The following is a 72,089-nucleotide window of genomic DNA, read 5'->3' as shown; positions in this document are numbered from 1 at the left end:
ATCCATCTCCCATCCACGGAGAGACCTAAATGCTGTATCTTACCCTCCAGACAGTGGTGCAGCGGTCTTGGGCACTGCATCTCAGTACTAGAGATGTCACTACAGACCCTGGTTCAATTCCAGGCTGTATCACAACCGTCCGTGATTGGGAGTCCCATAGGGCAACGCACAATTGGCCCAGTGTGGTTTTGGTTTGGCCAGGGTAGGCCGTCATTGTAAATAAGAATTTGTTCTTAACTGACCTGGTCAGTAGGGGGTGAGCGAATCATCACTGGTTCATTCAAACACAGGCCAGGGGCAAAAATGTACTTTTTGTTTTACCAGCCACTGTGGCAGGCCACTCAGATTACATTCCCCCAAAAAACAGATGCCCATTCTTTAATGTTTCTAAAACAAGAAATGACCAGTGTTTTATGACCAGTGTCTTTTAACCAAAATATTAGATGAGACAAAATGTTCAGCTGCCCCTTTAAGGGCTGGAGGTTACCGTGGCCGCTTGAGTCGTGTCAAGAGTGTCTGTGAGATTTGGGATCTGACTGCTAGGGCATCTCTTCGCTGTCAGTTGAAGCAGCAGACTCAAACTAACGTTGAAAAACAATCGAGCTTGTGAACAAAACAATGTAAAGAGCCAAGAAACACGCGGACAAAGTCTCACATTGTACACTTTAGAGTAAATAAGAACAACTTTTGTGTCTGTGTACAGCGCCTCCAAAAATGAATCTATCAGCACTTCACTCAGAGCACAAAACTCTCCTGCCAGGCAGTGTTGCCACAGAACAATGCGAGGTGTTGCTGCCTGAGGTGGGATATAGGATTCGTATTTATTTGTGCAATTAGCAGCAATGAAGCAACACAGCAGAAATACTTTGAAAACAGCTACTGCAGAATTTTTCTACAATAAATGGCAACCCGCACATGGGCTCATTCTTGACTGTTGACTATTTTTATTCGCAAATGTGATGCTCGCAATGTAGAGAGCCCTGCAAATTGACCACCCGCCAACGTGGCTGGTAAATTAGACATTCTTACCAGCCAAAAACTTAAATATACCCGCATTTGGCTGGTGTTAATTTGATGCCCTGGACATAGAGCCTACTACTATACAGAGAAATGGCGTCTTTTTATAGGCACTTTCGCCGCCATGGTTCATAGGAGTTTACATGGAAACAAATTGCGTTTTTGTAGGTTTTTTGGGATAAACACGGAAAATAAGGTCTGTGGCAAACACAGGCTTAGGATATCTTATGTTTTGTTCTAATAAAATACTCTACGTCAGCCAACGTCACTTTTTGTGGTACTGCCTGGGATGGTACAGCCTGACATGATACTGCCTGGAATGGTACAGCCTGACATGGTACAACCTGACATGATACTGCCTGGAATGGTACTGCCTAGGATGGTACAGCCTGACATGATACTGCCTGGAATGTTACAGCCTGACATGGTACTGCCTTAGATGGTGCCTGAGATGTTACTGCCTAGGATGTTACTGCCTAGGATGGTACTGTAGCTGTGGTAGAAAGTTGATTTGCGATGTTCTGCATCAGAGTGCCATCAGGTAGCCTGATTTCAGGTGTGTCCATTTTTAAACAGGATTATTAAGGAAATATTATTTTATAAATTTGTATTTGTATTTAACATTTAAGGTTAAGGTAATTGCAACGCATGTAAACGTTTTAACCGAACTATTATATTAATTTGACTATCCACAATATTCGCATTATTGTGTGCATGTAACCGTACTCAGTGTTTCAATCGGTTTGAATCAGATTTGAATGGTGGAGGATTATTGATAAAGTAACTAACTGTTACTTTCTATCCAGTAGAGGGCAACATTGTTGCTGTTTTTCAATACAATTTGTTGACGTGGATGTTCTTCCGTAAAATGACTGACAGCGGCTCAGGAGTTGGTATTCTTCTTTGATTGGTAGAAATGCATGAAAGGTATATTATATAATCCAATCAGAGTTGAATGCGAACCCCAAAGGCGGGATTTACCAGCGTACAAGCCAATCAGTGCCAAGTTATTAACATTTGTAGAGTGTTCCGGACGGGCGCACATGTCAGTTGAGGTATGGTATGCTACCAATGTTTTAGGATATTATTTGTTTGCAAAGCGTTTTGGTTAGTCAATGTCTCTATCAAGCTAGCTAAGCATGTATCGTATGGTTGTGGTTTGACGGCATTTTGATTGTTCATGTGATTTTGCCACGTTGGTAACACGTTGTCAGAGCACGCGCGTTAGCTTAGCCAATGATGACAGATACAATGTTGCTAGTGTTCGCGTCATGGTAAGACACACATGTATCTTTGGCATGTCTACTCTTAAAGGAAAATACCACTCAAACGATCTTTTAATATTTGTTTCATTTAGTTCACGGATACAGTCCCAACATGTTTTTGCCGATCAGCGGTCAAGTTTTCAAGATGTAGAACTTTCCAAATACAGTAAGCGTCACAATGAGGTGCAAACATTTTGGGGTTGTATCATCAGTGGACTAATGCATTTTCCCTTTAAGGAACGATGTGAGGTCAAAGTTGCAGATTCTCTACTTGCGTATCTATTTAGCGTTTACAAATAAAATAATTAATTAATGAGTTGGCAACAAACATTTTTTTTTTTCAGATATACTACAAGAACAATGTTTGAAGCAGGGACTTCAATTGGAAGTAAAAACCCATCGCAATTATTGGGGACTGATCTACAAGTATAGATATTTATAGATATTTATCCCGGAACGCAATGCTCCTTCATACTGTTGAGAATGCCAGAACACGGAATAAGCATCAACAAAGGAAAGTGACAGAGGAAAACATTGAAATGCTGGACAAATTACCTGAGAGACACACCTGTCTAGAAGTTGGTAGCACCCTAAAACCCACAGACTCATGGACTAATTTGGTTAAATGTGGAGTAACCCCTATTGTACAGGGTTCGCTGATAGCTGCTTCTGGGGACAACAGGGTAGCCAACCGGCAGACTTCAGTAGGCTAAAAGCTGGTTGCGGCTGCTTTAAATGAACGATGGGAGGTGGACAGTGGGTTATTTTCTGAGGCCAGCCCACCAGCTAGTGGACACCGTTCTTCCTGCCACAACATGTGCCCGACCAATGTGGTGGCTATAGACTGTGAGATGGTTGGCACTGGGCTAGGTGGGCGCACTAGTGAATTGGCACGCTGTAGCTTGGTGGATTACCATGGCACGATAAGTACATCCGTCCGTGCCAGCCTGTGACCGACTACAGGACCCGTTGGAGTGGCATCCAGAGGCACCATTTACAGAACGCTCTGCCCTTCCCAGAGGCTAGGACCGAGGTGAGCAATGAGACCATAACCACCTGGCTTTGGCATAAACTCTTCTTTTGAGTTCTTTATTTTGTGGGAAAAGAGCAGTCTGTATGCTAGAAAGCCCAACTGGACATAGGTTTCAACTGTTGGTCTCTAAGGAAAGGATGTGTGCAAAGGCAGCCATTTATGATTTGGTTAATTTTGTGTGCATACTCTCATTGGTAATTATTTAAAAAATTGAACCTTTATTAAAATAGACAAGTCAGTTAAGAACAAATTCTTATTTACAATGACAGCCAACCGGGGAACAGTGAGTTTAACTGCCTTGTTCAGGGGCAGAATTACAGATTTCTACCTTGTCAGCTCGGGGATTCGATCTAGCAACCCAGTTACTGTCCCAATGCTCTAACCACCAGGTAGCCTGCCACCTCTACACTCTAACCACTAGGCTACCCTGCCACCTCTACACTCTAACCACCAGGCAGCCTGCCACCTCTACACTCTAACCACTAGGCTACCCTGCCACCTCTACACTCTAACCACCAGGCAGCCTGCCACCTCTACACTCTAACCACTAGGCTACCTGCCACCTCTACACTCTAACCACTAGGCTACCCTGCCACCTCTACACTCTAACCACTAGGCTACCTGCCACCTCTACACTCTAACCACTAGGCTACCCTGCCACCTTTACACTCTAACCACCAGGCAGCCTGCCACCTCTACACTCTAACCACTAGCTTACCCTGCCACCTATACACTCTAACCACTAGGCTACCCTGCCACCTCTACACTCTAACCACCAGGCAGCCTGCCACCTCTACACTCTAACCACTAGGCTACCCTGCCACCTCTACACTCTAACCACTAGGCTACCCTGCCACCTTTACACTCTAACCACCAGGCAGCCTGCCACCTCTACACTCTAACCACTAGCTTACCCTGCCACCTATACACTCTAACCACTAGGCTACCCTGCCACCTGTACACTCTAACCACCAGGCTACGTGCCACCTGTACACTCTAACCACCAGGCTACGTGCCGCCCCAATGGTAATGGACACCAATACTAACCAGTCTGCTTTCCTTGTCCAGATACTACGAATACTGGAGGGGAAAGTAGTGATTGGCCACGCTCTGTATAACGACTTCCAGGCCTTAGACTTGACACACCCAGGTCACATGATCAGGGACACCAGTGGCATGCGTCTGCTCAGACAACTGGCTGGCTTCTCCACAAAGCGCTGCGTCTCACTCAAGATCCTGACAAACGGCCTCCTAAACAGGAAAATACAGGTGAGTGCTCCCTGCCGTCTAGGTGTTTTTTGGTGACCATTTTTTTTTAAGCATCTTGAGGTTAGAGATCTGAATAGAACGACAGATCATAACAGCCTTGACAGTGTTTGGGTTGGTCAGGGGGTGTCAAACTTTGTCATTTTGACTCTATGATGACCAATGATCTTTCTCTTCCCTAACAGGTTGGAAGAAAGGGCCACAGTTCAGTGGAGGATGCTCTGGCTTCTTTGGACCTGTATAAACTAGTGGAGAGGGAGTGGGAACAGGACATGCGAGACAGAATGAGGGACTGGGACATAGGCACTCTCCCAGACCCCGCTACCTCAAACCACTACATGCAGGACCAATACTGGCCAGAGGACTTGACTGAGGACAGTCGGTGAGAAGGCTGGAGGGCAGTCGGTGGGCATAGTACTAGGCCAAGGGTAATAAGTCAAATGATTAAAGTTGCCGAGCCTGGCAGTATGGTTTAGTCAGTAACAAGTGTTTTTCTGACTATGGTTATCAACTCAATCATCCAAGCTGGGAGGGGTTGTCTCTTCAGCCATTTGGTGTAGCCTGCAGCGTTCAGCCCGGCATCCGCTGGGGACAACAGGTGTGTGTGTGTCCCTTTGCAGACTCTTTTATCCGAAGCGACTTAGTCAAGTGCTTACATTTTTGTGTACGAGTGGCCCTGGGAATCGAACCCACAACCCTGGCATTGCAAGCACCATGCTGTACCAAACCATACAGGACCAGTGGGTCATTGCAACAAAGGTCTGGGGTACAGTCAAGTGGTTCAACGTCAAAAAAAATGGGTATGTTTTCATTGAATTTTCAAAGTGAGTGGTCTAACAATGCTCTACCTACGTAGCCCCAGTCACAGCTGAATGAATTTTGCCGTGCGAATTAAAATGGACGCGCGCGCGTCAACTTTTGCCCACAAAGGCACAATTCCTCCCAGTTTGAATGTGGGCAACGGACAAGGTTGCACACCTTTTGCTAAAATGTATGTTATTGATGGTTTTTGCACTTGAAACTGAAATATGTTGGTAAAATGTAAGCTATGCATCTTATCCTCTCACAAGGTTGTCTATGGTAAGTACATTTAGTAGGAAATTAGCTTTATGAGGAATTGTTCATCTCTATCAATGATTTGAAGTGGGAGGAATTAAGAAGTAGGCTTGATGATAATTGGGAATACAGCCTGTGTTGAGGTTGACGTAACTTGCCGATACTAGTGCTAATCAGATGTGAAACGTTGTAACTTTACTTTAAACGTGGTTTGGAAGTATCAAACAGCGTGTTGTGAAAATATTTGCATGGAGTTTGAAGTTGTGATTTGAATAATCATGTTGCAGACACGATTGTGTTCATTTTGTGGAAAGAAATGTTGGCGTTGAATTTCAGTAAAATGGCTGCTGTTAAACAATGCCTTTAACTGTAAATGCACATGCAATGTTCTGGACTTAGGTTTTATGCAAGGTGAAATCATGGTTCTGTCTGGACGTACACTCAGTCCAAAACAATGGAGGCTGTTGAGGGGAGGACGGCTCATATTAATGGCTGGAATGGTGCCAATGGAATGGCATCAGAAACATGGAAACCATGTGTTTGACGTATTTGATACCATTCCGCTCCAGCCATTAACACAAGCCGGTCCTCCCCAATTAAGATGCCACCAACCTCCTGTGGTCCTAAATGACTTTCTTGAAGAGGTTAAGCAGAATGTTACCTCTTGTACTTTTAGAGTTGATGCTGTATATTGAACTTATTAAAGTTAGTGAACAATACTGCCAACTTCGTGTTTTCTGTTGCTACTCCAGGAAGGTCCTGCTGTGCCCTAATTGAATATCAATATATTAAAATAATCTACTAAATGTATTGTGCACTGTCTGAACTGGACTTAAACTGCAACTTTTTATTTTTTAAATTTCTCTTTCATTTTGTCTTTTGGGGTCTTGATCGACTAGCACATCTTCTGAATTTAGAATTCTAAATGTTCCACGTCAGAACACATACTTTGTCCCCAGTCTAGAAAGCCTTTTGTTTCCTATCATGGAAATAGTTTTTTTCCCCCCAGTCTTTAATACTGATTTCCTGACTCCCACTTGTTTTTTGTTTTTTTTACCCTCAAACTATGTGGGAGTGCAAGCCTTAACAAATAAATGGTTTCAGTCTTTTTGTTTCAAAACCTTTGGTGACATGTCAAATGTATGTCCTCTTGTCTTCCATATAATCAGCTTTCTTCTAGAGACCCTATAAGTTGTTCAGGTGAAAGGCCGCTGGGCACGACTGCAGATGCTGTTACTATGGGAAATCAAATGTCCACTGATGTTAAACGGACGAGCAGACCGGTCTTGGGCAGGTGCTGCAGTGCCTCTTCTGGCTGTATGCTGCAGCATGATGCGTCAGACCTACAGTACTTGTCAAAAGTTTTGACACGAAGGGTTTTTTTGAATTTTGTACTATTTTCTACATTGTAGAATAATAGTGGAGATGTCAAAACTATGAAATGACACATATGGAATCATGGAACCAGGAAAGTGTTAAACAAATCAAAATATATATTTGAGATTCTTCAAGTAGCCACCCTTTGCCTTGACAGCTTGGCACACATTTTCTCAAACAGCTTAATGAGGAATGCTTTTCTAACAGTCATGAAATTCCCACATATGCTGAGCACTTGTTGGTTGCTTTTCCTTCACTCTGCTGTCCAACTCATCCCAAACCATCTCAATTTGGGTTGTGGTCGGGTGATTGTGGAGGCCAGGTCATCTGATGCAGCACTCCATCACTCTCCTTGGTCAAATTGCCCTTACACAGCCTGGAGGTGTGTTTTGGTTCGTTGTCCTGTTGAAAAACGAATCACAAACCAGATGGGATGGCGTATAGCTGCAGAATGCTGTGGTAGCCATGCTGGTTAAGTGCCTTGAATTTTAAATAAATCACTGATAGTGTCAACCGCAAAGTACCATCACACCACCTCCATGCTTCACAGTGGGAACCACACATGCCGAGATCATCCGTTCACCTACTCTGCGTCTCACAAAGACATGGCTGTTGGAACCCAGAATCTCAAATTTGGACTCATCAGTTCTAAGTCAACGGTGCATTGTGTTTGCTTGGTGCTTTTCATGTCTTTCTAGGTTTTTATTTTAAGTCTCTGGGGTGAGAACTCCAGAGTATTTGTTTGTGTCACTGCGTGTTAGCCGGGTGTGCTTTTGATGCTGACCCAAATTATCTTCATTTTGGACAGATTTCCAAAAGTGTAATGTCAATTGCTTGTGTTTCTTGGCCCAAACGAGTCTATTCTTCTTATTGATGTCTTTTAGTAGTGTTTTTTTTTTTTTTGTTACAGCAATTTGACCATGAATGCCTGATTCACGCAGTCGTTGCATTATATAGGTGTATTATATACAGTAGGTGTATTATAGGTGCATTATATACAGTAGGTGTATTATATAGGTGTATTATATACAGTAGGTGTATTATATAGGTGTATTATATACAGTAGGTGTATTATATAGGTGTATTATATACAGTAGGTGTATTATATAGGTGCATTATATACAGTAGGTGTATTATATACGTGCATTATATACAGTAGGTGTATTATATAGGTGCATTATACAGTAGGTGTATTATATAGGTGCATTGCATACAGTAGGTGTATTATATAGGTGCATTGCATACAGTAGGTGTATTATATAGGTGCATTGTATACAGTAGGTGTATTATATAGGTGCATTATATACAGTAGGTGTATTATATAGGTGCATTGTATACAGTAGGTGTATTATATAGGTGTATTATATACAGTAGGTGTATTATATAGGTGCATTATATACATTAGGTGTATTATATAGGTGTATTATATACAGTAGGTGTATTATATTCTCAGAATATGTCCAGTCGTGATGCTGGATGTCTTCGATCGTTTACTCATTTTACTGTATAAAATACTTTGAGACCTTTGATTATATATGGTGCCACTATCTGTGGTGCTGCCAGTTTGCACACACACACACACACACACCAGTCCCGAGCATGGGAATACGGAGCCAGGCATTGTGCTGCCATTTGGGTTGATTTCGTCACACAGACTCCCCCGTTGAGCGGATCAGACCTGGTTTAAGAGATTACTCCTGCTCCACCATTGCATCAGTGACATTTTGGGGTTGAAGGGGCTCACTACCAAATATCCTTCATCTGCTTTATACTGTAACACACATGCTTCGACCTGTAGCTCTCTCCTTCACTTCCTAAGTCATTTATTTCCCCACCCACTGACTCACTCACTAATTGCATTGTTCCTCAATGTTTCCCATGCTAAGAACCAAAGACCACAACTAATACCTAGATTTGTATTTAACTCTGGAATGCTGAATCACTCAGTTCATTTCACTTCAATCACCCTTTCACGTTTTCTAACCCTCGTTCTTATCATGGTTAAAATAGGGGACTATGTAACAAGCTCTACGTTATATAAACACAGCACTATTCTACAGGCTTTGCATTGTCACCATAGAGCATGTGTGTAACATTTTGATCCTATAGAACATAAGAATTTTATATTCCCTATGGAAAAACCACATGATTTCTCATGTGAAATCATGTGTTTTAGGAACACTTCACATGTTGATTTCCACATGTGATCGCATAACCTTACACATGCGAATTCACATTTTCACATGAGATTTCACAGGTGATGCCCCCTCTATCATACGCACAGTCCTTCTAACATACCGTTTCCTAATGTACATATTTTACCCACTTTGACATATATGACTTCACTGTGTGTATATTTTATAGAGTAGTTATTATTACAACATGTCCTTATCTGGGATTTGAACTCACAACCTCTTGGGTCACTGCATTCCAATCTTCCTACTACACCACCATGTCTGTGTCAATAGCTACATTATATTACACAATATTCCTACACTTTGGACCTCAAAGTGAATATTAGCTTTAGAAAACAATCTATATTTATCATGGTGATTCAGGAGTAATATTAAAACATAATTTAACACAACATTAGACAACTATACAGAAAACACTAGCATTTCTGAAATAATTCAGTTAAATCAATGATGAGAGTATAGACAGAATAACTGATAACCAAAATAGCAGTAAAGATGGCAGTCTTGCTAAATACTAAAAGAGTATATGTAATTCATATGATTGGGAACACTACAGACTTTGTGGCACAGCAAAAAGGTCAGTGTACTTCAAATCAAAAAGGTGTGAGTTTAAATCCCAGGTTGGGTCATATTTTAACGAAACATGACGCTACTACAGTAGTTTCCACTTTTAAAAAATGACAAATTCACAGCAACTTCTGACAATAAGTTCAATTAAGGTTCTGGAAAATGTGCAATATCCTCTTTACAGCGCAGCTCATTACTGACTTATTTTCTTGCAAAATTTGCAGAACAGGGTCAAAGGAGTTGCTCAACTTGCATTGGCATAAACATCAAACATTTAAACTGTTCCAACACTTCCACTGAGGGTTGGCACAAAAACACATATGGTTAAACACACTCCCAAATATGCTAATAAGCCCTAACCAGCACATTGCCCCAGCTGTATTCTAAAGCACAGTGTTGATTGTGCCTTATATTCTAGAAAAAATCTTCCATACCTACAAGGTACTGAACTGTACCCTGTGTGTTTATATGTGTAGCTGTGAAGTGTACCATTGACCTTTGAAAAACAGGTTTTGTCTATACATGAAGACACTTCCTTCTAGGCTTGCGACTTTAGCAAGACCTCTCACTGAAAGTTCCCTTTCATTGTCAATGATATAATATTGCCAACTCAAACTGGTTGAGAACGATTGATTTCTAATGTTCTACTATGAAGTTGTTTAATTCAAATAATCAATGAGAACTGAAAGTATACTGTTGCTTTATATCAGGGTTCCCCAACTAGCAGGCTGGAGGCCGAATATGGCCCGCGAGTGGTTTTATTTGGCCCACCAAGTTTTCCGAGCCCCCCCAAAAAATAAATGTGTAATTTTTATTGTTGGACATAATAGACTGTAGAACACCGGATAATCAGCTTCAAGTGAATTTAATGTAATACATATGTTCCCAAGTATTCCCACGCATAATAGATGGACAGGTGCTCGTATACAAATGTAAGGAAGGTTTGAAATTATTTTGTTTTAGTCAAACATATATGTTTGGGCTTCTTGTGGTCAATTTGCAGTCTACAAATATTTTCAAATTATGTTCCAGCCCCCCTGCTATCCGCACAAGAAAAAAATAAGCCCGCGGCTGAATCGAGGTGATGATCCCTCCTTTATATGATAATCCAGTTCTATTGATATCCTGAACACTTTACCTGGCTGTGCAATTGGTGGCAGCGATGGGATCTGATCCGAAATAGACAGATCACATATATGGTGCTACATGTAAAGGGTGGGTCTGAACCTCCCTCTCTCCAGAGCTCTGTTCACGTTGCAGGCCACAGAGAGACTATTTACAGTAGCTCATTTTCACTTGTTCCATGAAGCATTGGAGTGCAATCAACTACCCCTCACCTTCTAAATGCCTCCCCCCCTTTCAACTCTCCTCAAACCACCGCTTACGTAAAAGTGTATCCTTTTTCAATTACAACATCTCATCTCACCTCAACCCCTACCTTCACCCACATCACTATAGTCCACCCTAACCCCTACCTTCACCCATGTCACTATAGTCTACCCTAACCCCTACCTTCACCCACATCACTATAGTCCACCCTAACCCCTACCTTCACCCACATCACTATAGTCCACCCTAACCCCTACCTTCACCCATGTCACTATAGTCCACCCTAACCTCTACCTTCATCCACATCACTATAGTCCACCCTAACCTCTACCTTCACCCATGTCACTATAGTCCACCCTAACCCCTACCTTCACCCATGTCACTATAGTCCACCCTAACCTCTACCTTCACCCATGTCACTATAGTCCACCCTAACCTCTACCTTCACCCATGTCACTATAGTCCACCCTAACCTCTACCTTCACCCATGTCACTATAGTCCACCCTAACCCCTACCTTCACCCATGTCACTATAGTCCACCCTAACCTCTACCTTCACCCATGTCACTATAGTCCACCCTAACCCCTACCTTCACCCACATGTCACTATAGTCCACCCTAACCCCTACCTTCACCCACATGTCACTATAGTCCACCCTAACCCCTACCTTCACCCACATGTCACTATAGTCCACCCTAACCCCTACCGTCACCCACATCACTATAGTCCACCCTAACCCCTACCGTCACCCACATCACTATAGTCCACCCTAACCCCTACCTTCACCCACATGTCACTATAGTCCACCCTAACCCCTACCTTCACCCACATCACTATAGTCCACCCTAACCCCTACCTTCACCCACATCACTATAGTCCACCCTAACCCCTACCTTCACCCACATCACTATAGTCCACCCTAACCCCTACCTTCACCCATGTCACTATAGTCCACTCTATCCCCTACCTTCACCCACATCACTATAGTCCACCATAACCCCTACCTTCACCCACATCACTATAGTCCACCCTAACCCCTACCTTCACCCACATCACTATAGTCCACCCTAACCCCTACCTTCACCCACATCACTATAGTCCACCCTAACCCCTACCTTCACCCACATCACTATAGTCCACCCTAACCCCTACCTTCACCCACATCACTATAGTCCACCCTAACCCCTACCTTCACCCACATCACTATAGTCCACCCTAACCCCTACCTTCACCCACATCACTATAGTCCACCCTAACCCCTACCTCTTCTATTGGCTCATCGTCATTGCCCTAACCCCTCCTTCACCTCTTCTATTGGCCCATTGTCATTGCCCTAACCCCTCCTTCACCTCTTCTATTGACCCATTGTCATTGCCCTCCTTTCTTGTCCCTCCTTCCACTTTATGCTGATTATCAGAGAAATCTGATGGGCGTAATCCAGCGTGACGACACTAATCCCCAAGTTAACAATCACAGGGCCCCGCCGTCCTGCTCCACACACTGACTCCTGTGACTTTCGGCAGCGCCCGGCCTCTTCCATCCCCAGGTAAGGCTCTACCTCTTCCCCGACCACGGAGCCGCCGATGTGGGGTACCAACTGTGACTCGTCTCCCTGACACCTAGGGGGTGGTGCATTCCAAACCCTGATGGGGGTTTGGCAGTTCTGATGGACCCAGTGGAGTGTTGCCACCCAGTGGAGCCCAGATGAGGAAGTTTCTTTGCTCAGAGGAAGAAGTAAAAATGGATTGGTGTTGCATTAAATCTTCCTCTCATATTTTACAAGGCAGAACAGTGCCTTGTCGGCAGGTTCGATTGTTGAAAGCTGACGGTTAAATCTGATAAACAGTAGAGCTTTGAGTACTTTGTGGTTGATCGTGCATATCTCAACGTGGACAGGTGGGAATGTTTTAGCTTCCTTGTTGTGCCTGATTGAGGACCTGGGAATCCACTGCCTGTAGCTCTGACTAACGATGCATCTGAGTCCAGTGCTTTCAGAGCTTTGGAAGCGGAGCCCTCTAGTTGACTCAGTCACAAATCCAGGGAAGCTTTGGCTGCATGTGAAGCTCATTCACAAATCCAGGGAAGCATTGGCTGCATGTGAATCTCAGGATGATTTTAATAATAGCTTTGTCTATCTGAATGCACTAGATCAATTGCACACTTTGACTGGTTTTCAGACTTTTTTTGCCTGACACTGTTCATACAACAACTGTGCTACAGAGTCAGTGATATCATGATCGAGTCTGGTGTTATATTAGATACAGCCTGCTAGCTATATAAAGAGTCTGGTGTTGTATTAGATACAGCCTGCTATATAACGAGTCTGGTTTTATATTAGATACAGCCTGCTATATAAAGAGTCTGGTGTTGTATTAGATACAGCCTGCTATATATAGAGTCTGGTGTTGTATTAGATACAGCCTGCTAGCTATATAAAGAGTCTAGTGTTGTATTAGATACAGCCTGCTATATAAAGAGGCTAGTGTTGTATTAGATACAGCCTGCTATATATAGAGTCTGGTGTTGTATTAGATACAGCCTGCTAGCTATATAAAGAGTCTAGTGTTGTATTAGATACAGCCTGCTATATAAAGAGTCTGGTGTTGTATTAGATACAGCCTGCTATATATAGAGTCTGGTGTTGTATTAGATACAGCCTGCTAGCTATATAAAGAGTCTAGTGTTGTATTAGATACAGCCTGCTATATAAAGAGTCTGGTGTTGTATTAGATACAGCCTGCTAGCTATATAAAGAGTCTGGTGTTGTATTAGATACAGCCTGCTAGCTATATAAAGAGTCTAGTGTTGTATTAGATACAGCCTGCTATATATAGAGTCTGGTGTTGTATTAGATACAGCCTGCTATATAAAGAGTCTGGTGTTGTATTAGATACAGCCTGCTATATATAGAGTCTGGTGTTGTATTAGATACATCCTGCTATATATAGAGTCTATTGTTGTATTAGATACAGCCTGCTAGCTATATAAAGAGTCTGGTGTTGTATTAGATACAGCCTGCTATATATAGAGTCTATTGTTGTATTAGATACAGCCTGCTAGCTATATAAAGAGTCTGGTGTTGTATTAGATACAGCCTGCTATATAAAGAGTCTGGTGTTGTATTAGATACAGCCTGCTATATAAAGAGTCTGGTGTTGTATTAGATACAGCCTGCTAGCTATATAAAGAGTCTGGTGTTGTATTAGATACAGCCTGCTATATATAGAGTCTGGTGTTGTATTAGATACAGCCTGCTAGCTATATAAAGAGTCTGGTGTTGTATTAGATACAGCCTGCTAGCTATATAAAGAGTCTGGTGTTGTATTAGATACAGCCTGCTAGCTATATAAAGAGTCTAGTGTTGTATTAGATACAGCCTGCTATATATAGAGTCTGGTGTTGTATTAGATACAGCCTGCTAGCTATATAAAGAGTCTGGTGTTGTATTAGATACAGCCTGCTAGCTATATAAAGAGTCTGGTGTTGTATTAGATACAGCCTGCTATATATAGAGTTTGGTGTTGTATTAGATACAGCCTGCTATATATAGAGTCTGGTGTTGTATTAGATACAGCCTGCTAGCTATATAAAGAGTCTGGTGTTGTATTAGATACAGCCTGCTAGCTATATAAAGAGTCTGGTGTTGTATTAGATACAGCCTGCTATATATAGAGTTTGGTGTTGTATTAGATACAGCCTGCTATATATAGAGTCTGGTGTTGTATTAGATACAGCCTGCTAGCTATATAAAGAGTCTGGTGTTGTATTAGATACAGCCTGCTATATAAAGAGTCTAGTGTTGTATTAGATACAGCCTGCTATATAAAGAGTCTGGTGTTGTATTAGATACAGCCTGCTAGCTATATAAAGAGTCTGGTGTTGTATTAGATACAGCCTGCTATATATAGAGTTTGGTGTTGTATTAGATACAGCCTGCTATATATAGAGTCTGGTGTTGTATTAGATACAGCCTGCTAGCTATATAAAGAGTCTGGTGTTGTATTAGATACAGCCTGCTAGCTATATAAAGAGTCTGGTGTTGTATTATATACATCCTGCTATATATAGAGTTTGTTGTTGTATTAGATACAGCCTGCTAGCTATATAAAGAGTCTGGTGTTGTATTAGATACATCCTGCTATATATAGAGTCTGGTGTTGTATTAGATACAGCCTGCTAGCTATATATAGAGTCTGGTGTTGTATTAGATACAGCCTGCTAGCTATATAAAGAGTCTGGTGTTGTATTAGATACATCCTGCTATATATAGAGTCTGGTGTTGTATTAGATACAGCCTGCTAGCTATATATAGAGTCTGGTGTTGTATTAGATACAGCCTGCTAGCTATATAAAGAGTCTGGTGTTGTATTAGATACATCCTGCTATATATAGAGTCTGGTGTTGTATTAGATACAGCCTGCTAGCTATATATAGAGTCTGGTGTTGTATTAGATACAGCCTGCTAGCTATATAAAGAGTCTGGTGTTGTATTAGATACAGCCTGCTATATAAAGAGTCTGGTGTTGTATTAGATACAGCCTGCTATATAAAGAGTCTGGTGTTGTATTAGATACAGCCTGCTAGCTATATAAAGAGTCTGGTGTTGTATTAGATACAGCCTGCTAGCTATATAAAGAGTCTGGTGTTGTATTAGATACATCCTGCTATATATAGAGTCTGGTGTTGTATTAGATACAGCCTGCTAGCTATATATAGAGTCTGGTGTTGTATTAGATACAGCCTGCTAGCTATATAAAGAGTCTGGTGTTGTATTAGATACATCCTGCTATATATAGAGTCTGGTGTTGTATTAGATACAGCCTGCTAGCTATATATAGAGTCTGGTGTTGTATTAGATACAGCCTGCTAGCTATATAAAGAGTCTGGTGTTGTATTAGATACAGCCTGCTATATAAAGAGTCTGGTGTTGTATTAGATACAGCCTGCTAGCTATATAAAGAGTCTGGTGTTGTATTAGATACAGCCTGCTATATATAGAGTCTGGTGTTGTATTAGATACAGCCTGCTAGCTATATAAAGAGTCTGGTGTTGTATTAGATACAGCCTGCTAGCTATATAAAGAGTCTGGTGTTGTATTAGATACATCCTGCTATATATAGAGTCTGGTGTTGTATTAGATACAGCCTGCTATATAAAGAGTCTGGTGTTGTATTAGATACAGCCTGCTATATATAGAGTCTGGTGTTGTATTAGATACAGCCTGCTAGCTATATAAAGAGTCTGGTGTTGTATTAGATACATCCTGCTATATATAGAGTCTGGTGTTGTATTAGATACAGCCTGCTATATAAAGAGTCTGGTGTTGTATTAGATACAGCCTGCTAGCTATATAAAGAGTCTGGTGTTGTATTAGATACAGCCTGCTAGCTATATAAAGAGTCTGGTGTTGTATTAGATACAGCCTGCTATATATAGAGTCTAGTGTTGTATTAGATACAGCCTGCTAGCTATATAAAGAGTCTGGTGTTGTATTAGATACAGCCTGCTATATATAGAGTCTGGTGTTGTATTAGATACAGCCTGCTAGCTATATAAAGAGTCTAGTGTTGTATTAGATACATCCTGCTATATATAGAGTCTGGTGTTGTATTAGATACAGCCTGCTAGCTATATAAAGAGTCTGGTGTTGTATTAGATACAGCCTGCTAGCTATATAAAGAGTCTGGTGTTGTATTAGATACATCCTGCTATATATAGAGTCTATTGTTGTATTAGATACAGCCTGCTAGCTATATAAAGAGTCTGGTGTTGTATTAGATACATCCTGCTAGCTATATATAGAGTCTGGTGTTGTATTAGATACAGCCTGCTAGCTATATAAAGAGTCTGGTGTTGTATTAGATACATCCTGCTATATATAGAGTCTGGTGTTGTATTAGATACAGCCTGCTAGCTATATAAAGAGTCTGGTGTTGTATTAGATACAGCCTGCTAGCTATATAAAGAGTCTGGTGTTGTATTAGATACATCCTGCTATATATAGAGTCTATTGTTGTATTAGATACAGCCTGCTAGCTATATAAAGAATACACATCATTGTAAACAATGTAGTAAAACAGATAATGGACTGTGTGAATGTCATCACTGTTTCAAACAGGCCTGAGTCTCAAATTGCATCCAATTCACTACGTAGTGAGCTATTTCTGACCAAGTCCCATAAGGCTCTGGTCAAAAGTAGTGCACTATATAGGGAATATGGTGCCATTTGGGACACATGGATTTCGAAAACGTAGATAAGTTTTGTTGGCAGCTGGATCAAAACATGTACTTCAGGGGAATAATCTTGAAATGGAGGTAACCTAAAAATAGAAGGAGAATGAGATGGAAAAAAAAGGTGTAGGAGGAGAAGTGTAACAAATGCTGAGGGGGTTGAGATGGAGCGTAAGCCTGGGGCACAATAAATTCATTGCTTTATTTTTTCAAGCTGTCCTGGAATCCAATGTTCTCCAACCGTGAATAATCAAATCCATCTTATTTTCCAGTGAGTACGTAGCGGCTCTAAACAACTGAAGAAATGGCTGTCGTGGTAAGTGCATCGAAGCTCCTCTCTTGGTGTACAACAGGCTTACATGCCCCACTGCAATAATTCAAACACATTCAGTGGCGTTTTGTATTGCAGATCAATGTCAAAGTATCAAGTCTGATGAATGTAGATACATGTTGAGCTTAAGAGTCAGTTCTGACACGTTCTGTTCAGGTGGTCATTTTTCATCCATTGCAGAGCAGAAACAATCTACCATCAAGGTCCTTAGGAGGATGCAATCCACAATAGATACTCTTACTACGTCATTATGTTCTTCCTTCGCGTTCCACATCATGGTTAGTCAAACAGCAGAAACAGAATGACACTCAAAATGGCCGCCAGAAAAGCCCGGCCGCCAACGGGAACGTTGACTTGAATGGGGATATCCGTTCTATAGATTGCGTTTCTAGGACTCCAACACCACATAACGTCCTGTGCCATGGACAATGGCAGTTCCACATTTCTCAGGCACATTAGCACTGGATGCCGTCAATCGCTAGCATTAACCCCTAATCACAGATCTCAGTCACAGGTTTACCAGGCTTTGCTGCGCTCATGTGAGGGAGATTAGCAAATGCTAACACTGAAGCCCATTGATACAGGCCTCCTTTTGGATTGAGTTTTTGGGCGTATGCCCTGGATTAAACTAGGTTTAAACCTCATTTTTGTAAGGTAGCCTTGTGAGCAAATGGTGTTTTTGTTGGCAAGTCATGATTCTCATTATCCCTCCCCCCTCTCTACCCAGAGTGGAACGTTCCGTATGGTGTCAGAGGAGGAGCAGGCTCTCAGGGCCAAGCTGGAGCGCCTCACGGTCAAGGACCACGGTCCCGTGTTCGGACTCTGCGCCAAGTTGCCTGACCACACAGTGCAGAAGGTCTGTGGTCACTGTCTCACACAAGCCTCACGTTGTAGATTCCCTTCACATCTTAAGCCTACCACAAACTCAAGTGCAACCACAAATCAAATCACATACGACTGGTGTAGACATTACAGTGAAATAATAACACGAGGAATACAATTAAATACCAAAAAATGCGTAGCATTCTTCACGACTGTACAGGTGTGTGTGGACGATGTTAGGTCCTTAGTGATGTGGACACCAAGGAACTTGAAGCTCTCGATTCGCGCCACAACAGCCCTGTTGATGTTTATGGGGGCGTGCTCTAACCTCTTTCTCCTATAATCCACAATCAGCTCCTTTGTCTGACTGACCAAAGAGAGGTTGTTGAGAGGTTGTTGTCCTGGCACCACACTGCTAAGACTCTGACAGCGTACTGACAAGAACAGTCATGACAGCGTACTGATAAGAACAGTCATGACAGCGTACTGATAAGAACAGTCATGACAGCGTACTGACAAGAACAGTCATGACAGCGTACTGACAAGAACAGTCATGACAGCGTACTGACAAGAACAGTCATGACAGCGTACTGACAAGAACAGTCATGACAGCGTACTGATCAGAACAGTCATGACAGCGTACTGACAAGAACAGTCATGACAGCGTACTGACAAGAACAGTCATGACAGCATACTGACAAGAACAGTCATGACAGCGTACTGATCAGAACAGTCATGACAGCGTACTGATCAGAACAGTCATGACAGCGTACTGATCAGAACAGTCATGACAGCGTACTGACAAGAACAGTCATGACAGCGTACTGATCAGAACAGTCATGACAGCGTACTGATAAGAACAGTCATGACAGCGTACTGATCAGAACAGTCATGACAGCGTACTGACAAGAACAGTCATGACAGCGTACTGATCAGAACAGTCATGACAGCGTACTGATCAGAACAGTCATGACAGCGTACTGATCAGAACAGTCATGACAGCGTACTGATCAGAACAGTCATGACAGCGTACTGATCAGAACAGTCATGACAGCGTACTGACAAGAACAGTCATGACAGTATAATATGTAGATGCCACATGAACATGTAACACTATCCTCTGCACACAGTACAATGAATGTCCTAAAAATGGACGCTCTGGAAGCTGGAACTTCTCCAGTTCTGAGGTTTTAGACCTCATCCGGTTCTGGGGTTGTCGACCTCATCCGGTTCTGAGGTTGAAGACCTCATCCAATTCTGGGGTTGTAGACCTCATCCGGTACTGAGGTTGTAGACCTCATCCGGTCTGGGGTTGTAGACCTCATCCGGTTCTGGGGTTGTAGACCTCATCCGGTTCTGGGGTTGTAGACCTCATCCGGTTTTGGGGTTGTAGACCTCATCCGGTTTTGGGGATGTAGACCTCATCCGGTTCTGAGGTTGACTGACTGATGCGTTTTTGGTTCCCTACAGGCCAAGGATGAGTTGAATGAGACAGACGAGAAGCGGGCGTTGGCGGTCAAGGAGCTGAGGGTAATTATCAAGGAGACGGCGGATGCTGGTGACGACCTGGCCAAGGGGGTGCTGGAAACCTTCGGAGAGAAGCCTGACGGCATGCTGGTCCGCTTCATCCGTGCCAGGAAATACGACGTGCCCCGAGCCTTTGACCTCATGAAGGGTGGGTCCCCACCAACTACTGTACTGTATGTAGTGCAGCTCAGTGGTAAAGTTTTCTGTCTATTTCATTAAAGCTGAGGTGATGTGTTAAAATAGTTTTATCTTCCAATGGCAGGCTATTTACAATAGCCTGGTCCCAAATTCATACATATTTTTTTTACCTAAGCAAGTCAGTTAAGAACAAATTCTTATTTACAATGACAGCCTAGGAACAGTGGGTTAACTGACTTGTTCAGGGGCAAAACGACAGGTTTTTACGTTGCCAGCTCAGCAACCTTTGGGTTATTAGCCCAATGCTCTAACCACTAGGCTACCTGCCACCCCAATATGTTGCTGTATAGCCAAGTACTGTTGGAGTTGCCAAGGGAGCACAAAAATATTTGGTACCCGGCTTAAGTCAGCTATGCACATGATCATTTTGAACCTTGCCATTGGAAGGAAATGTACAGTTTGATTAAACCCAACATATGTGTGTGTAGAAGTTCCTGTCTGCTTAAGTCATCCTGACTTGGCCAGAGTCGATCTGATGTTGATGACCCTGTGTCCGTGTTCAGGTTATGTGCGCTTCAGGAGAGACTATCCTGAGCTGTTCGAGAACCTGACCCCCGAGGCTGTCCGCAGCACCATCGAGGCCGGCTACCCAGGAATCCTGTCCAGCAGAGACAAGTACGGCCGTATCGTGCTGCTCTTCAACATCGAGAACTGGGACTACGAAGAGATCACCTTCGACGAGGTGTCTAGCGGGGACCTGGGACAAGGCACCCATTTGAGATATATTGGTTGTCTCCACAAGGCACCCATTTGAGATACATTGGTGGTCTCCACAAGGCACCCATTTGAGATATATTGGTGGTCCCCACAAGGCACCCATCTGAGATATATTGGTGGTCCCCACAAGGCACCCATCTGAGATATATTGGTGGTCCCCACAAGGCACCCATCTGAGATATATTGGTGGTCCCCACAAGGCACCCATCTGAGATATATTGGTGGTCCCCACAAGGCACCCATCTGAGATATATTGGTGGTCCCCACAAGGCACCCGTCTGAGATACATTGGTGGTCCCCACAAGGCACCCATCTGAGATATATTGGTGGTCCCCACAAGGCACCCATCTGAGATACATTGGTGGTCCCCACAAGGCACTAAAACATGACAGGAGCAATGTTTTCATAGACATACAGCAGCAATGGGAGATATTGATAAGTGTAATCAGGTGGACAAGCCCTTGATATTAATAACTTGAATTTAAATTGAAATATCTGTGGTTATCAAAAGGCCTAGCTCACGTTCAGTGAAGGAGGGGGAACGTGCTCAAAAAATATATTTTTTTTACAACTCTAAATGCATTTGTGTAGACAAGTAAAAAGGGTGCTTGGAACCAAAAATAGATCACATAAAAATGTAAAATAAATAAAAAAGGCCAACAATCACTTGATTATGATTTTCAATAATAGAAGCTTTGTTTTAATTGTCTTTCTGGCCTGAAGCGTATGCCCCAGTGTGTGGTCTATTAAGTCATGTTGCTATGAAAGACAATTTAAACAAAGCTTCTATTATTGAAAATCATAATCAAGAGAGTGGTTTGGTTTTTATAAATTCTTCTGAAATGTTGACAACTGTGTGTATGTGTGTGACTGTGTGTGACTGTGTGTGACTGTGTGTGTGTGTGTGTGTGTGTGTGTTCACCAGATCCTCCGTGCCTACTGTGTAATCCTGGAGAAGTTGCTGGAGAACGAGGAGACTCAGATCAACGGATTCTGCATCATTGAGAACTTCAAGGGCTTCACCATGCAGCAGGCCTCCGGCATCAAACCCACTGAGCTCAAGAAGATGGTGGACATGTTGCAGGTCACTTTCACAAACCCATTCCGAGGGAATACTGAGCAGAACATTACCTTATTAGGATACAAAACAATGGATTTTTAATCCATTGAATCATTTTTAAACCAATGGATTGTCTTCCCAATGATGGCCTGAATTCTATTTTTATGGGCCTGAAAACTTTACCTGCACCATTGGCGGCAGAGGTAGGATCTGATTCTACTCACGCAGCACATTAATTGACCCTCTGGTAAAAGTGGTCATTGCTGTTTTTAGAAATATCAGACAATCTGTTTGACCTACATGCGCTGAACTCTTTATGGCAAAGTTCAACTTTCCATTACTCGCGTGATAAGGATGCTTATGGCCATAGTGGTGGTGAGATCTGTAACTCTTCTGACCCTCTGTTCCACGTGTGTGTTTCAGGACTCCTTCCCTGCCCGTTTCAAAGCCGTCCATTTCATCCACCAGCCCTGGTACTTCACCACCACCTACAACGTGGTCAAGCCACTCATGAAGGGCAAGCTGCTGGAGAGAGTGAGTGAAACAGGCCCTGAGATAGAACATGAAAGAATGAATGCATCATTTTGAGAGAGAGAGAGAGAGAGAGAGAGAGAGAGAGAGAGATGGGGAAAACATGGGATTTGATGGGGGAAATGTCTTATATCTCATGAGTAACACGATAAAACTATTTGAATCGACAACAAATAATGAAGGTGAATGGGATCCTAATCAACCGGTAATGGTAAATACACATTTTATTTGTATTTAACTAGGCAAGTCAGTTAAGAACAAATTCTTATTTACAATGACGGCCTAGGAACAGTGAGTTTACCTGGGGGGTAGAACGACAGACTTTTACCTTGTCAGCGCGGGGATTCGATCTAGCAACCTTTCGATTACTGGCCCAACGCTCTAACCACTAGGTTACCTGCCTTATGTAACTAAATAACAAGGTGAATGGGTTCTTAATCAACCGGTAATATACAGGTAACGGTAAATACATGAATACAAATAACAAATCATATTTGTTGAGAACATTTTAGTTCATAGGTCCAACATTCTGTCTGCCAATCAGGTGTTTGTCCACGGAGACGAGCTGGACAACTACTACAAGGAGTTTGACGCCGACATCCTGCCTTCCGAGTTCAACGGCAAGAACTCCAAGTACGACGGCAAAGCCATAGCAGCCAAGCTGTTCGACTGAACACGCCCTCCTCGCCATCCGCCTGAACACGCCCTCCTCGCCATCCGACTGAACACGCCCTCCTCACCATCCGCCTGAACACGCCCTCCTCACCATCTGCCTTAGCTAGGCTTGGGGTTAGTGTTAGGAGTTAGGTTAAAGGGTTAAGGTCAGGGTTAGGGGAAGGGTTAGCTAATATGCTGAGTAGTTGCAAAGTAGCTAAAAAGGGGTAATTAGCTGCAAACATGCTAATTAGCTAAAATGCTAAAGTTGTCCGTGATGAGATTGAAACACACAACCTTTGGGTTGCTAGACGTTCACGTCATACACCACCCATCCACTCTGACCAATCACCCTACAGTAACCGTCTGTCTTATGTAACCATACCAAACTTAACATATCATACCAATTTGAGCATCTCAGATTTACATTTACTCTGTTACATCTAATCTATGAGACCAGGCTGACCTTTGGCACATACAGCTAGCACTAGTTAAACCTGATAGGACCCAGTTCTCTATCCACCTCCCTTTTCTCCTCAGGGTGATACAAGGCCATGAGTCAAACAAGTTCCTGTCTCTGTTTGTTTTTGACTGTGCTAAGAGATGAATATCAGCAGTTTTATCCTCTGTGGATCAATGCAGAGGCATGAGCATGTCACCACATTGTGGACAATAAACTGTATGAAAAGAATGATGACCATTTCTGTTCACCTTGGTTGGCAGGATATTTGCACACAAACACAGGTTAGCAAGGAATACACAATAAAATCCCCCCCCCACCCACCCATAACTGTATTGTGTTGTGCTCACCCTAATTTAACCCTAACCAAAAAACACACGTGATGACTTATTACATCATGCCAAGTTGGGATTCTACATTCTAAGGACATCATTGTACATCTATAAGGGTTGTAATCAAAACAAAGGAAAAAGACAAACAAAGGAATAATTCGAATAGAATACAGACAAGCAAAATATGTTAAATTTTTTATTTATTTAACCTTTATTTAACTAGGTGTGTTGGTAACAAATTCTAATTTACAATGATGGTTTACCCCGGCCAAACCCTAACCCGGACGACACTGGGCCAATTGTGTGCCGCCCTATGGGACTCCCAATCATGGCCGGTTGTGATACAGCCTGGAATCGAACCAGGGTCTGTAGTGACAATATAAAAGAAGACAGAGGCCGGAATTCAATCAAAAGCGCATTGTCGACAAAACGCACCGCGCTGGTCGACAGTACGCCTTTTTAAATGCAATAACCCTGACAAGTAAGGAGATCACATTCACGTTAAACGCTGCGGATATCTGCTCAAGAGCAAAATACCTTTAAAAGTAAAGTGCAGTGCTTTTGTTTACAATGTGCCTTTCATTGAATAGCGCATTTGGGCTGAAGCGTCGAGGAATGAGATTACTTTCTAATCAATACAATTTGACCACTGGGGGGCAACATTTACTAAAGTAGGATGTTCACTCAGTGTGAGAATTTATCCTTTATGAGAACAAGGGCAACCAACATCTGCTGCAGAAAATAAACAGTCAGAAATACTGTAACCATGACAAATATTTTAACCTGAAAGGGAAATTTCACCCTGCCTCTGCCATGGTATATAGTCATTATTATTATTATTGAGAAAATATGTATCTTAATTGATAAATATTTGTATAATAAATACAAGTTTGTGAAAATATTGCTAAACAAATATTTTTTTTCTCTGCACATCAGGGGTCTGGGTAAATACTTTCAAAGTTTTACACAGATTGGAAATACTATGATATAATACCATTTACATCCAGACACAAGATTATTAACTCAAACATTACAATAAAGCTTCACTTCTCATTCATTTAAACCCACCAAGATTAGACTGGACCAAGGAATCAGGAACTATCATAGATATTCGTTTAGTGAACCAATTAACCCCAGGGATAAACTGGGACCCAAAATATGCCAGGGCAATTCTTACACACCGCCCCAAGATTAAAATAGAATAATGTAAAAGATAACTAATGTAAAATATACTGTGTCTGTAAAATGTATATTCTATGTATAAACTGGAAGTAGAAGTCCAAATATTGTTGTCCATTAGCTTACTCCAATTAAGGGAGGGTTAGGGGAAAAATGAGAAAAGATAGTATATTCTAAAAAAGTAAAAAACAAATAGAATATAGTTGAATACAATGACAGTAGGGAACTTCAGTATAATGATAAACACAGTAGGATATGGTGACAGATATAACAAGGAATAATGAAAATATGATCACTTTTCCATTAGCTTTTTCCGTTCTAACCAGGTGGACAGTAAAGTATCTAAGTATCTTATTCTATTCTGTTCCATCCATTCCATGCTATGATATTATCTCCTATTCTAACGTGTAAAGTGAAATATCATTCCACCAAATCTCCGGCAGGTAAACTCCCCTTACTACAGACAGATGCTTTTATTGAACATTTATTTATTTAGTCAGTTAAGAACAAAGTATTATTTTACAATGACAGCCCACCCAGCCAAACCCTCCACTAACACGGACAACGCTGGGCCAATTGTGCACCGCCATATGGGAGATCACGGCCGGTTGTAATACTGACATGCAGTGTCTTAGACACTGTGCAATAGTATACCTAATTATGCATCAACAGTACATTTACAATCAATTTACCATTCTCACTCTGACAGTTGCTGCCCACGCCTTTTCACAGCGCTATATTTACATTCAACCGTTTTTTAAATCACACCCCCGGGGAGCGCTTACAATTATAAAACATAATGTAATTGGATGGAAGCAGAGATGCACGTGCTCACTCTGACGCCTGCTAGCGCACATTGGGCGATTTCGTTTTCCATGGCCCGGTGCCCCGGGTGAGCGGTCCAGGGCCTTAAATAAATGACCACCTACCCGGAGCACCGGGCCATAAAAAAAGGAACTCGCCCAATCTCAACACAAGCAACACTACACCGAGCAGCTGTGTTTTTGTCAGAGCTGAGGAGTCGTCCAAACGTCCGAAAGAGTTAAAAGAAAGAGTCCACAATGAAGACCCAAACTTGTTTCGCCTTCTCCATACAACTATTTGCTATTTATTTTCTGGTTGGTGCCATTTACATAGTGAATGGTAAGTATTTTTTTGTTTGGTTATAGTTGACCTTTATAATGCGTTTAGCATGCCGTGTTTCGGTTGACATCAGTCGATGGTGTCATGAGTGTTTTTCTTCGGAAAGTGGTGCAATTTATATATTTCGACAGTGTGTGGGTAAGAGGTAGACATTCCAAGCCTGGCATAAGTGGCAATACCAATTCAGTTCCTTTCCCAAAGTAACAACCGCGCATTCCTGTGTTGGGAATTGGAGAGTTATTTGAGTGAGTCACTGGAACACATTGACGCATCGAATCGAGCACGTTTTGCTTTGAATATGTAAAAAAATATATATATTGCTTTATTTGCTCTAACAATATGCAATGGACAGTTTTGAACACACTTGTTATCTACAGTAGTGGTTGGTTAAGTCTGACGTGGCTAATCTAATTTGTATCACTCCCGCGGTAGCAATTGTGCTTAAACTACTATCAACCAACTACTGTTCTCTGTAGGTTTAAAGATAACATAAGCCTTTCTTGGTTACAGTGCCTCACAAACCAGGAAACCTATTCTGGACAGCTATTCAAAATTGAAGGCATGAGTAGTTAAGTATAAAAACATCCCTTATGAAAGAACTCACACCTAAGGGCATTCTGTTCAAAGTGCTGCTCACAGTAGTGTCCATTATGTTTGTCCAACTCTCATCCGCATGTCGTTGGCACTGCTTTGTTTGCGCCCAGGAAATGTGGGCGAATAGAAAGGACATACAAGACTGTTGCCTTCATCCTCAACTGTCGTCAGAAAAGTGGACATTTTGTGACCAGCACTATCCTACTTTTCAGTTTGATATGCCTAAGCAACCGAGTCTCCGATTTTCAAAGTTTATCTCACCATACAACTCTAGGCACAAGGACACATTTTAACAATTTACACTGAACATTTTACAAAAACACATTTTCTGGAATTACTGAAAATGGAAAGTTTTCTTGAATTTGTCCACGTTTCCCAAAAACTCTTAAATATCTGCTCTTATTTAAGATGTCTGCTGAAAGAATGGGGTGTCAGCGACGACCTGACACCCTGACTTTGGTTATTGAGCTACAGTAAGTGAAGTGGCTTTACACCGGATTACTGAATTTCATTATGGGTCCCTGATCTGTACTACACAGAAATGCATAATTATGGAAATGAATGTCATTCTCTTCATGGTGATGTATGCTAAATAGGTTCTAACAGGTATAAATATGCAATATCCTCTTTTGCTTATTTGGGTCTTATTCTAGGCTTGGTGGTATACTGTATCCTGGGGTATTTGGTAAAAGCCAAGGGATGGTTTTAAAAAAACGTTTTTCAATAAATGTGAACATCTGTAGCTACTTTTAAAGTTAATACCTGCAGTTAACATGTGCAATACGTTAAGAGATAAAGCAGATTGAGTTCTTCATTACACATTATTTTACATTCTAATGCTTACCGTAGTCCTCCAGAACAGTTGAGCCAGTCACGTGTTTGTTTTTTAAATAGCACAACCGGAGAACGTGGGAGCTGGTGAGTCCATAGCCTTCTGTATATATCAGCTAGTTTCTTTTTTTCTGTGTGGCCCATGGTAGGTGATGAAGTTACACACGTATACAATATATTACTAAATGTTTGCCATCAGATATCCTATAATGGCTTTAATGCCAGAAGTCAAAGAGCTCTGGTTGAGTTCTGTACAGTTGCCATTTTTTTCCCTGTGCATCCTACTAGCGTTTTTTCCCCCCTCGTCCGTTGTTCTCCCATCTGCTGCTGTTTCTTTAGGAAAAACACAGCTACTGAACTTTGCACAATTTCCCTTGTTCACGTTCGCTCGTAAATGTCCACACTCATCGAAAATGACATTCGGTAGCTACGCTTGTATTACTGTATGAGCTGGATTTGCCCGTCTTTGCAATTAGTTTGTTAGTTTTTGCTCGTTAGCATTTAGCTAAGAGCGTCTGTGATTTCATTGTTTGTGCTAATTTTGTTAGCATTCTGGTAAGAGGCCAAATGGACTTGTCTTATGTTTTAGTGCCCCCTTGTGTGCTATGTTGGTAATACCGTAAATCCCAGGATGAGAGAAGGACGGTATGACAATATTAAAATCTTGGATACCGCCCAAGCCTAACACTGACTATTCTTTTAATGACCTCTGCCCCCAAGCAAGACCACATTTGGTTGGTCCAGACCGGATCAAATCTGAACCAATCATAGATGTAACTTGCATGAAAATGATTTTCTGACAATTAGAAATGTACAATATCGGAAAATGGAATTAGACTCTTGGATGAACATGGATGAACGCTTCACGGTAGCGTGTCTTTTTCCGTTTGGTTTGTAGGTTACTGCAGCTTGTTTGGCCCGTTGTTGTGTCAAGTCACACCGGTTCAGTGACCTTGTGCAGAAAAGTAGTCCCATCACAACTATTTTCCCACTGATCTTTGTCGATAGCACCTGCTAAATTCTGTGCAGCAATGTTGAGAGCAGTAGCAACACTTTTGCATATCTCCATGGCTAACGTTATCTTTCAAAAAAGCAGCGGTAGCAAGGATTATCTACACATACTGAGCAGCTCATGTTATAAACAGAAGCGCGCTACATGGCAGACAAATCCGAACTCATCTCTCAGCATGTCCAGCCCATTCATTATCTCAGCTAATCATGGCTAGCGGGAAGGTTCCTGTCTTTTTCTGTGGCTAAACCAATTAGGCTTGTAGTTTAATGATTTTATTTGCAGATGGCATACATGTTTGTTATTAAGCCACATTAAAGTTCACATGTTCCAGAATGCATTTCTGCCAAAAAATACATTTTGATTAAAAAACATTAAAATGTCTCCTGTGAAGTAGTGATGTGCGACATTCACCAAGCTTCTTGAAACGGGTCACACATTGGGTTTGCTTTTCTCAGATTTTAATTTAAGCTCTGGTTTAATGCTACACACGTTTGTATAGACTGTATAATTTTGCGAAATCCGCAAAACAATGGCCGCCCCCCAGGCGCATTTTGTTTTTGTTTTGAGGAAATGAGCATCCAGCATCGTTGTAAAAAAATAAAACATAATCATAGTACTCTGCTGTGTTATTGTGCATGCAATGATGGGGAAAAAACGGTTAGTTGTGTGAAGTAATGTCTTTGTAATATCGCAAATGGACGTGGCAGTTTCACCGCTACGGATTGCAGCTTTAAAGGAGAAAGTCCCTGCCCTAAAATACAGTCACTCAATTCTCTTCTCAAGGGCATTAGACTAGCCATGGTAAATAGGTGTGGCGGCTGCAGCAACCCAAACATTGAGTCACTTCTCTGGATGTTGCCGGCAGAGGCAGACTTCAGAGTTCAGCCAAAAATCTGGGAACTTCCTGCCACAAATGACCACTCCAAGCCATGCAGAAAGTATTCATCATACCCCTTGGCCTATTCCACATTTTATTGCGTTACAGCCTGAATTCAAAATCAATTCCATTATTGCACATTTATTGAAAATGAAATACAGAAATGTAATTTACACAAGTGCAGTGAGTGTTTCTGGGTAAGTCTTTAAGAGCTTTCCACACCTGGATTGTGCAACATTTTCCCATTTATTTTTTTCTAAGTTCTTCAAGCCCTGGTTGTTGATCATTGCTAGACTACCATTTTCAGGTCTTGCCATAGTTTTGACATCAATCTACTTAAATCTAATTCGGCCAATCTGGAACATTCAATGTATTCTTAGTAATCAACTCGTGTAGATTTGGCCTTGTTTTAGGTTATTGTCCTGCTGAAAGGTGAATTAATCTTGTCTGGTGGAAAGCTTACTGAACCAGGATTTTGCCAGTGCTTAGCTTTTTTTTTTTTTTTTTTTTTTTTTTTTTTTTTTTCATCCTGGAAAAACTCCCCAGTCCTTAACGATTACAAGCATACCCATAACATGATGCATCCACCATTATGCTTGAAAACATGGAGAATGGTACTCAGTTGTATGTTTGGGGCAAATCCAATACTTTGTATTCAGGACAAAAAGTGAATTGCTTTGTCACATTTTTTGAAGTATTACTTCTGTGGCTTATGGCAAACAGGATACATGTTTTGGAATTTCTGCATTCTGTACAGGCTTCATTCTTTTCACTTTCATTTAGGTTGGTATTGTGGAGTAACTACAATGTTGTTGATCCATCCTCAGTTCTCCTATCACAGCCATTAAACTAACTGTTTTAAAGTCACCATTGGCTTCATGGTGAAATCCCTGAGCGTTTTCCTTCCTCTCCGGCAACTGAATTAGGAAGGACGCCTGCATTGTTGTAGTGATGGGGGGCTATTCATACACCATCCAAAGCGTAATTAATAACTTCACCATGCTCAAAGGCTTCTTCAGTGTTGTTTTTGTTTATCTTTACCCATCCACCGATAGGTGCCCTTCTTTGCGAGGCATTGGGAAACCTCTCTGGTCTTTGTAGTTGAATCTGTGTTTTGAAATGTGTGGGGTACAGAGATGAGGTAGACACTATTATTGCACACAGTGAGTCCATGCAACTTGTTAAGATAATTTTTACTCCTGAACTTATTTATGCTTGCCATAACAAAGGGGTTGAATACTTATTGACTTATTTCAGCTTTTAATTTTTTATTAAATTGTTAACATTTCTAAAAACATAATTCCACCTCGACATAATGGGGTATTGTGTGGGTAGGCCAGTTAAATAAAAAATAAAAAAAAGTCAGCCTGTAACAATATGTGGAAAGAGTCGAGGGGTGTGAATTCTTTCTGAAGGCACTATACCTGTCCCTACACTTTCCTTACTGAACCCTTTCCATGTTACTGAACCACCAGCAGCCCTGCTGCACCAGGGAGCCAAGGAAAGGCCACTGTTTTGGTCTTCATCCTGCCCCAGCAGTGTCATATAAAATGTCTTCAAGACCAGGGAAGAACTGAAGGGTCTGGGAATGAAGGCAGGGAGTTTGTTATAGGTAGCTTTGACTGGGAAGGCTCAGTGTAAGATTCAGTGCCTGAATTGACAGGAGCTGAGCTGTACTGGGCTGGCCTGGTTATGCATCTATAAGAGTTGCTGCAAAGGACAATATCAGAGCCAGTGTAGTTTGGGTTGGTTCTCTGGTAGGAATCAGGGTCACTGGTCCCCTGTCTTCAGACTTGTGGGGAGGGAAGTGCAAAGCCATGTTATGTGTCATGCTGATGCGTAGTTCTTCTCACAACAAGACCACTCCAGTCAGCTGAGAGAGACGAGGCTAAATATAGCTGGACTGCAGGGCCAATTGCTCGATTTCTAGTGTGTGTTTGTCCTATGAACCATTCAAAAGGCTGCTGCCTGCCATAGCCCTTGCCATCTGCAGTGCCAGTATGGTCCAGCCTTTGGGGACCTGTCTCATTTTGTTCTGACGACTTTACTTTTAATGTCAACCGATTGGGTCTCATATTAATTTTGAATAACGACCGGCTAATGAATCTTTCATCGCAGTATGGAACATTCTAATTCGGGCTTCAATCATTGTCGCTCGTCCCACATTCCAATCTGCTGTGTTAAATATTTTAAACGCCATCCCATGATGTAGCCAAACTCCATTCAAACTTCGCAGTGTTATTTTGTGGCCACCAATGAGGCTCACTTGATTTAAAACCTTCCACAGTTGATGTTTTTGCAAGATAAGTTTCTGCTTGTTATATACCCCACCTGAAGTGTAACACAGAAAAATGGAAGTCATGCAGAGACCAACAGGTGGTTGATTGAATCTCCGCGCTGACAAGGTTCTGTTCAGCCAAACAAGGCAGTTAACCCACTGATCCCCGGTACACCATCGTTGTAAGCAAGAATTTGTACTTAACGGACTTGCCTAGTTAAAATAATAATAATATACGAGTGTATTGCATGAAGCTACTGTAGCCTAAGTTCAGGTATATTCCCCTCGTTTCAGTGTGCTTTCTTCTTCTTTGGTGCTTAATGAATATTGACCCTGGTGATTTTAATCCCCCCCCCGGTTCCCATTTGGCGCCTATGGCACTAAGTCATTAGACTTTGGCTGGTGCTCTACAGGTGACAAATATCCCACAAATCACATTGGCTATGATGGCCTGTCTGTAAATGATCAACTGTGTCCAGTAGAAGCTCCCGCTAGCAAACTTGCAACATTCTATAAAATATTCTGGGCACACAGTTACTTGCTCCAGTGAACTCGGGACAGACACAGCTGTAGGTTACTTGCTCCAGTGAACTCGGGACAGACACAGCTGTAGGTTACTTGTGCAAGCGATAAGAAGTAGGGGCGGCAGGTAGCTTAGCGGTTAAGAGCTTTAGGCCAGTTACTAAAAGGTCACTGGTTCGAATCCCCGAGCTGACAAGGTGAAAAAAACCTCTGTGCCCTTGAGCAAAGCACTTAACCCTAATTGCTCCTGTTAATTAAGTCACTCTGGATAAGAACTTCTGCTAAATTAATCAAATGAAAATGTAATCGGGTATTTATGACGCATTACAAATATTTGTCCAATACATTGAGGAAATATTGTCATTCCAACAACAGACTTTGTTACTTGCTGTTTGAGGTGAAGAAAAATTACTTTGAGAAGCTCCACAGCTCATTAGTGGTGGACAATCAGAAATACTACCAGACATCCCTAAATGGGCACATTTTATAGACCTACATTTGTGCGTAGGCCAGGTAGCCTAGGCCTACTTCTAGATGTGTAATTAGGTGTGCACCCTTACTCAACATTCACCCTTGTTGGTCACCCTTGTTGGTCACCCTTGTCGGTGCCTGTTGGTCACCCTTGTTGGTCACCCTTTTCGGTGCGTGCCTGTTGGGTGACTCCTCATTTCCTGGAACTCTTAAACCCAAAACCTCAGATGGTCTCTATACAGGGAAATGTATTTCCTCCGACTATAACGGAGGAGGCGTTTACTTACATGGTCAACTCATGTCCTAACTCAAATCCAATCTCTCTGTCTGTCTGCGGACCTCCTGATTAGATGGTGAGTCATGTGGCAGAAGCCTTTCTGTGGTATTTGGACCCGCAGGGACATGGGGAAAGGCAGGTTTTCTTTTTGGATCAAGAAGGGGCTTAGATGGTGCATGGTAATGACTGTGGTCAGTTTGTTGGCACGGCAACATTTTAGAGTTTGATGCCCCGATCTTGGTGGTAGAGAACTGTTTGCATTTTTAAGCCAATTTAATGCGATCCTACATATTCTGCCATGAAGCTGAGAGAACTTTGCAGTTTTAAAGGTCGTTTCCATTTTTTAAATTATTTTGTAAAAAATGTTTACACTGTTTGGACTTAGGCAACCCAAAAATACACTTAGGCGGCCCGCCCAAGAATTACAATGGCATAAAAATACCTGAAAGACAATAACAGTAACAAACTGCCATGTGGGCCTGTCAACCCTGGCTGCCACACTGAGCTGAATGACTGGCTTATAATGAGGGGACATGCCTTCTCATACACCAGTATACTAAACATTAGGAACACCTTTGCAATATAGAGTTGCACCCTGCCTTTTGCACTCGGAACAGCTTCAATTCATCGGAGCATGGACTCTACAAGGTGTCGAAAGCATTCCACAGGGATGCTGGCCCATGTTGACTCCCACAGTTGTGTCGAGTTGTCCTTTGGTTGGTGGACCATTTCTTGATACACACGGGAAACTCTTGTGTGGAAAAACCCAGCAGCATTGCAGTTCTTGAAACAAAGCTTGGAACTTACTAACATACCCAGTTCAATGTTTTGTCTTGCCCATTCACCCTCTGAATGGCACACAATCCATGTCTCAATTATCTCAATGCTTAAAAATCCTTCTTTAACCCGTGTCTCCTCCTCCTTCATCTACATTGATTGAAGTGGATTTAACAGGTGACATCAAAAAAGGATCATAGCTTTCACTTGAATTCACCTGGTCAGTCTTTCTTAATCTTTTGTCCACTCAGAGTATATCAAGTACACACTAGTTGCATTTAGTGGCAGTAGTGGGGTCCTGGTGTGGTGGGATCCTGTTGTTTAATGTGAGCAGAGGTCAACACTTAAAACCGCCACTGTAGACGCTTATCAGGGCATGTTTATTCAACTGCTATTAACTCTTTAATCATTGACCTCCTTTTTATGTTCTCTCACAGAGACTGAATATTAATCGGTCAGGGTGATATAAGTGTCTTTAGCCTACAGTCTCCTCAGACTTAACACTTGACTCAAATTTCAGCTGTTGAGAGAGGGAGACTAATCAACCAGATCAGCTGATCAAACATGTCGATACCCCCCCCCATTGCTGCCAATGAGTCAGAGTATTTCTAACCTCCACCCTATGCTCGGTCTCCATTCCCATTTAATACTGAGGATAGATGGATGATGAATTGTTGTGGCTGGACTCCCCATGCCTCCCCATGAGTTGGGGCCAATTTCATTTCTTGTCAATTCAGGAAGTATACGGAAATTCCAATTCCATGACCAACTGCCAATGAGTCAGAAAATCCCTGTCTAAACTCCACCCTGTCTAAACTCCTTCTCCATTCCTATTCATTACTGAGGATAGAAAGATGATGAATTGCTGTGGCTGTACTCCCCATGCCTAAATAAAGGTTAAATACAAATAAATCTTGAATACTTTTTGAATAGACATAAATGAGCGCACCACTTAGTTTTGTTTTATCAACAGATGGATAAAAAAAATGTAAAGGCAGGAACTATTTGTGGAAGTGAAATGATTTCTCAATAAATGAAAGTGAAACTTTGGCTATAAGGAAAGCCACAGGTTATCACTGAAATGTGTTGACAACATAGAAGGTAATAAACCACTTCCCTATGATCACTTGATGTTGGTTAGGTAGCTTCTGCAGAACAGCAATATTGAATGAGCTGTTTTTAATTGGAGAAGAAAATGAGTTAAGTAGCTATTTTATGTCCCAGTGTGCTTATTTAGGCCATTTCTAGGGAGTCGTGGTGGTTAGACCACCGTTTTAAAGCTGCAACCACCTTGACAAATGTGTCTCTAATTGAATTTACTCACAGAAACCCAGTAAGTAGCACATGATCCACATTTCAGTTTCGAAGACCAGGGCTGTGTTCAGTAAGGCATGAAATGGAAGAGAACTCGGAAACTCCATGTTTTCATTGCAAAACATTTTGCTTCGGTGTACCCTAATGAGTTAGGTCATTATTCTGACGGTCATTCTTTCAACATGGGCTACATTTTGCTTGGCACTCAATGTTTTTCGAAAGGAGCTGTCTGCTGCGTAGTAGGAAGTAGGGCTGGGAATTGCCTGTACAGTGACTTCAGAAAGTTTCCAGACCCCTAGACTTTTTACACATTTTATGTTACAATTCTCAGCAATGTACACACAATACCCTATATTGACAAAGTGAAAACAGGTTTTTAGAAATATTTGCTAATTTATTGAATGTGTAAATAATGCATTTATTTGTATAAGGATTCAGACCTTTTGCTATGAGATTTGAAATTGAGCTCAGGTGCCTCCTGTTTCCATTGATCATCCTTGAAATGTTTCTAAAACTTGATTGAAGTCCACCTGTGGTAATTTAAAATTGATTGGACATTATTTGGAAATGCACACACCTGTCTATATAAGGTCCCACAGTTGATAGTGCATGTCAGAGCGAAGACCAAGCCATGGGGTCAAAGGAATTGTCCGTAGAGCTCAGAGACAGGATTGTGTCAAGGCACAGATTTGGGGAAGGGCACCAAAACATTTCTGCAGCTTTGAAGATCCCCAAAAACACAGTGGCCTCCATCATTTGGAAATGGAAGATGTTTGGAACCACCAAGACTCTTCCTAGAGCTGGCCAAACTGAGCAATCGGGGGAGAAGGGCCTTGGTCAGGGAGGTGACCAAGAACTCGATGGTCACTCTGACAGAGCCCCAGAGTTCCTCTGTGGAGATAACCTTCCAAAAGGGCAGCTATCCCATCTCTGCAGCACTCCACCAACCGGGCCTTTATGGTTGAGTGGCCAGATGGAAGCCACTCCTCAATTAAAGGCACATGACCCCCTACTTGGAGTTTGTCAAAAGGCACCTAAAGGACTCTCAGACCACGAGAAAGAAGATTTTCTCCAGAGTGTTCAGGATTCTCTCCAACCTGCTCCAGAGTGTTCAGGACCTCAAACCGTAGTGAAAATTCTACTTCCAATAGGACAACAACCCTAAGCACTCAATCAAGCCAACGCACGAGTGGCTTCGGGACAAGTCTCTGAATGTCCTTGAGTGGCTCAGCCAGAGGTCAGACTTGAACCTGATCAAACATCTCTGGAGAGACCTGAAAATAGCTGTGCTGTCACACTCTCCATCCAACCTGACAGCTTGAGAGGATCTGCAGAGAAGAATGTGAGAAACTCCCCATATACAGGTGTGCCAAGCTTGTTGCGTCATACCCAAGAAGACTGGATGCTGATATCGCTGCCAAAGGTGCTTCAACAAAGTACTGAGTAAAGGGGCTGAATACTTATGTAAACGTGATATTTCTGTTTTTAATTTTGAATAAATTGCCAAATTCTAAACCTTTTTTGCTTTATCGTTATGAGGTATTGTGTGTAGATTGAGGGGGAAACCGATTTTAATCCGTGGAATTAATGTGGAAAAAGTCAATGGGTCTGACTACTTTCCGAAGGCATCGTATGTAAACCCTGGATTGCTGATGCTATGTATTGGCCAATGAGAGGCTTTGAGGCCAATGGTCGGCCATATTGTCACTCCCCAGAAGAAGCAGTCCTTCATAGGAATTAATGGAATTCTGCAGTTTTTTGATTTTAAATGTTTCAAGGACAAAATGACATGTTTAAAAGTTTTTGCTTGTAGTGGGGACAGTAACATTAGTACTTTCTAAAACATATTTTAAGGAATTGTGTGTGTGTGTGTGTGTGTGTGTGTGTGTGTACACACACATACATACATGCATGCATACATACATGCATACATACATGCATACATACATGCATACATATCTGGGGGAGTGCCAAGATGGCGGCGCAGTGGCTTCAAAACAGCACCCCTTGTTAATCATCTAGTGTGTATGTATATGTGTGTATGTATATAATCATTGGATGTCTTTTGATTACTTTGAAAAGGCATCCTTCCTTCCTTCCTTGAAGAATTCCGATCTAAATTGGTTGGTTTGGGGAAGGCAATTAGGTGGCAGGTTTTCTTTATCCGATCGAAATCAAACGCTTCTAATCTGTGATTGGCTCGAGGGAACTGTACTGAAACCACCTTTTTTAAAAAATGTTATATAGTCTGTTCCCAAAACAGGATATGAAGACGCAAGCTCCACTGGCACAGGTTAGAGCCATGTTCACCCTGGATAAACTTGCCCAGAGGTTGTGGATGCCAGAGTAGGAGAAGGAGGGGAAACACTGAGACGGAACACTTTGAGTCTCACCAACGTGCCATCATTTTTCACCATGGCCTTGTGGGGTCCGCAGACCCCCTAATTCAAAGCAATCCGTTCACATAGTCCACAGCGATCAGTTGGCAGTTCACAGCTATTATTCCCCACTTCCTTCACAAATAACTCTTCCACTTGTCAGTTCGTTCTAAATTTAGACTTTCTCCAGTCTAATCTAACATCAGCATTAAGTACAAATTCCCCCACATAGCTTCCTTTTCCTAGTGGCATTGTTTTTCCTCTTGGAGAAATATAGGCTATAGGGAGTTTCCACCATGTCTACACCAATCCAATGGTTTCTGTAGGGGGAGGAGTGTACAAGTGCACACTTCAGGAGAAAGTAGAGATTATTGGGAGGCACGGTCTGAATTCCCCCCGTGAGCCTCATGCCAAAAGCTTGAAACACTGTGGAATGACCAGGCTGGAGCCAGACGCATTAGTGACTGGAAACCTCCAGTATCTGTGTGTCTTGAAACGCTGTGTCAGCAGACTAGCGCAATCAGACAAGCCACTCATGACAGTCAGTGCTGTGTCATCTCTTGACCTGTCCAAATCAAGTCCACTAGCCTAATAGGAGTAGACGGTGTGGTAGGTGTCAAAGTGTGTTAACTCTATTACTGAGTCACCAGGAAATGCCAGGCCTCTTTGTAGGAATTACAAGGCAACAAAACATTTTCACGATTAAAAACAGTGTTGAGGCTAATCTGTGTGCCACTACGCAGTAAATGATCAAATACATTGTTGAATAACCAATTTCCTTTTTTTTTTGGAAAGAGGGTCTTCTGACTTAGGCTTCCTGGTTAAATATTGGTCACTGTTCCTCTCTCCCAGGTGACTACTGTGAGATAAATGTCTGCAGTAATGGGGGGAGCTGTGTGACTGGCCCCAGATCCTCCTTCATCTGTATCTGCTCCGATGGCTATACTGGGGACACGTGCAATGACACCGAGACTGGTAAGGACAACGGAGCAATATATCTGCACAAAAGCATCATTTAAAAATGTATTTTAAAAAAATGTAACTAAGCAAGTCAGTTAACAACATTCATATTTATAATGATTGCCTCCCGGGGAACAGTGGGTTAATTGCCTTGTTCAGGGTCAGAAAGACACATTTTTACCTTGTCTGCTCGGGGATTTGATCCAGCAACCTTTTCGGTTACTTGCCCAACGCTCTAAGCACTAGGCTGCCTGCCGTCCCATTATAGCTAGGTATTTAATATTAGTATCATGTGTAGTTATTAAATTGTAAAGTTATTTGTAGGCCAGTTATAAGGAGTCCCAAGCTGTTCTGAAGGCCTATAGCAAGTCTTTCTAAAGCACTATGGGTGTGTTGAGGGTTCACTAAGGTGTCAGATGGTACATGAGCAGTGTTAGAGGAAGATTCTGAGAGGCTGTCTCTGTACTACAAGGTATTGCCCTAATGCTATTCTTCCCTATCCTCCTCCTTTGCCTCTCTTTGACCCAAGTCGTTGCTGTAGAAAGAGAACGTGATCGCGGTCCCACCTACCTGGTACAATGAGAGTTAATAATAAGTTATATTTGCTTCCCAGGGCCCTGCAACCCAAACCCCTGCAAGAACGATGCCTTCTGTGACGTGACTGGCCAGAAACGCAGAGGGGACGTCTTCAGCGAGTACATCTGCAAGTGCCAGGATGGCTTTGATGGAGTCCACTGCCAGAACAGTAAGATCTACAATGTCTATTCCGTGGGACAAAACTAGAGCCAGGGTATGATTGTGGCAATGAGTAAGTCCAGAGACATGTTGGACTAATCACACAGAGTCGATGATGACTCCGAAAAACTTTTGGAGTGTGTCTGTGGACTTCTATTGAAATTTGCTGTCAAATGTTAGCAACACCTCCACCTTTGCAGGATTTTTTATTTATTTTATTTTATTTTACCTTTATTTAACCAGGTAGGCAAGTTGAGAACAAGTTCTCATTTACAATTGCGACCTGGCCAAGATAAAGCAAAGCAGTTCGACAGATACAACGACACAGAGTTACACATGGAGTAAAACAAACATACAGTCAATAATACAGTATAAACAAGTCTATATACAATGTGAGCAAATGAGGTGAGAAGGGAGGTAAAGGCAAAAAAGGCCATGGTGGCAAGGTAAATACAATATAGCAAGTAAAACACTGGAATGGTAGTTTTGCAATGGAAGAATGTGCAAAGTAGAAATAAAAATAATGGGGTGCAAAGGAGCAAAATAAATAAATTAATTAAATACAGTTGGGAAAGAGGTAGTTGTTTGGGCTAAATTATAGGTGGGCTATGTACAGGTGCAGTAATCTGTGAGCTGCTCTGACAGTTGGTGCTTAAAGCTAGTGAGGGGGATAAGTGTTTCCAGTTTCAGAGATTTTTGTAGTTCGTTCCAGTCATTGGCAGCAGAGAACTGGAAAGAGAGGCGGCCAAAGAAATAATTGGTTTTGGGGGTGACTAGAGAGATATACCTGCTGGAGCGTGTGCTACAGGTGGGAGATGCTATGGTGACCAGCGAGCTGAGATAAGGGGGGACTTTACCTAACAAATGTCTGCAATTAATACAATGTAATTCTAAAGAATAGAGTAATGACTTACATTGGTAACTTATATTACACAGCTTTTTAATACATATCATAATTGCCAAATGTAGCCTATTAATAGCTGAATATGGAGTGAAAGAATGGCAACCCATAGGGCCTATGTCCACTGGGCCAGATGGATTACCAGGACATGTACTCAAAGCATGCGTGGACCAACTGGCAAGTGTCTTCACTGACATTTTCAACCTCTCCCTGACCGAGTCTGTAATACCAACATGTTTCAAGCAGACCACCATCGTCCCTGTTCCCAAGGAAGCAAAGGTAACCTGCCTAAATGACTACTGCCCCAAAGCACTCACGTCCGTAGCCATGAAGTGCTTTGAAAGGCTGGTAAGGGTTCACATCAACCGCATCCTCCCGGACACCCTAGACCCACTCCAATTCGCATACCGCCCCAACCGATCCAAAGATAACACAATCTCAATCGCACCTCACACTGCCCTTTCCTACCTGGACAAAAGGAACACCCATGTGAGAATGCTGTTCATTGACTACAGCTCAGTGTTCAACACCACAGTGCACACGAAGCTCATCACTAAGCTAAGGACTCTGGGACTGAACACCTCCCTCTGCAACTGGATCCTGGACATCCTGACGGGCTGCCCCCAGGTGGTAAGAGTAGGCAACTACACGTTTGCCACGCTGATGGTGGACTACAGGAAAAGGTGGACCGAACAAGCCCACATTAACATCGACGGGGCTGTAGTGGAGCGGGTCGAGAGTTTCAAGTGTCTTGGTGTCCACATCACCAATGAACTAACATGGTCCAAACACACCTAGACAGTCGTGAAGAGGGCACGACAAAACCTTTTCTCCCTCCGGAGACAGAAAAGATTTGGCATGGGTCCCCTGGTCCTCAAAAGGTTCTACAGCTGCACCATCGAGCAACCTGACCCGGTTGTATCACCGCCTGGTATGGCAACTGCTCAGCAACAGACCTTAAGGAGCTACAGAGGGTAGTGCCAACGGCCCAGTACATCACTGGGGCCAAGCTTCCTGCCATCCAGGACCCATATAATAGGTGGTGTCAGAGACTCTAGTCACCCAAGTTTTATAGACTGTTTTTTCCCAGCTACCGCACGGCAAGTGGTACCCGAGCACCCAAGTCTAGGACCAAAAGGCTCCTCAACAGCTTCTACCCCCAAGCCATAAGACTGCTGAACAATTAATACAATCGCCACCGGACAATTTACACCCCCCCCCCCCATTTGTACACTGCTGCTACTCGCTGTTTATCTATGCATAGTCACTTCACCCCCACTTACATGCACAAATGACCTCAACTAACCTGTACCCCCTGCACACTGACTCGGTACCGGTGCCCCCTGTATATAGCCTCGTTATTCTTATTGTGTTACTTTTTATTATAACTTTTAATTTGTCTACTTGGTAAATATTTTCTTAACCAACAGTGCAGTTCAAGAAGAGTTAAGGGCTTGTAAGTAAGCATTTCACGGTAAAGTCTACACGTGTTGTATTCGGCGCATGTGATATAGTTTGATTTGAAGAAAACCAGCTCTTCTGACATGGTGTTGATACAGAAAAAACTGTTATTCTGACATGGCGTTGATGCCGAGGCGGCAGTAAGGGGGCCGAGGCGGCAGTAAGGGGGCCGAGGCGGCAGTAAGTGGGTTTTTCAACCCAAGCAGCTGTTGTCCTTACGGGAGCGTCTCTCCGGATATGGCAAGGTTCAACTTCCAGCTGGCAGCCTACGCTTGGCCCCCGAGCAGCCTAAAGCACTGCCCATAAAGGACAGGTGGTGACTGTGTGCTGCTATGTAACAGAAAAAGGGAGCAAACAAAAATATGAGAAAAGTTCATTTAGTTTGGAAGGAATCGTATACATGTACTTTCCCAAATGTATGGCTTAAAAAACAAATCAAGGTAAAATGTTGTTTTAAATTATGCATTGTGAACATTATTAGGTCTATAGATTTAAAAAGTGGTTGATTATGACAAACACAATGATGCAATGTGTTGAGCTATCCATGGTTTGTCGGTAATTAGGGGTTTGTGTGAGAGAATATGTGTGACCGTGAGTGGCAGGCAGATTTCTGGTTGTTTTTAAGAGGTGCCTCAACCACACAGGATATGGCTAGTCTGAAGTGGACAGGTTAAGCTCTGCACCCCCGTTTCTGTGACTCAAATGCTTTATTTACAGTCATTTCTGCTAGCATTCTGTGTACAGCAGTTTCTGCAAGCCACACTTGCTCTGTTTACAGTAGTTTCTGCTAGCCACACTGCTCTGTTTACAGTAGTTTCTGCTAGCCACACTGCTCTGTTTACAGTAGTTTCTGCTAGCCACACTGCTCTGTTTACAGTAGTTTCTGCTAGCCACACTGCTCTGTTTACAGTAGTTTCTGCAAGCCACACTGCTCTGTTTTACAGTAGTTTCTGGTAGCCACACTGCTCTGTTTACAGTAGTTTCTGGTAGCCACACTTGCTCTGTTTACAGTAGTTTCTGGTAGCCACACTGCTCTGTTTACAGTAGTTTCTGGTAGCCACACTGCTCTGTTTACAGTAGTTTCTGGTAGCCACACTGCTCTGTTTACAGTAGTTTCTGGTAGCCACACTGCTCTGTTTACAGTAGTTTCTGGTAGCCACACTGCTCTGTTTACAGTAGTTTCTGGTAGCCACACTGCTCTGTTTACAGTAGTTTCTGGTAGCCACACTGCTCTGTTTACAGTAGTTTCTGGTAGCCACACTGCTCTGTTTACAGTAGTTTCTGGTAGCCACACTGCTCTGTTTACAGTAGTTTCTGGTAGCCACACTGCTCTGTTTACAGTAGTTTCTGGTAGCTACGCATCATTGCCATTTGTTATTTACATTTACTTCATTTAGCAGATGCTCTTATCCAGAGCGACGTACAGTAGTGAGGAAATACATTTGAATTGTAATACTTATTTTGTACTGGTCCCCTCTGGGAATCGAACCCACAACCCTGGCGCTGCAAGTGCTATGCTCTATCAACTGAGCGACATGGGACCTTATGAATGTTCTACAGGCGCCGCAGCCATCCATATTTGGGCCCAAAAGTTTGCCATCAAAATCATGTCGTCAAATTTACTTTCGACAGACGGCAATGTTGTCATTAGCCAGCACAGTTGGCTAACGTTATGGTATGGTCTCCCCTCAGATCTGATTTAGCTAGCTAACGTTATACTGCATATATAGTCAACCTGGTGACATCAGGTATAATGCCAAAAGGTTTTCCTGCTTATTATTTATCTCCATCTTATAAATGTCCTTTTATTTCCAAGCCACTGTAATGCACTTTTTATGGGATCTTCATCAGCGCACATTTGACAAAGCATTGAGTAGAATGTTCCATGGGCATTTGAGTGGAATGTTCCATGGGCATTTGAGTGGAATGTTCCATGGGCATTTGAGTGGAATGTTCCATGGGCATTTGAGTGGAATGTTCCATGGGCATTTGAGTGGAATGTTCCATGGGCATTTGAGTGGAATGTTCCATGGGCATTTGAGTGGAATGTTCCATGGGCATTTGAGTGGAATGTTCCATGGGCATTTGAGTGGAATGTTCCATGGGCATTTGAGTGGAATGTTCCATGGGCATTTGAGTGGAATGTTCCATGGGCATTTGAGTGGAATGTTCCATGGGCATTTGAGTGGAATGTTCCATGGGCATTTGAGTGGAATGTTCCATGGGCATTTGAGTGGAATGTTCCATGGGCATTTGAGTGGAATGTTCCATGGGCATTTGAGTGGAATGTTCCATGGGCATTTGAGTGGAATGTTCCATGGGCATTGTGATAAAACGTGCAACCCATGAAATGGTCCCCTTCAGGCAGGGAATGTACTTTTTCCCTCTTGTTCTCAGTTTGGATCCAGGCATTTTGCTCCTACGTGTTCGGTCCTTCTGCTAGCTGATGCTGCCCGTGGGGCAGAGGGACACTCACAGAGAGGACTGCAGTTGTCAGCACTATTTGTCCCTTTTTATCTGCAGAGTCGTCCACAGCAGCGTGTCACAGAAACTAGAAACGGTCCCATCATGTCAACAACACTCAGTTTTCCCCCTCCCTCCTCACACCAAAGTGAATCTTCTGTGGTACTGCCTACTGGGCAATATGCAGTTCAGTCTGTCAGTTCTGATTTCTTCTTCGTTTTTCAGCCAGGGACAACATTCTATTCATACTCCTAAATGTTCATGCCCCTATAAATAATTTAAAAGTTCACAGCAATGTTTATCCATGTGCACCACAAAAGAGTACTTAACCAAGCTCTGACTCCTTAGTACATTACCCACCTCCCAGAAAAGACAAGCTAAAGCGCCAGTTAGCTTTTTACGCTAATTAAATAATGTTTTTGTGAGGACTGTAAAGATCATTCATTTGGCTGCAGATGTATGTGAGGTTCCTTGGGCTTGTCTTTCTCTGCCCCCAAACTTCTCATTTCGAACTCCTGATGCCTGTTTTTTATTTATTTATTTATTTACATTTTTGTATTGCTCAGTAATTAGTGTGTGTATTGGGGAGGGTGTTTTGTGTGTGTGTGTGCTAGAGAGTGTGTGTGGGCAGTGAGTAAGTCGCATCCTCGGCAGCTCCTACAGGCTGGGGTCCGAGTGTGTGTGGTGGGAACAAGGCGACCGAGGCTCTGTGAAGGTAAGACTCTTCGAAAGCAGTCAACCCGGATGCGTACAGCAGTAGCAGAATCTTCCCTGCTGTTTAAACAGGTTGACATCCTCATACTCATACACACACACACACACACACACACTTGCATTCTAAAACACACTGGCATACACAAACATGACAAACCCCACCGTACACGCAAACCGGACTCTCATGCTCATCCAGCCAATGGAAAGTGGTCACGAACGCAGCACTCCCAAGACGTCAGCTGCCCTGTTGCCGGGGTAGAGAGGGAAGTGGAGGCAGAAAAGTGAATGAAGTCTGCCTTGACAATGTCACAGCCTCCGCTCAGGTCTGACGCCAAGCACTTCTACCGGCCGTGTGAAATTGGCCTGAAAGCTTCAATGGGGAGGCAGTGACCAATACTGAAAGCTGTGTCTGACGCTGTTTACTCACTTTAGTATCGGCACCTAAATCAGATTAGACGACTGCAGCTGAGACTGAAGTGTTCTCAAGAGCTTAGACGTTAAACTGGTGATCGCCTCTGATTTATTCTGTGTTTGGTTATTTTGAGATGTTTGTCAACAGATTATTGTGTGTGTCGGTAATTAGGGGTTTGGATTTGTGTGTGTGAGAGAGTGGGAATATATGCCTGCCACTCACTCATTTCTGGTTGTTTTAGGAGGTGCCTCAACCACACATAGTATGTGGCTAGTCTAAAGTGGACAGATTAAGCTCTGCACCCCCTGGGGAGGTCTGTGGGTGTTTGCATTTTTGTGATTCAAATACTTTGTTTAGTAGTTTCTGCAAGTCACACTGTTCTGTTTACAGTCGTTTCTGGTAGCCTTTCAGCAGGGGAGGCCATTTTCCTAAATTGGTCATGGAAAGGAATTTGCTAACACCAGGTCAGTTCAGGTCAGTTGCACTAAGTATCAACACAATTACTTTTCAGTTGCTATGTTTTTGTAATGCTCTGTCACACAGTGTTGTCTATGGTCGGACCACCTACAATATTACGGTCATATAATTACTTATAGAACCCTGTAACCCTGAATTATAGGATCTCTGTGACCTACAATATACTGTCAAATCTCAATGTTTTTAATTTTAGGACATTTTTTAAAACCCTCCGTCATAACGCAAAACACATGGCCTCACACCACGGTCGGGCAAAGTCTGGAGCCAGGGCTATTCTAGGACTTTCTTTTTGGTCCTCTGAGGTCTTTTGTCAGTACCCAAAAGGCTTTCACAAAGCAAATTACAACTTCATATACTTTAATTTGGCGGTTGTGTGGCTAGACTTGGCTGTGCATACTACCAGTGGGACACCCCCTAGCTGTGCCCCCATGCCAGGAACTTGTCGGACCTGGAACTGTTGGGATTGGATAAAGCACTGTCCCTGTCATTTTGTTTTGGTCAACAGCTGAGGGATGGTGTTGGAGAATTGAGCACACTCTGATCAAATAAGCTCATGAGGAATTTATAAGTTTGATTCTTGAAGAATATATGGCTTTTATATCATACATTTTACAAGTCACAAAATGGATATACAAATCCCAGATTTCCCCGTTTTAAATACAGATGGCCAGTTTAACCCGGCCAGTTTTTAACCCGTTATCAGCGGGCATAGGATCACATAAGCAAGCCATGACTCAGGGACCTCCACAACACTAAAGGAATAGACCCCCGTAACACTAAAGGAATAGACGTGCTGCTCTATCATTTTCAAATCAAACAATACATTTGACTTTGGTAAAAACAATCTCACTACATAACAACAACAACAACAAAATTAGAAAAAACTGGGTCAATTTAAGTCCTTTAGTCTTAAAACGTTACACCGCAAGTCAGATGGCTCGTTGATGGAAAGATAGCTTGTTATAATTTTGAACATGCACTAACGTTAGCTAGCTACGTTGGATATTTTAGGTCCCATCTGATATCTTAGCACCGTGTTTATCTAGCCAGCTAGCTAGCTTTGGAGCTAATGTAGCGAGCTAGCTAACACCAAAGATGAAAGGGTTAGTTATCGTAATCTTTGGTCCAGTTTCTGCTGTTCTGCCTGCGGCCATGGAACCCTTTCCTGTTCACCGGATGTGCTCTCTCCCTCTACCTCCCTCTTTACCTCCCTCTACCTCTGAACGCTCGGCTATGAAAAGCCAACTGACATTTACTCCTGAGGTAATGCTCATATTCAAAGAGGAGACTGTCATTTTGCTTTCGAATGGTCATGATCTTGGAAGTTCATATATTCATCACTGCTGAAGTGAAGGCCATCCTCACTTGGGGAATTAAACTTTTTAGTTAGCATTGCGACAGTATCAAAAATACATTTTTGATTTTTGTTTTTACTCTCCTCAATCTGGTTGGAATTGTAGGCTGATCGAGCAAAAGCGAGGGCTTTTCGATATTGCACGCTACTGTCTTTCCAAGCTAGCCGGAAGACTTCCAGTTTGGTGGAGCGCCATTTTATTTCCCATTGTCTGGGAGCTTCCTTCAGGGCTCGGGTGTCTTCTGTATACCAGGGAGCTATTTTCTTGTGACTATTGTCTGGGAGCGTTTTTACGCAGCATTAACTGATGTTTGTACTCCGATGTCCTTGGGTAGGTGGAGGGTGTCCGGACGGACATCTAGGAGTCTTTCTGTTGTCAGAATTTATAGCGCACCTTTTGAATCCTTGGTTTGGGTGTGAGCAAATTATTTGTTTGCAAACGTACTGAGATGGTGGTCCGATAGTGCAGGATTCTGAGGTAAATTATTTCGATCTACAATATCTATTCCGTGGGACAAAACTAGAGCCAGGGTATGATTGTGGCAATGAGTAAGTCCAGAGACATGTTGGACTGATCACACTCCGAAACACTTTTGGAGTGTGTCTGTGGACTTCTATTGAAATTTGCTGTCAAATGTTAGCAACATCTCCACCTTTGCGGGATGAGCGAGGGGATATGGTCACTAGTGTAACCAGGAGGAGAGGCCTTATTAAACACAGTAAATTCATCAGGCTTGAACTATGACTGCCTTGGAAGTGAGGTATCTAACATTAAGTAGTCCTATTTAGAGATGTGCGGTATTATTACGAGCTTTTTCAATAATGACTGTAATTCAGTAGGTCTTTAATTCCAGTGAGATTGCTAAGGCGAACACCACCATGTTTTACTCCACTACATTCCTCCCATACATTTTCCCTGACACCCAAAAGCACTTGGTATGTTATAAATGCTCAGGCATGACAGCAATATGGTCCAGTACACGCACATGTCAATATAACACATTGTCAACCCTACTGCCTCTGTGGCAAACTCCACCGTCGCTGGACCAGACACTGGCGAGTCGCGGTTTTGTCTCACCAGAGGTTCACGTTTATCGTCGAAGGAATGACTGTTACACCGAGGCCTGTACTCCGGAGCGGGATCGATTTGGAGATGGAGGGTCTGTCATGGTCTGGGGCGGCGTGTCACAGCATCCTCGGACTGAGCTGGTTGTCATTGCAGGCAATCTCAATGCTGTGTGTTACAGGGAAGACATCCTCCTCCCTCATGTGGTACACTTCCTGCAGGCTCATCCTGACATGACCCTCCTGCATGACAATGCCACCAGCCATACTGCTCGTTCTGTGCGTGATTTCCTGCAAGACAGGAATGTCAGTGTTCTGCCATGGCCAGCGACGAGCCTGGATCTCAATCCCATTGTGCATGTTTGGGACCTGTTGGATTGGAGGGTGAAGGCTAGGGCCATTCCTCCACCCCCCCCCAGAAATGTCCAGGAACTTTCAGGTGCCTTGGTCGAAGAGTGGGGTAACATCTCACAGCAAGAACCAAAACATCTGGTGCAGTCCATGAGGAGGAGATGCACTGCAGAACTTAATGCAGCTGGTGGCCACATCAGATACTGACTGTTACCTTTGATTTTGACCCCCCCCCCCCCCCCCCCCCCCCCATTTTGTTCATGGACACATTATTCAATTTCTGTGAGTCACATGTCTGTGGAACTTGTTCAGTTTATGTCTCAGTTGCTGAATCATATGTTCATACAAATATTTACATGTGTTAAGTTGAGAGTGAGGATGTTTCTTTTTTTGGGGGGGGGGTTATAAGCAAACCAAGCATGACAATTGTGTACTTTTCCCACCACTGTACTTAAATACGTATTAAACCAGACACTTTTCGAAGTTTACTCAAGTAGTATTTTACTGGGTGACTTTCACTTTTACTTGAGTCATTTTCTACTAAGATATCTATACTTTTACTCCGGTATGGCAACTTTTTTCACCACTGGTTATGAGTAACAGTGTGTATTTATTATGGATCCCCATTATGGCAGCAGCTACACTTCCTGGGGTCCGGCAGAATTGAGGCTGTGTGTGACCCTGTGTGTGTGTGTGTTTGTGTGTGTGCCTCACTCACTTGTGGGTGCCTGCCTGGCACAGAATCACACTCTTCACTGATGGCTACTAGTGAGATTTGGGTCATATTCTACACAGATATGGTAAACATGTTGTCTGAAACGGCTCCCTATGTAGTGCACTACTTTTGACCAGAGCCCATGGGGAATAGGGTGCTATGTAGTGCACTACTTTTGACCAGAGCCCATGGGGAATATGCTACCATTTGGGGACACACACACACTGTCAATCTAGAGCTGTGTTCAAAGGAAGTTTAATCAAATCTTGTGGGCGAGAGATTAAAAAGTGTGTGTTCTCATTCCATTTTTCTGAATAAACGCTGTCCTCCTAGGGTGCAGCCGGTTGCCAAGCGCCCTCTCTAAAACACACTTCCGGTTGTATACTGTTGGAAAGCGTGCCATCTAGGGGTATTTCAGGGAGTTGCAGAGATTTGGACCACACAACTGCTCATCTGAGCCAATTCGGCTGTTGTTCAGATAGGTCTTTGCTTTTATTAATACATTTATCAGGTTTAGAACAGATTATTTCTCTCCATCTAACGACTGCATCTCAGTGCTCGAAACGTCACTACAGACCCTGGTTCGATTCCAGGCTGTATCAAAACCGGCCATGATTGGGGGTCCCATAGGGCAGCGCACAATTGTCCCAGCATCGTTAGGGTTTGGTAGGCCGTCATTGTAAATAAGAATGTGTTCTCAACTGACTTTGCCTAGTTAAATGAAGGTTAAATAACTAAAAAAATATATATATTTTAGATTCAGGAAAAGCGTATGTTGGAATTGGAGTACTTATTCTGTCCTTATAATCTTACTCATACTTTATTCTGTTCTGTTGATTGTACATATGGAATGCCAGTGCCTGATAGTGATCATGATGTCTCTCTCCAGATGTGAATGACTGTGCCATCCAGCCGTGCCAAAACGGTGGCTCCTGTAGGGACCTGAATGGAGACTTCAACTGTCGCTGTCCGTCCCCCTACGTGGGCAAGCACTGCCAACTGCGTGAGTACCATTCTCAAATCAAATCAAATGTATTTATATAGCCCTTCGTACATCAGCTGATATCTCAAAGTGCTGTACAGAAACCCAGCCTAAAACCCCAAACAGCAAGCAATGCAGGTGTAGAAGCACGGTGGCACATTCTCTATCTCTCTCACACACACACACACACACACACACACACACACACACACACACACACACACACTGTTTCTCTATTAGCTGCAATCTGCCATGTTATTTCTAAGTGCAATAAAATGCATTAGCCTAAATGTGATTAAGAAATACATGAATGTATGGTAGTTAATTTATTTTGGGGGTCTGTCCAAAGCTGGCCTAGGTTTTTATTTTATTTTTAATTTTAAGTTAAATTGATGTTCTTAAGGGAAAGAGTTGGGATGTTTTAGATGGTCAATATTTTTGTCCGTCAGTCTGAATTATGGCTGTGTGGGACAGTGGTAGGAGCTACTGTAGTTCAGTCAGTGGACTACACATGGGCTGGAAGCAGTCTGCCAGATTTTGTGGGGCGTGTATGTGTCCATACTGTATGAAATAATAAACCAGACTATCTTAAGTATATGTTACCTTTTTTTTGTTTCTCTTTCTATTGCATCTGAGTGCATCTGTCTTGTCTGTCTGTCTGTCTGTGTCTGTCCGTCACTCAGGTTGTATCTCTCTGTTGGGAATGGAGGGCGGAGGCATCGCTGAGTCTCAAATCTCGGCCTCGTCGGTGCACTACGGATTCCTGGGCCTGCAGCGCTGGGGGTCTGAGCTGGCACGCCTCAACAACAAGGGCCTGGTTAACGCCTGGACCTCAGCCTCCTATGACAGGAACCCCTGGATTGAGGTCAGTACGGTACAACAGTCAGGTTCCAATACCACTGTCTGGCTCGTGTTCTTTAAGCATAAAAACAGAAGAAAACTGACTGAAGCCAAGAGACTACCTGGTGTTGTATAATGAGAGAGGCCTTTTCTCTGCTTTGCAAATTGTGATAATAATCTGGTGCAGTTCCTAATGAACATGATCCTGATCTAGTCTAGCAGGATATCTCCATAGTAAAGTATCTCTTATCTACTGTTCTAGTCTAGCAGGATATCTCCATAGTAAAGTATCTCTTATCTACTGTTCTAGTCTAGCAGAGTATCTCCATAGTAAAGTATCTCTTATCTACTGTTCTAGTCTAGCAGAGTATCTCCATAGTAAAGTATCTCTTATCTACTGTTCTAGTCTAGCAGAGTATCTCCATAGTAAAGTATCTCTCCCTTATCTACTGTTCTAGTCTAGCAGAGTATCTCTCCCTTATCTACTGTTCTAGTCTAGCAGGATGTTTCCATAGTAAAGTATCTCTCCCTTATCTACTGTTCTAGTCTAGCAGAGTATCTCTCCCTTATCTGTTGATCTAGTCTAACAGGGTATCTCCATAGTAAAGTATATCTTACCCTGCTAGACTTGATCAGTAGATATCTCTTCCTTATCCATTGTTCTACTCTAGCAGGGTATCTCTCCCTTATCTACTGATCTAGTTGAGCAGGGTATCTCTCCCTTAACCTGCTAGACTAGATCCCTACAAGGGAATAACTTCCACCGGTCTGTTTGTTTCCATATCAGTGCAGATAAGACTTTTTAATTCTGACAAATGTAAAAGGTGTTTTTTTTCTGAGACTCATTGCATTGATGAATGTGGTTGACCTTGTCACATTTCTTGCCCTTTTTACATAGCTTGAATGATGTCATTCCCCTCTGTGCAGTGAAAGTTTCATGACTCTCTAGGATCAGTCATTCGAAACATTATCTTCGCTAATGTTGACTAGTATATGGTAGCACATCTGACTGTAAACCATGTTCACTAGTACAGTCAAATACATTTAAACTCAGTTTTTCATCATTCCTGACATTTAATCCTAGTAAAAATTCCCTGTCTTAGGTCAGTTAGGATCACCACTTTATTTTAAGAATGTGAAATGTCAGAATAATAGTAGAGAGAATAATTTATTTAAGCTTGTATTTCTTCACATTCCCAGTGGGGACAGAAGTTTACATACACTCAATTAGTATTTGGTAGCATTGCCTTAAAATTGTTTAACTCGGTTCAAACGTTTCGGGTAGCCTTTCACAATCTTCCCACAATAATTTGGGTGAATTTTGGCCCATTCCTCCTGACAGAGCTGGTGTAACTGAGTCAGGTTTGTAGGCCTCCTTGCTCGCACACGCTTTTTCAGTTCTGCCCACAAATTTTCTATAGGATTGAGGTCAGGGCTTTGTGATGCCACTCCAATACCTTGACTTTGTCCTTAAGCCATTTCCCCAACTTTGGAAGTATGCCTGGGGTCATTGTCCATTTGGAAGACCCGTTTGCGACCAAGCTTTAACTTCCTGACTGATGTCTTGAGATGTTGCTTCAATATATCCAAACAATTTTCCTGCCTCGTGATGCCATCTATTTTGTGAAGTGCACAAGTCCTTCCTGCAGCAATGCACCCCCACAACATGATGCTGCCACCCCCATGCTTCACGGTTGGGATGCTGTTCATCGGCTTGTAAGCCTCCCCCTTTTTCCTCCAAACATAACGATGGTCATTATGGCCAAACAGTTCCATATTTGTTTCATCAGACCAGAGGACATTTCTCCAAAAAGTATGGTCTTTGTCCCCATATGCAGTTGCAAACCGTAGTCTGGCTTTTTCAAGGCATTTTTGGAGCAGTGGCTTCTTCCTTGCTGAGCGGCCTTTCAGGTTATGTCGATATAGGGACTCGTTTTACTGTGGATATTGATACTTTTGTACCTGTTTCCTCCAGCATCTTCACAAGGTCCTTTGCTGCTGTTCTGGTTTTGAGTTGCACTTTTCGCACAAAAGTACATTAATCTCTAGGAGACAGAATGCGTCTCCTTCCTGAGCGGTATGACAGCTGCGTGGTCCCATGGTGTTTATACTTGCGTACTATTGTTTGTACAGATGAACGTGGTACCTTCAGGTGTTTGGAAATTCCTCCCAAGGATGAACCAGACTTGTGGAGGTCTACAATTTTTTTTTTTAGGTCTTGGCTGATTTCTTTAGATTTTTCCAAGCAAAGAGGCACTGGTTTTGAAGGTAGGCCTTGACCTTGGAGTCAATACCTCCAATTGACATAATTTATCAGAAGCTTCTAAAGCCATGACATCTTTTTCTGGAATTTTCCAAGCTGTCAATAGGCATAGTCAACTAAGTGTATGTAAACGTCTGACCCACTGGAATTGTGATACAGTGAATTAATCTGTAAACAATTGTTGGAAAAACTACTTGTCATGCGCGAAAACTATAGTTTGTTAACAAGAAATTTGTGGAGTGGTTGAAAAACAAGTTTTTATGACTCCAACCTAAGTGTATGTAAACTTCCGACTTCAACTGTATATAGTGATCTGACAGTAAACCATGTTGACTAGTGTATATAGCGATAGATCTGACAGTTAATCATGTTGACTAGTATATAGTGATAGATCTGACAGTTAACCATGTTGACTAGTATATAGTGATGACTAGTATATAGTGATCTGACAGTAAACCATGTTGACTAGTATATAGTGATAGATCTGACAGTAAACCATGTTGACTAGTACAGTGGGGCAAAAAGGTATTTAGTCAGCCACCAATTGTGCAAGTTCTCCCACTTAAAAAGATGAGAGGCCTGCAATTTTCATCATAGGTACACTTCAACTATGACAGACAAAATTAGAGAGAAAAAAATCCACAAAATCATATTGTAGGATTTTTAATGAATTTATTTGCAAATGATGGTGGAAAATAATTATTTGGTCAAAAACAAAAGTTTATCTCAATACTTTGTCATTGCCAACAAAGGGTATATAACAGAGGTCAAATGTTTTCTGTAAGTCTTCAAGGTCTTCACACACTGTTGCTGCTATTTTGGCCCATTCCTCCATGCAGATCTCCTCTAGAGCAGTGATGTTTTGGGGCTGTTGCTGGGCAACACGGACTTTCGACTCCCTCCAAAGATTTTCTATGGGGTTGAGATCTGGAGACTGGCTAGGCCACTCCAGGACCTTGAAATGCTTCTTACGAAGCCACTCCTTCGTTGCCCGGGCGGTGTGTTTGGGATCATTGTCATGCTGAAAGACCCAGCCACGTTTCATCTTCAATGCCCTTGCTGATGGAAGGACGTTTTCACTCAATCTCACGATACATGGCCCCATTCATTCTTTCCTTTACACGGATCAGTCGTCCTGGTCCCTTTGCAGAAAAACAGCCCCAAAGCATGATGTTTCCACCCCCATGCTTCACAGTAGGTATGGTGTTCTTTGGATGCAACTCAGCATTCTTTGTCCTCCAAACACGACGAGTTGAGTTTTTACCAAAAAGTTATATTTTGGTTTCATCTGACCATATGACATTCTCCCAATCTTCTTCTGGATCATCCAAATGCTCTCTAGCAAACTTCAGACAGGCCTGGAGATGTACTGGCTTAAGCAGGGGGACACGTCTGGCACTGCAGGATTTGAGTTCCTGGCGGCGTAGTGTGTTACTGATGGTAGGCTTTGTTACTTTGGTCCCAGCTCTCTGAAGGTCATTCACTAGGTCCCCCTGTGTGGTTCTGGGATGAGATGAGGTGGGGTGAGATCTTGCGTGGAGCCCCAGATCGAGGGAGATTATCAGTGGTCTTGTATGTCTTCCATTTCCTAATAATTGCTCCCACAGTTGATTTCTTCAAACCAAGCTGCTTACCTATTGCAGATTCAGTCTTCCCAGCCTGGTGCAGATCTACAATTTTGTTTCTGGTGTCCTTTGACAGCTCTTTGATCTTGGCCATAGTGAAGTTTGGAGTGTGGCTGTTTGAGGTTGTGGACAGGTGTCTTTTATACTGATAATAAGTTCAAACAGGTGCCATTAATACATTTAACGAGTGGAGGACAGAGGAGCCTCTTAAATAAGAAGTTACAGGTCTGTGAGAGCCAGAAATCTTGCTTGTTTGTAGGTGAACTAATAGTTATTTTCCACCATAATTTGCAAATAAATTCATAAAATCCTACAATGTGATTTTCTGGATTTTTCTTTCTCATTTTGTCTGTCATAGTTGAAGTGTACTACCTATGATGAAAATTACTGTGATTACTATGATGAAAAACTTGCACAATTGGTGGCTGACTAAATACTTTTTAGTATTTAATACTGTATATAGTGATAGATCTGACAGTTAACCATGTTGACTAGTATATAGTGATGGATCTGACAGTTAACCATGTTGACTAGTATATAGTGATGGATCTGACAGTTAACCATGTGTGTGTTTGTCCTTTGTGCAGATTAACATGCAGAGGAAGATGCGTTTCACGGGCATCGTGACGCAGGGCGCCAGCCGCATGGGGTCAGCAGAGTTCATCAAGGCCTTTAAGGTGGCGTCCAGTCTGGACGGAAGGACCTACACTATGTACCGCCTGGACAGACAGACGAAGGACACTGTGAGTGAAAACACTCTCATCCTCTGAGTACACACACACTATGGCAGATTTCTGCATTTGCACCATCTTCTACATATAGTGCATGTATTGAGTGTTCTATTTAGGGTCTAGGGCAGAGGTCTTGAACTCTGACCCTACGAGGTCCGGAGCCTGCTGGGTTTCTGTTCTACCTGATTATTAATTGCACCCACCTGGTGTCCCAGGTCTAAGTCAGTCCCTGATTAGAGGGGGAACAGTGAAAATATGTAGTGGAACTGGCTTCGACATCCAGGGTTGAGTTTAAGGGGAATGGTTTATACATTCTATTCAGGGAATTGGGTGCCATTTCCCTGGATATGGAAAAAGGCATAGATTTGTTTGGGTTGGTGAACTCTGCCTTCTACAGTGTCACGTCGGGGCCACCCGTATGAAAAATGAATGCATGCATGACTAAGTCACTTGAGATCAAGTATAATATTCTTCATTTCTTCTACTTCTCCAGGTGTTTGTGGGGAACGTGGACAACGACGGCACCAAGACCAACCTGTTTGACCCTCCAATTATCAGCCAGTACTTCCGCATCATCCCCGTGGTCTGTCGCAAGGCCTGCACCCTGCGCTTTGAGCTGGTGGGCTGTGAGCTCAATGGTAAACACACAGACGCGTGTGCGCTCGCACACCTACTCAGACGCATGCGGACACTCCGATAACAATGTTAACAAACTCAAACAGAATGGGGTTTGGTTTCAGTGTGCCGGATGGTTCTATGGTACAGAGGGTTTTGCGTTTTTACCAGAAGGTTTTTGGTTGAGGTCTGACTGAAATGATACTGTGGGAAGTCAGTCTGATCCAGTCTGACTCAGTACCTATCCAGATACTCATACATACTGCCCACTTTGCATCAGATCCAGTCTGACTCAGTACCTATCCAGATACTCATACATACTGCCCACTTTGCATCAGATCCAGTCTGACTCAGTACCTATCCAGATACTCACACATACTGCCCACTTTGCATCAGTCCTGTCTGGTTGAAAAAGTGGTTTATCAACAACATATGGACATTTTTGCGGGGGAAACATTGGCAACGACATCTATCGTGTAAATACATCTTTTTGGGGGGGATTGTAACCAAGTCATATTGATCATCACAACCTTGTATCCATTTTGGACTGCCTTTATGTCCTCTGCAGCATTTATCATGATGCCATGGGTTATCTGGCTTGGGTGTATCCTGATGCCATGGGTTATCTGGCTTGGGTGTATCCTGATGCCATGGGTTATCTGGCTTGGGTGTATCCTGATGCCATGGGTTATCTGGCTTGGGTGTATCCTGATGCCATGGGTTATCTGGCTTGGGTGTATCCTGATGCCATGGGTTATCTGGCTTGGGTGTATCCTGATGCCATGGGTTATCTGGCTTGGGTGTATCCTGATGCCATGGGTTATCTGGCTTGGGTGTATCCTGATGCCATGGGTTATCTGGCTTGGGTGTATCCTGATGCCATGGGTTATCTGGCTTGGGTGTATCCTGATGCCATGGGTTATCTGGCTTGGGTGTATCCTGATGCCATGGGTTATCTGGCTTGGTTGTATCCTGATGCCATGGGTTATCTGGCTTGGTTTAATTTACTGGGGGGAAAAATGTGTGTTTTAAAAGTGGTCAGAAATGTCCATCTTTGACTCTGTCAAAGCATGCCATGCAGTTTATTGGTTATGATGATTCCACGTGTACCTCGTACTACACTCACCACACATGCACGCTTCAAACAACATCCTGTAACACACTAACGAAGTGAAGTGTACGACTCACTGCGTCTCAGTCCAACTAACCTACATGGTACTAATACTGCTGTGGATGTACGACTCAGTGTCTCAGTCCAACTAACCTACATGGTACTGATACTGCTGTGGATGTACGACTCGGTGTCTCAGTCCAACTAACCTACATGCTCCACTAGTTGGCTGCCATATGTTGTCCATCTCTCTGTCTCTCTCTACTCCAGCATTTTCCAAACTCTGTCCTGGGAATTCCAAGGGGTTCACATTTCCTTTTCCCCCCCCAGCACTACACAGCGAAATCAGCACTACACAGCGAAATCAGCACTACACAGCGAAATCAGCACTACACATCGAAATCAAATTACCAACTTGTCATCAAGCTTTGATTATTTGAGTCAGCTGTGTATTTCTAGGACAAAAACCAGGACCAAGTTCAGGAAACCCTTCAAAGTCATAACATGGGCTGTACAAAGTTCGGCCAGCTCGGTTTGAAAATGTAGCATTTGAAATGACCGCCAAAAAGCTCCCAACAACAATTGCATTCTATCATCAGAGAGCCAGCGTGGAAGATAAGTTGGGCGAACTCTGTATTCCTTATGTCTGTATGTCTGTACCGTACGGCTATGTGTTCTCTCTACTCCGTCCACCTCTGGTCGTTACTGGCTGTCGTCATCCATGTGCTTTCAGTGTGCTGTTCACCGGCTGGCTGGCTTGGGCCTCTCCTGTCCGTCTCTTGTCTATCATACTTCTCTCTCTCTCTTTCCCTCCCGCTGCTTGTGGTCTCACGTCACAGTGTATTCAAACACGGCAGGTTGCTCCGAGCCCCTGGGCATGAAGTCGCGCCTGATCGCCGACCGCCAGATCTCGGCCTCCAGCGTCTACCGCACCTGGGGCATTGAGGCGTTCACCTGGCAACCACACTACGCTCGGCTGGACAAGCAGGGCAAGACCAACGCCTGGACGGCGGACACCACCGAACGCACTGAGTGGCTGCAGGTAACTGCAGGGGTTCAGAGGGGATTTTGGGAAGTGGTGTGGGGGTCACTTAGTGGGCAGCAGATATCCTGGAGGTTATAGCATTGGGCCAGTAACCAAAAGTTTGCTGGTTCGATTACCCGAGCCAACAATGTGAAACATCTGTCGTTGAGCCCCTTGAGCAAGGCACTTAACCCCTATTTACTCCAGAGGTGTCATACTACTGTGTGTGACCCTGTAAAACAACACATTTCACTGCACCTATCTGGTGTGTGACAATAAAACATATATTTCTATTTTTGGGGGGCTATAGTTGAGGGTGATTTGTGTTGGTGAGAGAGAATCTTCCACAACTTTCCCTGTTTACTTTACCAACAAATTACTGACAATTTTTGAATTTGATTTATCTAAGTCAGCCCTTCGCAAAGATTCTCTCTCACTGTTTACCAACAAATTACTGGCAATTCGTTTTGAACTTGATTTATCTAGGTTAGCCCAAGATGCTTAATTTTCGTGGTGGGGAGATGTAGTGGGGGATACAGACAAGTCACCGCTGCTGCCACGGGGATGTGTAGTTCGAAATCAGCAGCCTTGCCACTAGAGAAACCCTGTTTCTGTAACAGGTAGACCTGGAGTCCTGCTTGTTCTCCTTCTGTAACAGGTAGACCTGGAGTCCTGCTTGTTCTCCTTCTGTAACAGGTAGACCTGGAGTCCTGCTTGTTCTCCTTCTGTAACAGGTGGACCTGGAGTCCTGCTTGTTCTGACGCGTTCTCCTTCTGTAACAGGTAGACCTGGAGTCTCCTAAGAAAATCACAGGTATCATCACCCAGGGGGCCAAAGACTTTGGCGCGGTCCAGTTTGTCTCTGCCTTCAAGGTGTCCTACAGTGACGATGGGCAATTCTGGAGCATAGTCAAGGACGATGTCACCAGCACAGACAAGGTCTGTTTTTTTGCATCTTGATATCCAAAGAAGTGAGCCCAACATGAATTTACCCAATGTGTGGCTGTGTAGGAATATGGACCAAGCAAAGTACTTCTTGGCTATTAAATTAAGAGTTTATTTTATTTTTTTTATTCCCCCAGTTATAATTGACTCCTTTTTTATTTTCACACAATAAACAGTTGCCATGAGATACAGCCACTTCAACATATGTCATAGATTTCATTATGTTCTATAGATTCTGTGATGGGTGTTCAGTAGCTAGCTAACTAAGTAGCTAGCTAACTAACTAAGTAGCTAATTAACTAACTCCCATCTGTCTCTGTGCGTGTGATTCGACTCTCCAACCTCCAGATCTTCCCTGGCAACAGCGACAACAATGTCCACAAGAAGAACCTGTTCGAGCCTCCGTTCTACGCCCGATTCGTCCGCATCCTGCCGTGGGCTTGGCACGGGCGCATCACCTTGCGAATGGAGCTGCTGGGCTGTGACGAGTAGCCCCGCCCAAGTCTCCTCTTTCCCCCCCCCCCCCCCCCCCCCCCTCTTCCTTTCTTTCCAAAACCTCCTGAGCCACACCTGCACTGCCTTGCTCAGATCTGTAGAGGGCAGCAAAACACCACGCCACCACCACAACCCTGCCCCGACTGAGGAGGTACAAAACCACCTAATGGTTACTGCTAGAATTGGGTAGGGGTAATCTGATCCTAGATCTGTGCTTAAGGTCAACTTGTACCTCGAGCACACAGACTACTGCTCTGTCAGCCAGAACTGCATGGACTCTGAAACTGTCCTTCCTAGATCAAGGCCTCTGTTGTGTTCAGAGTTTCAGAGTAGGAGTGTTGATCTTATTCATTATTATTATGATTTTTTTCTCTCGAAAGGCAAAACTGATCCTAGATCAGCACTGCTACTGTATACGGGCTGAACCTGAAACCCAGTGATGATGTACAATAGTAGCTCATTTAGCTGAGATGTTTTTTCCCAATAGAGGGTTTTCACCTGACCGTCCTGAAGTGAGTAATATTGTTATTGAACACACTCGTGTGTTTTGTTAGCTTCCAAGCTGTGACTCTGCAGTGCTTTGGTAGATGTTTTGAACAACTTTGTGTTTGCTTAATGAAGACTCCTCGTGTGACCATAGACTTTATACGAATTTCGTTTTTTTTTTATTTTTTTTTTAAGAAATGTATACCAAAATGTATTTTGCTTTGTTGCTATGTGTATGGTCTTAGTTAACTAGTCATAAATGCATTATGATTCATTATTATTTGCATTTTTACAAACATTTACGTTTTCATTTAAGTGTACTGAACAGAAATATAAATGCAGAAATATATGCAGAAATATAATTTTAATGAGGAAATCAATCAATTGCCCTAACCCTATGGATTTCATATGATTGGCAGTACAGATATGGTATCTGTTGGTCACAGATTGCTTAAACAAAAAATGGGCCTCCTAATGGGCCTCAGGATCTCGTCAAGGTATTTTTTTGTGCATTCAAATTGGCATCGATAAAATGCAATTGTGTTCGTTGTCCGTAGCTTATGCTTGCCCATACCATAACCCCACCACCATGTGGCACTCTGTTCACAATGTTGACATCAGAAAACCACTCGTCCACATGACTCCATACTCACAACGTTGACATCAGCAAACCACTCGTCCACACGACGCCATACTCACAACGTTGACATCAGCAAACCACTCGCCCACATGACTCCATACTCACAACGTTGACATCAGCAAACCACTCGTCCACACGACGCCATACTCACAACGTTGACATCAGCAAACCACTCGCCCACGCGAAGCCATACACATGGTCTGCAGTTGTGAGGCCGGTTGGATGTACTGGCAAACTCTATAAAACGATGTTGGAGGCGGCTTATGGTAGATAAATTAACATTTTAAATTATCTGGCAACACCTCTGGTGGGCATTCAGCTTGCCAATTGCACGCTCCCTCAGAACTTGAGACATCCGTGGCATTGTGTTGTGTGACACAACTGCATAATTTAGAGTGGCCTTTTATTGTCCCCAGCAGAAGGTCCACATGTGTAATGATCATGCTGTTTAATCAGCTTCTTGATATGCATCACCTGTTAGGTGGATGGAGTATCATTAATGGGGTTGTGAAGACATTTGTGCTCAAAATTTTAAAGAAATAATATTTTTAAGCATATGGATCATTTTTGGGATCTGTTATTTCAGTTCATGATACATGGGACCAACACTTTACACGTTGCCTTTTCTATTTTTGTTCAGCGTAGTAGCAGACTTAACATTTAGAAAGCATAGAGACTCTTATTCTGTAATCTTGTGACATTCCAAAATCCCAAAGTAGTTGAATTCTATTTTAGTTGATTTTTTTTTTTTGCCAAAGAGAAACTAAAAGTGCAGAAATACTACCTTACAGTATGTGGTGTTATAACATGTGTTATAACTAAAGAATGTGGTGTATTATAACTCGATGTACTCTGTCCTATAAGAATGGTTTTATCACAACTCAATGTAATGCATTTATTACTAATTGACAAATATTATATATGTAGAAAATATCGAGTTAGCACGTTGACGATGCTGCCAAAATGTCTTTCTCAGGTCTAGGCAGATCCATTCTAGCCTGATCCCAGATCTGTTTGTGCTGTCTTGCTAAACACAAACATAAGAGTTGTCAAGACAGCACAACTGATCTGGGACAAGGTAGATCTATTCATTTTGGATGTGCTACTGATGTTATAACACTCCATGATACTACACAGCTCAACTCAATATCACTCAGCCATGTTTTCATTTTTAAAAAATATATATATATATATTGTTTTTTTTTGGTGTATTATATATTTTTTTTTAAGGCACTTTCAGAGTCAGTTTGATTATTCTTTGCTGAGTTAAATATGTGGAAAATTGTGAAACCCAAAGTTTTGTACATTGAGGAAATACAGTATACATATTGACCATACATGTAGATTGAGTGTTGGAAAACAAAGATTTGTAATACTAGGCATCTGTCGTTTCACTGCATAGGAGAACGGTATATATGGCTTCCATAAGTTATCAGGAGGCAATTTAGATTTCTCTGTAGATTTCTGACTGGCAATAGCAGCCAAAACCACATTTCCATCAGTTTTTTTTATTTCTGAGCTGGTTATCCTTCCTAGTGTAAATACTTGTTGTTATAAATTGTTCCTAGAAGATGGAATGTTTTGCAGCAGACTAATCAAATGCCATCCATTTCTCACAAGAGGGCCAAAATTATGCGTAGAATTCGAAGGCTGTGTCCACACTGATAAGATAGAAAATGAAAAAAATGTAATTAAAAAAAAGATTTATACAGTTGCACTGAACGCATCACATGACCGGCTATCTCCATATTGCTCCTAGGTCATAGCTAACATTGTAAAGATCCCTCTTGAATTATGGGCTCGTGCAATAAGTTATTAGTTTTGATATGAATGAATCTGAATCAAACACGAACAGCTGGACACGTGTGGGCGATAGATGTACACGCAGACAACGACGAAGTTAAGGCAATGGATGGATGCTGGTGTCAAACACTGTCCATATATTTCTGATCTTTTACAGACTGTTTCAAAACAGTTATCTGATGTCTGCATGCATTGTATTGTCTATGATTTCTCAGTTCCAACAGAAGTTTTGATTTATATTGTTTTTTTCTGTACACTTAAAAAAAAAAAAAAAAAGATTGTTCATCAGACTAGTTAATTCCGGTTCTTTCATTCCACAATGTCCTGGTTTTATGAGTCATGAAAAAATATACAATTAATGTGTTTTTATGCAATATTAGTTACACATACTTTTACATCTTACAGTAAGTAGTCTGACTGGATCTGATTCATTTTGTTCATGTTTTGTTTATTGTACAGTAAATAAACTGGTTTAAATGTCAGACTTTCTCCATTTCACCTGTATTGGGTTAAAGCTGCTATCTGAGATGTTTGCTGCAATTTTTGGTCAATCCTCAATGGGCAGAAACACAAATCCCACATTGTAGATTTAACCCTACAGTAACCTGAATCCGTTAGACCTGAATCCATTTCAGACGTTTTCATTTCAAAAGGAGAAGATTAAAAAGGGCTGAAATCTTTGGGTCAATCTGCCCGTTTAGCATTTTTTTACGCCCTGAAGGCTAATCTCTCCCTCCTATATGACGGCGTTATCTAAATCATTACCCACAGCACCTTTCAAAAACCCTCCAGTGTTGTCCTCTGTAGAATCCTTTTGTCTGGATGGAAACATATTGACTAGAAGACAGTGAGATTCACACCACTATCCCCATCCAGGATAATTCCATAAAACACCTCTTATTCCAAGATGCTCAAATTGTAGCATTTATTGTCCTATTTAACCTTTTAATGAAAAAATAAATGACTTAATTTATCAGAGATATTTTTGTTTGGTTGCTTTAAAAAATGTACCACAATTGGTAACTACGCGGTACCAAATAGTTTGTAATGGCGCTTGTTTAAATGAACCCCAAAGAAATTAGTAATTATTAGGTAATTAACATGTAATTACCGTTCACCCAACTAACTAGAGTAAATACAAGGTAAATAAAAGACTGTGGTGGATGTGGAGTCGGTTTTCAGCTGTGTTGAGAGAAGGTCTAATGACTTGTCTCTCGGCCTCCAGCCCTCCACCACACCTTTTTCTAAACTTGTCATTCCACGTCTTTCTCGCCTTAATTGTGCCTATGGCTGTCTCTGTTTACAGCCCCGACTACAAAGGGATATCACATGGATGGAGCCACCAGATAAAGGAAGACTGTGTGGGTGTGGTGTTTTGATCTTGTCTAAAAGTGTGCCCGTCAACATTGCCTGCACTATTTGGGGTAAAGGTTGTCAGGTTGTTGTCTTTTGTGTACTCATAAGCTCAGTTTCCATTTGCCTTTAAAAGATAGAACTGACCAGGTGATAGCCAGCCTAATGATTAAGCTTCCGCCGTACGGTTTTCACCTGTCAAGTCTCCAATCAAAACAGATGAAGGGGAGGAGAGGGCAGAGTTTCTTAAAACGATGGAGACCGATCCCTAATAAAGCATCCCCAGGGGTCTCTTCAGGAGGATGTCGTTAGAATATTCAGATAGACATCTATTGTGTAGAACAGATCTGAATGTCTGTCAGATGGGAAATCCACGTCCGCTATAATCATTCTATTTGCAACATTCAGAATGTCTCACATCAATGACTACAGCCCTGGGTCGAGAGGTTCTTACCTTCCCTCCCCCCGGCCCCAGAAGTTTGCCAGGTCCTAATTTGGTAAATACAGCCCCTCCACCAAGCGGTTTTACTGTCACTGGTGCCCCAGCTCTCCACCAAGAGGTTTTACTGGTGCCCCAGCTCTCCACCAAGAGGTTTTACTGTCACTGGTACCCCAGCCCTCCACCAAGCGGTTTTACTGTCACTGGTGCCCCAGCTCTCCACCAAGAGGTTTTACTGTCACTGGTGCCCCAGGCTCTCCACCAAGCGGTTTTACTGTCACTGGTACCCCAGCCCTCCACCAAGAGGTTTTACTGTCACTGGTGCCCCAGCCCTCCACCAAGAGGTTTTACTGTCACTGGTGCCCCAGCCCTCCACCAAGCGGTTTTACTGTCACTGGTGCCCCAGCCCTCCACCAAGAGGTTTTACTGGTGCCCCAGCCCTCCACCAAGAGGTTTTACTGTAACTGGTGCCCCAGCCCTCCACCAAGAGGTTTTACTGTCACTGGTACCCCAGCCCTCCACCAAGAGGTTTTACTGTCACTGGTGCCCCAGCTCTCCACCAAGCGGTTTTACTGTCACTGGTACCCCAGCCCTCCACCAAGCGGTTTTACTGTCACTGGTGCCCCAGCTCTCCACCAAGAGGTTTTACTGTCACTGGTGCCCCAGCCCTCCACCAAGAGGTTTTACTGGTGCCCCAGCCCTCCACCAAGAGGTTTCACTGTCACTGGTACCCCAGCCCTCCACCAAGCGGTTTTACTGTCACTGGTGCCCCAGCTCTCCACCAAGAGGTTTTACTGTCACTGGTACCCCAGCCCTCCACCAAGAGATTTTACTGTCACTGGTACCCCAGCCCTCCACCAAGCGGTTTTACTGTCACTGGTGTCCCAGCCCTCCACCAAGAGGTTTTACTGTCACTGGTGTCCCAGCCCTCCACCAAGAGGTTTTACTGTCACTGGTGTCCCAGCCCTCCACCAAGAGGTTTTACTGTCACTGGTGCCCCAGCCCTCCACCAAGCGGTTTTACTGTCACTGGTGTTCCAGCCCTCCACCAAGAGGTTTTACTGGTGCCCCAGCCCTCCACCAAGAGGTTTTACTGTCACTGGTGCCCCAGCCCTCCACCAAGCGGTTTTACTGTCACTGGTGCCCCAGCCCTCCACCAAGAGGTTTTACTGGTGCCCCAGCCCTCCACCAAGAGGTTTTACTGTCACTGGTGCCCCAGCCCTCCACCAAGAGGTTTTACTGTCACTGGTGCCCCAGCCCTCCACCAAGAGGTTTTACTGTCACTGGTGCCCCAGCCCTCCACCAAGAGGTTTTACTGGTGCCCCAGCCCTCCACCAAGAGGTTTTACTGGTGTCCCAGCCCTCCACCAAGCGGTTTTACTGGTACCCCAGCCCTCCACCAAGAGGTTTTACTGGTGCCCCAGCCCTCCACCAAGAGGTTTTACTGGTGCCCCAGCCCTCCACCAAGAGGTTTTACTGGTGCCCCAGCCCTCCACCAAGAGGTTTTACTGGTGCCCCAGCCCTCCACCAAGAGGTTTTACTGGTGCCCCAGCCCTCCACCAAGAGGTTTTACTGGTGCCCCAGCCCTCCACCAAGAGGTTTTACTGGTGCCCCAGCCCTCCACCAAGAGGTTTTACTGGTGCCCCAGCCCTCCACCAAGAGGTTTTACTGGTGCCCCAGCCCTCCACCAAGAGGTTTTACTGTCACTGGTGCCCCAGCCCTCCAAGAGGTTTTACTGTCACTGGTGCCCCAGCCCTCCACCAAGAGGTTTTACTGTCACTGGTGCCCCAGCCCTCCACCAAGAGGTTTTACTGTCACTGGTGTCCCAGCCCTCCACCAAGAGGTTTTACTGGTGCCCCAGCCCTCCACCAAGAGGTTTTACTGGTGCCCCAGCCCTCCACCAAGAGGTTTTACTGGTGCCCCAGCCCTCCACCAAGAGGTTTTACTGGTGCCCCAGCCCTCCACCAAGAGGTTTTACTGGTGCCCCAGCCCTCCACCAAGAGGTTTTACTGGTGCCCCAGCCCTCCACCAAGAGGTTTTACTGGTGCCCCAGCCCTCCACCAAGAGGTTTTACTGGTGCCCCAGCCCTCCACCAAGAGGTTTTACTGGTGCCCCAGCCCTCCACCAAGAGGTTTTACTGGTGCCCCAGCCCTCCACCAAGAGGTTTTACTGGTGCCCCAGCCCTCCACCAAGAGGTTTTACTGGTGCCCCAGCCCTCCACCAAGAGGTTTTACTGGTGTCCCAGCCCTCCACCAAGCGGTTTTACTGTCACTGGTGTCCCAGCCCTCCACCAAGAGGTTTTACTGGTGCCCCAGCCCTCCACCAAGCGGTTTTACTGTCACTGGTGCCCCAGCCCTCCACCAAGAGGTTTTACTGTCACTGGTGCCCCAGCCCTCCACCAAGCGGTTTTACTGTCACTGGTGCCCCAGCCCTCCACCAAGTGGTTTTACTGTCACTGGTGCCCCAGCCCTCCACCAAGAGGTTTTACTGTCACTGGTGCCCCAGCCCTCCACCAAGAGGTTTTACTGTCACTGGTGCCCCAGCCCTCCACCAAGAGGTTTTACTGTCACTGGTGCCCCAGCCCTCCACCAAGAGGTTTTACTGTCACTGGTGCCCCAGCCCTCCACCAAGAGGATTTACTGTCACTGGTGCCCCAGCCCTCCACCAAGAGGTTTTACTGTCACTGGTGCCCCAGCCCTCCACCAAGAGGTTTTACTGGTGCCCCAGCCCTCCACCAAAAGGTTTTACTGGTGCCCCAGCCCTCCACCAAGAGGTTTTACTGATGCCCCAGCCCTCCACCAAGAGGTTTTACTGGTGTCCCAGCCCTCCACCAAGCGGTTTTACTGTCACTGGTGTCCCAGCCCTCCACCAAGAGGTTTTACTGTCACTGGTGTCCCAGCCCTCCACCAAGTGGTTTTACTGTCACTGGTGCCCCAGCCCTCCACCAAGAGGTTTTACTGGTGCCCCAGCCCTCCACCAAGAGGTTTTACTGTCACTGGTGTCCCAGCCCTCCACCAAGAGGTTTTACTGTCACTGGTGCCCCAGCCCTCCACCAAGCGGTTTTACTGGTGCCCCAGCCCTCCACCAAGAGGTTTTACTGGTGCCCCAGCCCTCCACCAAGCGGTTTTACTGGTGCCCCAGCCCTCCACCAAGCGGTTTTACTGGTGCCCCAGCCCTCCACCAAGCGGTTTTACTGGTGTCCCAGCCCTCCACCAAGCGGTTTTACTGGTGTCCCAGCCCTCCACCAAGCGGTTTTACTGGTGTCCCAGCCCTCCACCAAGCGGTTTTACTGTCACTGGTGCCCCAGCCCTCCACCAAGAGGTTTTACTGGTGTCCCAGCCCTCCACCAAGCGGTTTTACTGTCACTGGTGCCCCAGCCCTCCACCAAGCGGTTTTACTGTCACTGGTGCCCCAGCCCTCCACCAAGCGATTTTACTGTCACTGGTGCCCCAGCCCTCCACCAAGAGGTTTTACTGTCACTGGTGCCCCAGCCCTCCACCAAGAGGTTTTACTGTCACTGGTGCCCCAGCCCTCCACCAAGAGGTTTTACTGTCACTGGTGCCCCAGCCCTCCACCAAGAGATTTTACTGTCACTGGTGCCCCAGCCCTCCACCAAGAGGTTTTACTGTCACTGGTGCCCCAGCTCTCCACCAAGAGGTTTTACTGTCACTGGTGCCCCAGCCCTCCACCAAGAGGTTTTACTGTCACTGGTGCCCAAGTGGGAGACTGGAGAGAGAGTGAAGAATGCAGGGCTGAAGAATGGCAGGAAGAATGAAGGGTATGTGGGGTGGGATGGGGGGGCTCTTCAGGAAGGAATCTCTCCTGGAAAAACAGCTATTTCTGACCAGTTATGCCACCAAAGCACATTTTTTTGTCTCTCGAAGAATGATCCTGGAGTCATTTTTGGCAGTTGTTATAAACAGTCATTTTTTTCCCAGTAGAGGGTTTAATAATTTGTAAAAAAAACACAGCTGATTGAGTGGACATTTTTGTACCGTCTCATCATATTTGTGATATTAAACTGATTTACTCTACTGAAGGATATGGCTATATAGCATTGGATGCTGCTGAGGGGAGGACGGCTCGTAACAATGGCTTGAACGGCCAAACGGAATGCCATCCAACACATGGAAACCATGTATTTGATACTATTCCCCCTATTCCGCGCCAGCCATTACCACGAGCCAGTCCTCCCCAATTAAAATGCCACCAACCTCCTGTGTAGTTGCGTGTATAACTTCATGTTGTAATCATCCATAACCATGTATAACAGTGCAAGTCACCCTCAAATATGTGAGTAAAGCAAGGAAAGTAGGTCAACAAGTAAGGATTTCAGTTCTGAGGAGCTAAAGGTGTATCCGATTTATGTGGTGTTATCGCAAAATACTTTACCCTTGATAGAAATAACTAATTCTATTCTCTATAGTTTAGGTCGACCTGGTAGAAATCCAGCTCATTCGTCTTTATCGTCACGTCTGTTATGCGTTTGAATATTGGCTTTCTCACCGTTACTGTCCCATGTCATTATCAGCCTTCAAAACTCAAACCCTCTAACTCAACACTCACATCCCCTTTTGTGACCAACCCTGCCGTCTGAGTGTCTCCTCTTAGTTTCAACAAATGTGACAGCAGAGCTACTTATGTCATTGTCAAACCACACATTTGGGCTGTGTGTGTGTGTACGTCTTTGTGACTGCCTGTGTATGTGCCATCTCATCCAACACAAACTGGCTTTGCTGTTGACGGTATAGATTATACCCCTGGATCCAGTCCCCCCCTGCAGTTCACAGGGACCTGGTATTCAGAGCCCCAGGCATAGGCTTTCATCTAGGCTTTGAGAATAGCAGCGACTAGGGCTCTTCAAACGCAGCAGTAATGGCTGTGTCAGTGAGATGGTGAAAGGTGAAAGGGTGTCTCCCAGGCAAGCACAGAGGGGGATGGCTGTGGGTTATAAGCAGAGGGATTTTGGCGGGGGGGGGGGGGGGGCAGTCTAGGATGGGTTGTTTGTGCGTACACGTCTCTGTGTGTGTGTGCGCGCATGTCTCTATGTGTGAGTGTGTGTGGTGAGGGTCTAGAATGTAGATGGTCAGGGGTTTGTCTATAGGGATGGGGAAGGGGGTGGTGGTAGTCTGGCATCCTGTTGGTTTCAAAGGGCTCAGAGCAGCTTTTTCCTCCTGTATAGTGTTTCAGGCACCAGGAACTCTAAAATAACAGCTGAATGGAGACAGGGTTTTCTCCAGAGGGTGGCGTGTGTAGGGTATTGCTCTTGACTTAGTGCGTGTGTGTGTGTGTACACACATTCATACCTGCGTGCGTGCATTTGTGTTTTATATGTTGAGGGTGGTTTGTAGGGCATACCCTCTAATTCCCTTTGGGGCTTAGCATGTGAATCAAGTAGGGGGTAAAAAATGTCCCACATCTTCACAGTGATACATAGACTTCACTCAACTATTTACAGAATCAACAAGTTCCAGAGGTCTCTGAGAACTGGAATTATCTTTGTTTTCCACAGCTGCTGTTGTTATTGAATTGCCTTTCACTGAAATGAGTCCACACGATACTTGTGTCAGTGTTATTCAAGGTGGAGGAAAAATGTGAATCAAGGAACATGCTTCATAACCCTTACCATACCCAAAATACAGGACCGCTAACCACTTCAACGTCAGGGAATACCCATGAACCAAAGCCTCATTGAGAGAACACGTGAATACAGATACTGTAGCTCATTTTATATTTGCCTAGGTCTAGTATGTACTCTAATCTGGAAGTTGAGTTAATTCATTAAGGAAATTATTTTTGATATGCATTGGCATATAGCGTTTCGAAGTAATGAAACAAGGTTGGTTCATTTCACGAGATAAAATACTTAATATGAATATTCATGTACAGGCTCAGTCACCAGGAACATATCCTCATTGATGTTGCCCTGATGTTAATATATATGGGAAAGAGCCATAAGGAAATATGGGAAATGAAAGCAAGAATCAAAATTGCATGACAATGCAGTTTTAAATGCAGCTGTAATGTAAGTTAGTAAAGGAAATATAAAGATTATTAAGTACTTTAATTGTTGTCGGTTTGTATCCGTATGACTGCAAACGCAATAGTAGGCTTAACGTCTTGTAGCTTTGATGGTCTTATGGGCGTTTTTATTTTATTTTTTACGATGAGGTCACTTTCGTTCATTTCAAGAGGATTGCTCTGGATGACGTCGGATCTCTTATTCTCCCTGAAAATGGCAATGGGAAGAATTGGGACCAGGCGTGTAGCTATCTCACAAAGACACATCAGGGGGAACATGAACTGACACGACGTTACATCTGTAAGTAGTCTTATTTTTACGACTTCTGGATATTGGAATGTGTCCTGTGAATGGTTCGAGATAAACGAAACTTAACTGTGATGCCAAATAGATCATTGAATAAAAATAACTTTGACACCTACTTGAAAGTGATAAAACAATGAAAGTAGCTGGACGATTAGAGAACATTTGTTAGAGAGAATTAGACAACCATAGGCTGCACGGTCTAGTCTAATATTTACAACAAAAAACTTGTAACAAAAAAACATATTCTGACTGAACCAATAGCCTGTATTTTGGTTCCTTTTAATTATAATACCGTTTTTTAAAAAATTCATAGCACTTGATTTGTCCTTTTAGTTAAACTGCAAAATTATATTTTATGAAATCAAATACTTCAAAATAAAAGGACAAATTATTTCGTGGTTTCGTGACTTTTTTTGTCATGTGCTGTACTTATTGTTTTACCTCATCAATTTATTGTTTTGACATTTATTTGACACTTGTGGGTGATACGAGATGTATATTAAACCTTTTAATTCGTTTTAACGTATACATTTTATTTTGTAAATATTATACCTTATGATGTTCTATGGGGTATGAATGTCATAAACCTCCAAGCACAGATTAAAGTATATTTGACAATGACACCAAGAGTGCGTCTGCGACTCAATTTCACATAATTAATTTACTAATATAAGGTTTCAACGACCTCTACTGATGATTATATACATTATTTGAACACAGTTGTTAAACTAATAACAGGTCAAATCTAGTTTAATCAAATTAAAATTGAGATTAATTTACAACAGCATATGTCTGAAATATAATCAGATCTGCATTAAATCCCCTATGAATTAAGGAAATGTATACCAACTTTACAAATGTGATTTAATAGGGAACAATTGAGTGGAATAACCAATCATAAATGGTGTTTTTGATGCCTGTATAACAAGAATCCCTCACAGAATAAATCAGATCCAGTGTTCCGCGGTGAGGATGTTGAACCTACTACGCCCCCTACTGGTCGTCTGGATGTACCACCTCGTCTCCAGTCACGCCGCCCCAAGATACAACAACGGCTTTTTCTACCACGACATCATGAACGGCGATGGCAACGGAGAGAGTAGGTCATACAGCCATAAATAAAGAGAGAACGTTGTTATACATTTTTCTCACTATTGAGCCAAGCCGTGCAGCGCTGTGCGC

At 43.2% G+C, this 72,089-nt stretch overlaps 4 protein-coding genes across 6 annotated transcripts in view; all 4 read left to right on the top strand.

Moving 5' to 3' along the window:
- Positions 1–2,950: 2,950 nt before the first annotated feature.
- On the top strand, positions 2,951–6,356 carry isg20 (interferon stimulated exonuclease gene). The gene is given in 4 exon segments (XM_021598693.3): positions 2,951–3,200; positions 3,203–3,315; positions 4,384–4,584; positions 4,767–6,356. Coding segments are annotated over 4 exon segments (618 nt in total). The 5' UTR covers positions 2,951–3,097; the 3' UTR covers positions 4,968–6,356.
- A 6,195-nt stretch (positions 6,357–12,551) lies between these two features.
- On the top strand, positions 12,552–23,868 carry LOC110521248 (retinaldehyde-binding protein 1-like). Its single transcript, XM_021598692.3, has 8 exons — positions 12,552–12,652; positions 17,610–17,653; positions 18,396–18,524; positions 19,961–20,165; positions 20,719–20,897; positions 21,858–22,016; positions 22,416–22,526; positions 23,068–23,868. Exons 2-8 carry the CDS (start codon positions 17,642–17,644, stop codon positions 23,194–23,196), a joined length of 924 nt encoding a protein of 307 aa, XP_021454367.3. The 5' UTR covers positions 12,552–12,652; positions 17,610–17,641; the 3' UTR covers positions 23,197–23,868.
- Positions 23,869–25,912: 2,044 nt separating this feature from the next.
- LOC110521247 (lactadherin) lies at positions 25,913–63,271 on the top strand. Of its 2 annotated transcripts, none has more exons than XM_021598690.3 (10): positions 25,913–26,291; positions 38,475–38,597; positions 39,196–39,327; positions 50,120–50,233; positions 50,896–51,077; positions 55,528–55,683; positions 56,165–56,309; positions 58,255–58,439; positions 59,204–59,359; positions 59,714–63,271. In XM_021598690.3, exons 1-10 carry the CDS (start codon positions 26,210–26,212, stop codon positions 59,855–59,857), a joined length of 1,419 nt encoding a protein of 472 aa, XP_021454365.3. In that variant the 5' UTR covers positions 25,913–26,209; the 3' UTR covers positions 59,858–63,271. The 2 variants fall into 2 exon arrangements, with proteins under 2 accessions (XP_021454365.3, XP_021454364.3); XM_021598689.3 differs by having other exon boundaries at positions 26,080–26,291; positions 58,237–58,439.
- Positions 63,272–70,384: 7,113 nt separating this feature from the next.
- LOC110521246 (hyaluronan and proteoglycan link protein 3) overlaps positions 70,385–72,089 on the top strand; it is a 9,555-nt gene continuing 7,850 nt past the window's right edge. Inside the window, exons 1-2 of one of the 2 annotated variants that reach the window (XM_036969232.2) lie at positions 70,385–70,901; positions 71,837–72,006. In XM_036969232.2, the coding sequence (XP_036825127.2) occupies positions 71,880–72,006 (127 nt within the window). In that variant the 5' untranslated portion in view covers positions 70,385–70,901; positions 71,837–71,879. The remainder of the gene's footprint in view (positions 70,902–71,836; positions 72,007–72,089) is intronic. The other variant, XM_036969233.2, reaches the window with a different exon arrangement.

The sequence above is a fragment of the Oncorhynchus mykiss genome, chromosome 4 (genome assembly GCF_057628025.1).
Source record: "Oncorhynchus mykiss isolate SJ-2025 chromosome 4, ASM5762802v1, whole genome shotgun sequence".
Lineage (NCBI taxonomy): Eukaryota > Metazoa > Chordata > Actinopteri > Salmoniformes > Salmonidae > Oncorhynchus > Oncorhynchus mykiss.
Note: the sequence above shows the minus strand (reverse complement) of the source record. Positions and strands in the feature narration are given on the sequence as shown.

Coding starts and splice junctions, on each gene's coding strand:
- LOC110521247 (XM_021598689.3), top strand. CDS start 26,210: ATGAAGACCCAAACTTGTTTCGCCTTCTCCATACAACTATTTGCTATT. Junction 39,328..50,119: donor TGGAGTCCACTGCCAGAACA/GTAAGATCTACA, acceptor GTCTCTCTCCAG/ATGTGAATGACTGTGCCATC. Junction 59,360..59,713: donor ATGTCACCAGCACAGACAAG/GTCTGTTTTTTT, acceptor TCCAACCTCCAG/ATCTTCCCTGGCAACAGCGA.
- LOC110521248 (XM_021598692.3), top strand. Junction 20,898..21,857: donor AAGAGATCACCTTCGACGAG/GTGTCTAGCGGG, acceptor TGTGTTCACCAG/ATCCTCCGTGCCTACTGTGT. Junction 22,527..23,067: donor AGGGCAAGCTGCTGGAGAGA/GTGAGTGAAACA, acceptor TCTGCCAATCAG/GTGTTTGTCCACGGAGACGA.